The following is a 72,089-nucleotide window of genomic DNA, read 5'->3' as shown; positions in this document are numbered from 1 at the left end:
AAATGAAGTCTATTTATAAAACATTTCACACAGATGGGTTGTAAATCGCGAGACGAATCTAATGATGCTAATTAATCCATGATTAATCAATAATTAGCAGATGGTTACTGTAGCATCACTGTTGCAAATCATGGATTAAGTAGGCTCATTCAATTCGTCTCGCGATTTACAGCCCATCCATACAAAAAGTTTTGTAAATAAACTTCATTTAGTACTCCATGCATGTGTCGAAACATTCGATATGATGTTTTTTTGTGTGTTTACGAGGTTTATGGGGGTGGGAATTAAACAGGGAACAAACCCTATTCAAACCTACTGACCATCTGACCCAGCGTGATCGATCAAACAGCAGGCGGGCACGGGCACGACGTCGTGTCGACATTGAGACCCTGTTTGGTTTGAGGGACTTTTGCATAAGTCTTTAGGACTTTTGGGACTAAACAACCAAACGGAAGAGACTTTTTGGGGGCTAAAAGTCTGTTGGGGACTAAATCTTGAGAAGTACCTCGAGAGGTGCTTTTTGGGACATATTCCACCCTGCCCCTAGTCCACGCACGATTCCCAGCGCAGCCCGACCCGCCCCCCCCCCCCCCCCGCCACAAGGCCCCGTGACCCTCCCGCTCCCCGTGACCCCCCTCCCGCTCCCCTCTCCCACCGCGCCGCCGGCGACCACGCTCCACCCGCTCGTGCCCGCCGCGCCCGCAGATGGCAAATCCAAAACAACCATCGCGCGCTACTAAACTTGCTGGCGCGCGATGCAGCTGTCCGCCACTCCGCCTATCCATACCCACCCACGTGACAAGCTAAGGTTTTTTTGCTTTTTCTTTTCACTTTCTATTTTTTCCTCTCTGTGTTTCGTAATGGTCGCAGCTATCTTGTTTTTTTTTTGTAAACACTACCATACGTTGCTGATGATAAGATATTTCTACTATATTTTCTCTTGAGAAATTTTCTTGACAAAGATTTTAGAAAAAAATTTCATAGAAGTTGTGCTGAAAAATTATCCTCTGCAAAAAAAATTTAAAAACTTATCTCGATAAGTTGTATTTTTACAAGCTTTCGACGAACTTATGTTCCAAAGTTGTGCGTGAAAGTTATGTTCAAAGTTACCATTTAGTAAGAAGGCTGAAAAAGTTATGCGTGAAATTTGTACATGCCGTTTAAAAAAGTTATCCTATAAAAAATTAGTTTGAAAAATTATATGTAAAAATTAAAAAATTATAAGTATCATAAAAGTTATGCTGAAAATATATCATTTAGCAGTTATGTTGAAAAAAGATCACCTGATATTTGTCTGAAAAAAGTTGTACACACATATATTAGAACTAATTTTCCAAAAGTAGAAAATTATGAAGAAAGAAATTTACCTAAAAAGGAAAGTTGTTAGCTGTCTGAGATCGAGCGCCGATATGACTCCTAGCGCGCGCTCATTAGCTGCGCCCCCCGCAGATCCACGCAGGTCCAGCGGCGGCGCTTCGAGCTCGGGCCCGTGGCCATGGCGCCCCGCGGAGCTCCCTTCCCCTCCATGGCGCTCCGAGCTCGGCCGGCTCCCTCCCCCTCCATCGTTCCAGCGCTGTTCCGGTCGGCCTCGAGTGGATCTGCGGCGGCGGAGCTCGGCCGGCCTCCTTCTCGAGCTCGGAGGCCATGGCGGCGGCGGCCATGGCGGGCCTCGAGATCGGGCCGTGGAGGGAGGCGTGCCATGGCCTCCGAGCCGAGGCGAGCCGTGCACCCGCGCAAGGGCCGCCGGCTGCACCACCCGCGCAAGGGCCGCCGGCTGCACCGGCCTCGCAATCCCATCGCCGGCGACCCCGCTCCACCCGCGCCCGCAGATCCACCCGCAATCGCCCACCCGCTTCCCGCGCTTCCCACCTCGCCCGCGCCAGCAGATCCTGGCGCCGCGAGTCGTGCGTCCGCCATGGCTGCAGCCCCCGTGGCCTCTCGGGCCTTCTCCGCCGCGGCCTGTGCGCCGCGCGCGCCGGCGCCCTTAGCCTCGGTGCTTCTCCCCCGCAGCGCACGCGGTCCCCGCGTCCGGCCTCCCCATCTCCTTCTGTCGCGTCAGATGGATGCGGGCTTGGAAGCCACCCTCATGCGGAGACCTCGATGGGCGGCCGGGCTCGTCCCCATGGCATGGCTGATCGCCGCCACTGTTGTGAAGCATGGGTGCGACGGGGGCGCCATTGTGTTCGACGAAATGCCTCACCCGGTGGACGGCTTGTGTTTGGTGAGGTCTAGGAGGAGGGGTGGAGCTGGACCCATGCATGTAGGGGTAATTTGGTCTTTTCTGCACCACATTGGGACTTTTTGTATCTCAAACCAAATAGGAAGGGGCTTTTAGTTTTAGCCTAGAGATTAAAATTAGCTCAGGGACTTTTGAGAACCAGGGCCTGAATTGAAGGAAGCCTTCACGGCCGGGCCGAGCGTAGTAGTAGTAGCTAGTACAAGTAGGAGAGCTCGAAACGGGGGGCGCGGCGACGTCCCCCGGCCCACGCTGGGCGCGGTGGCGAACTCATAAAGGCGCGTGGCGGTACGTGGCAGGCGGCAGTGGCGCAGGTCAGAGGGTCGCGGGCGGTGGCGGAGGCCGCGACCTCGCCTCCCCCCTCGGAGATGGAGGCCGGCCAAGGGGGAGGCGCAGCCAGCAGCGGCGTTAATGCGGCCCGGGGGCCGGGTCAGACCGTCCTCGTAATTCAATGGCGCGCAGGGTGCCTGGGTCCACGCCACGGGGATGCACTCGCGTCTCCTTAAAGCAAATCCGCACGCAATCATGCGAGCGGGCATGCAGTCTACTGCAGGGTGGGCCTGGGCGTGGCAAATTTGGTTTGAGACTTGATAGAGAGCAGCGGAACGGGCTGGCGGATGTCAATCGATCGGGTGCCGCTACTGGTAGGCTAGCAGGCTCCAGTTTTTGGCTGTCGAAGCGGGCGACCTTGCGCATCTCGCCCGCTTCGACAGCTAAAAACTGGAGCCTGCTAGCCTACCAGTAGCGGCACCCGAGCGGGGACGACTGGTAGTTGCTCGGCCGTTGCCATCCATCGACCTATACCTGCTCCCGGAATCCCCTTCTCGTCGCCGCCGGCCGCATCTGGCGTCGAGTACTTTACGTGCCGCCCACACGTGCTGTGCTATAGTGCTCGGAGAACGAACGATAACCGTGCAGCGCCACCTGATTTGCGCCGCAAAGTCTCGTCATCAACCGTCTTGTTTCTAGAGATCCTTTGCGAAACCAAGCACTAGGCGCCGCCAAGTATCTACTCCTTTCTCCACCGGTGCCGGCTCGAAACGTGGAGGGAGGGCGCGCAACAACGCCCCCGCACGGCCGCACCCGTGCTACTTCTTCGGCCGCTGGCCGTGCCACGGCGCACCGAGGGGGGGGGGGGGGGGGGGGGGGGGCTGGTCCGGCCGAACGGCTTGCGCCAGTGGCTGCCCGGACGGCCGGACGCCGCGCTGTCGAGCCCGGGCAGCGGGGGCCAGCGTCGCCGCGAGAGCGAAACGGACACGTCCACACACACACACGTACGCACGCACGGCGTCGTATGAGGATGGGACATCGGCGTCGCTGTTACGACGACCGTCCATCGCAGGCTCTCTCGCTCGTCAGAAGTTACGGCCGGTCGATGGACATGGCTGTTGTTAACTAGTCAGCCGGACTGCGCCCCGGCCCATTCAAGCACGGCCAGTGGCAGATGCAGGATGAGAGACAAGAGGAGACTGAAATAATGGATATGTTGATTTGTGTGAAAATTTAATGGTAATTTGAGATTTTTGTTATAGTAATTTACATGTAATTAGGGGCTCCTAGGGGGCTGGAGCCCCCATCCCCCTTTGGATCCGCCGCTGAGCACGGCGGCCCCCGCCCCCTGCCTGCCGGTACTTCTCATCCTGATTTTCCTTTTCCAACAAAAACGGTGACAGGCTCATGATGTGCTCACCGTAGGAACGTACAGTAGCCATAGCTGCTACGGCGACGGCGGTTACAGGTTACTGCGTTATGAGGTGTGTGCTGGGTACAAGCAGCGTACAGTAGATAATACTACTAGTGTCTTTACGCGTGCATGCTTCCTTGCCCTGGCCGGCCACGGTTCTACTCTCGCACGTAGTACCACAGCACAAGTCAAGTGCATGCCCCTATCGATCGATACACGCGCTGGGTGCTGTAATAATGTAGTATCCACAGCTTTATGCAAGCTCGGAGGCAGATGTAGCGAGATGGTACACTCTAGCCTACTGGCAGTGGCAGCACCGCACCCCACAGCACTGCACGGCAACAGCAATAATCCCCTGTACCGCATCAATGCGTCGCGGGTAATGATGGACAGTTGGACCACGGGCATCAATGCACAGTTTATTTAGATTAGAAACTCGGTAACGGTGACGGATGGATTTTATGATGATAAAATTTTTCTCAGATCCCATGAAACTCCATCATTCTCTCTATTTATTATATCAGCAAAATTGGTGATATTTAATTTCATAAAATTTTATATTTAATTTCATAAAATTTTCTATAAAACTCCATTGAGACCGAACTTAGGTTGTGTTTAGTTGCAAAATTTCTCTCTCCAAACTTCACTATTCATCCATCACATCAAATCTTTTGTCTCGTGCATGTAGTACTAAATGTTGGTAAATAAAAAAACTAATTGCATAGTTTTGATGTACGTGCGAGACGAATTTTTTGAGTCTAGTTAGCCTATGATAGGACAATATTTATCACAAAGGCTGTGTTTAGTTTCAAAATTTCTCTCTCCGAACTTCACTATTCATCTATCACATCAAATCTTTTGCCTCATGCATGGAGCATTAAATATAGGTAAATAAAAAACTAATTGTATAGTTTTGATGTACATGATAAGACGAATCTTTTGAGCCTAGTTAGGCCATAGTAGGACAACAATTATTACAAATAAACGAAAAGTGCTACAGTGTCCGATGTGACTCTTTTTACCACCATTTTACGAATCTAAACACAGCCAAATAAACGAAAATTGCTACAGTATTCACTGTGCCTTTTTTAACCACTTTTTACGGATCTAAACACAGCCTTAGTTGAAAAACCTAGACGTGCGATTTAGGCGATCAGGGCTTCTGTGCAGTATTAGCAGACCAACAGTGCGAAGCCACTCCTGTACTGTGGTCGATCAGATTCAGAGCAGCGGAGCCCCCGCTTGAATGCGCTCCATACGTCCATCACATCAGGACATTCAAGGCCGGGGGCATGAAACTCATGACTCGCTCGTGCCACGGCCAGCACCAGCAGAGGGAATCCATGGCCGATCGTGCCCTGTCGTCGCCCTGCGTGAAGGCGGCTGACGCTTTGGGCTTTTTGGCCGCGGGACACAGGCACACAGCAGAACTGTCGAGCGGAGGCCACCCAACCCAACGGTGGTGCCGGAGCAAATCGCGGCAGTTCCGGCCGAGCTCTTGGCTCCTCGGAGGGAACGGAGAGATACCGGTCGCTCTAGCTCCTCATTTATTCCCGCGACCACGGCAGGGCTTCAAGGCGCCCATTAATGGCGCACCCCATTAAACACACACACGGTTTGGGTCGAATTAATGCGCGAACTAGTAGGGCTTTATTAATTGGGCTTCGCTTCCGTATGAACACACTAATGAGGGCACCGGAGGACATTTCCAGCAGGGACAGGAGGAGAGGTGCCAAACAAGATTGTTAAGCATCAATAACCTCGATTTGAAAAATGGAAACGATGCAGAACGAGTATCCCATCAGGATTCAGGAGGACCCAGTAGGTGCTACCACTAGCACACCCCTTCAGGCTTCTCTTTGCGAGGGTTCCAGCTCCGACTCCCTCTACCAAACGCTTTGGAGATGGAGCAGCAGCAGCTTCATTCTGAAGGTTGTGCATCAACATCGACACTTTGACAGGTGTGCATGCTTGAAAACTGAAACTGATGAAGTTATAACGTCTACTGCAACGTACTAGTGGGCGTTAAACCCTGAAACTGACGACGATCAAGCAACCGCTGCCGTGTCGATGCTTGACGACGATTGCACTTGCACCTGAAAAGTGAAAACTGAGGAAACAAACATGCATGGCTCAATGCCTCAATGGCTGCCACGGCACGCGTCTTGAAGCCGGGGGGCCGTGGTACTCGCCGCCCCGATCGGCCGGCCGGATACCGCTGTCGAGGCCTACAAGGTACCGTGGCCCCGCCGCGGCACGCGAACGTGCGCCAAACAAAAAACATGTCCTTGCACGCACGCACGTACCAAACGGCACCTTCCCTGCTTCCCATTCACATTCACACCCCTGTCTTGTCCGGCCGGCGGCCGTTCGACGTCGTTGTACATAGGCGGGGCGCCGTCCTCTCGTGTGCCGCTCAAGGCCGGCGGTTCTCGTAGCCCAGCCCCAGAGGAGCTGAGTGCATGCAGCCACTGGCTAGGTAGCTCCGGCTCCGATCCACGCACATCTCCCCAAGCCTTTTCCTCTCCGGTGCAGGTCGTACAAGCTAGTGGCGGCGGCGGCGTTGCGTTTGGTGTCCTCTTCTCGCTGCTCCGCCGCTGCTATCTTCGTCACGTGGAGCACGTTGCGCGCACGCCATGCTGTTTCGCCAACCGAACAGCCATCTTAAACCAATCTCAGCCTCTATTTGGTTTGAGGGATTTTTGTTGAAGTCCCTAGGACTTATGGGATTTTTAAACTAAACAGGTGGGACTTTTAGGGATTTTTTTAGGGTAGAGATTTTTTTGAAAAAGACCCTCATGAGGAGTTTTTTAGGGACTTTTTTCTACAATTCCACCTACTGCCCCCTACCCTATCCGCATGCATGTAGGGAGGAGTAAAAATGTCTTTTGAACACACCATTTAATGAGGTTTAGTCCCTTTAATCATTGAAAACAAATAGGGTGGGACTTTTTTTTAGACTCAGAGTCTTTTGGAGGGGCTAGAGTCTTTTGTAAACCAAATAGGGTCTCAACCCTCCTACTAGTATGATTTCTTTAGCATTAATTAAGATGCCACATAAACAATTTGATGACGGCTGCAGCTTGCTTGTCTCCTTGGCATCTAGTACTACCCATCCGTATCCCCGCGCACATAGAACCCATCCGTTCGCTCTTTGGAAGCTCAATGAGTTCCATGTGTACAGGGAGGTATGGATGGCCCGTATTCGGATGTTTAAACCTCAAATTTATCATATATATTCTCAAATAATAGATATAAAAATTTGAATACGGATCGGATACGGATTCGGATCTTTTTCACCTTTTTAATTGTAGGGAGCAAATAATACATAAAAAATCTATACAAAATTTTATTCTTATGTGTAATAATATGCTTGATAATATAAAAAAAGATTAGCATAAAATTTTAAGCATATCTATTTTAAAATATCAAATTTGTTCTAAGAATTCGGATGTCTAGATCCATCCTTATGGATGGGTACATGACAAGGAAGACAGGCATGATGCAGTATTTGATGACATGTCAAGTGAGTTAATTAGAAAAACGATTGACATGGTTTCTTATGCAAGACACTATGTCTACACAAGAACAAAAAAAGAAGAGGTGAGGAAAGAGAAGAGAGAAGATTGTATGAGATTTATTTTCTTCATTTATCATAGAAACTATGTTTTTTTTGAACGAACCGCACAAGATAGTGCGAGTTTCTATTGATATAGAAGAAAGTACAAGACTACAGTCCTGGGAGACCATAGCCAGGAAAAAGAAAAGAAACGAAAAAAAGAAGACTCACCCGGTTGGATTGGGACATCAACACGGGAACTCGATACTCAACTCTTCCGGTTGGATTGGGGCATCAACACGGAGAACTCTACATCTCAACTCTCACCCGATCGAATTGTGGCATCATCACAGGTAAACACTCAAAAACTGCAGGGCCATAGAGGCCAAGCAAGCCAAGTTGTCGCGGCTACCAACCCACTCTTGCTCAGAAAGTCGCCATCAAAACACGATCCCGCGTCGATAAGAAGTCGAGAAAAACAGACCGCACCACACCGAGGAGGTCACCGCCATGCAGGACCTGTCGCCGTAGTGCTGCTGCCCCACCATACACCGTCCGACAGAGTGAAACCACCGAATCCGGACCTCTCGTAGGCTGCCTCGCTATCACCACCGCAATGACACAACTCGCGGGGGCCTCGCCACACCCGCCGTTGGACCTCCTCCTCTCTCATGTCGCCACGCTGAAGACACCGCACGCGGGGGCCCCGCCACATCCGCCACAGTACTCCGTGCCAGGGATCTGTTCCTTAAGTCGTTGTAGAATGATGAATAGTGTTGCTCTGTGTTCCAAGATCCCCATCAAACAGCCGAACCGTGCCCGCCGGACGACCGCATCACGTTGCGCCACCCACACAACAGCCACCTCCACCAAACTAGCAAACCAAGTTGTCGCTTGCGCCGTCTTTCGACGATGTATCACGCCGGAGTCGCTGAGCAAAACTAAACAACCAGCCGCAGTCCGCTGCAAGCCAAGCCGTCCCACCATGAAGGTGTTGCAAGCGCCGTCTTCTGACGCAGTCCCACGCCGCACTGACAGTTGCCAAACAACGCCAGCCGCCGTAGTCCGCTGCAAGCAGCCAGATCCAACAACCATATGACAACCCCCGGCTACCGGAAAGATTTTGGTCGCCGTTGCATGAGCTCGGCAACCCCCATCAAGCTGACCACCTGCACTGAGCCGCCCTGCCAAGCCATCGACAAGTCTTCCATCGTTTAGCCAAATGGGTCTCCACCAACGAAGGTAACGATGCCAGTGGCGCCGCCGTCGCTCGTCTAACAAATAGACAGGGTTTTCACCCAGAGAACCCATGCAGAAGGGATGGGCTCCAAGATGACGCCCCAACAGAGAGAACAACGTCCTCGGACGCCATCGTCATCACCACCAGCAGGAAGCCGGCGAGACTTTCGTCTGGAGAATCCCGTTCCTAGCTGCACGCACAGCTCGACGAACTACGGACGTCTTCCTAGAGCCAGTAGTGCAGCCATGCCACCACACCACACGCCACGGCCAACTCGCACCTCCTCGCGCCGCGCCACCCTCAGCGGCCAACTCGCACCTCCTCGCGCCGCATCACACCCTCAGTCACGCTGCCGCTCACCGCGGCCGCATGTGCAGCCACCGTGCAGCGCGGCCGCCGCCGCCAGCTCGCCATCCCGCTGCCGGTTCATGCTGCTGAAGCAGCCAGCGACGCCGTCAACGCCCGGCACAGAAGCCCCCACGGAGCCGATATCGCCGGGGAAGGGAGCTGCCGCAGAGCCAGGGAGGACATCCGTGGCGACCTCGAGCAGCAGGTGAGACACGAGGCCGGCACACGGACGCGCAGCATCACCTGCTGCATGCCGACGCCGCGCCGCCGGCTCGCCAGCCTGCTGCCGCGAGGCCCGCGAAGAAGATGCCGCATCCTCACCCAAGCACCCCTGGCCATGCAGATCTGTCCCTGGTGGCATCGGATCCGGCCTCCGGGACTCTGGATTCGGCAGCCCCGGCCACCGCCGCCTCCATGGTTGCCATCACCATGGCCGCCGTCAAGGCCTGTGCCCTGGCTTGCAGAAGAAAGGAGCCCCGCCGCCGCCTTCCTAGCCGGCACGCGGGCTTCCGGTGCCCGGCTCCGGAGGCGGCGAGGAGAAGAGGAGGTTCGGAGGGGTGTGGTGGCGGCGCTGGGCTGGGGGCCAACCGTGTCGCCCTCTGAGGAAGACGACGCGGGGCGTGAGAAGAATTTGAGGAAAATTCAAACTATGCATTAGGGAAATAGTATCTATGAGTAGTTTCTTACTCTCTTTTTCCTGTAAATACTATAAGTTGGGGATGCTGCTACAGGACTCGAGCAGCTAGAAGATTGAATGGAAAAAAATAAAAGAGGAAAACTTCTTGGGCAATTCAGTTGTGCAACGATCCATCCCTCATCCGGCCGGTCGCATTGAAGCTACTACAAGCTTGTTAATTCCTGCGACCATAGCGAAGGATTAAAGACGGCTCATTGATTGCGCAGCGTTTAAGCCACGGCTTAAATTCAATGCGCGCGGACTGTATCTCGTTTTGATTTCCGATCCGCAGGATATTATGGCCCCAACATCGTAGCTTTCGTCCTTTCTCCAGGAGTACACGGGCCACGCATGGAAAATGGTACGGCTGGCAGTAGCCTAAAATGTGTACCCAGGCTTTCATTTGCCGTGCCGTCCTACAGTTTCTTGAATGATGCAGATGGCTAGAGTGCTCACAAAAAGATTGTGGAAATTGCAGTTCAGCCATTTCCCACTTAAAAGATGCAGACGTCGGAGCACCTAGTGTTGCAAACTCGCAAGTACTCCTAACGTAGTACGATTACTGCTAATACGGTGCTACCGCTATTTAATTTCTTCCACATAGAGGTTCGTCGAGTTTACAGAAGGCAAGTGCAAATCACCGCATGCATGACCCTCCAGTTGAACGAAACCACTGCCGAAATGATGAGCACAATAACTGGCGCTCGATCGCTGTAGGCTTGTGTCATTGTGTGCCATCCGCGTCAATGCGTTTCAGAACCACAGCGAGAGTAGCATTTTGCAGGCACGAGGAGACAGCGCTCCCAACTCGCTTCAATAAGCTAGAGGTGTGATCGACGAAGAGCAGGGCACGCTCTGGCGTACCAATTAACTGACGTCGTCACTGGCGCCAGTAATTTGGACGGCGGATGGCGATGATGCAGTAACTTGACCCCGTTTGGATCCACCCAGCTAATTCATTAGCTGATTAGCTGGAGTTATCTATGTTGAACAAGGTAATTGATAATCTATTATTTTGTTATTTGGCCAACAAACGGGGTCTCCACGTTCGCTCTCAAGGTCTAGAAATTCCCACGTTAATCGGAGAAAAATAGAAAAATAAAAATTATCCATCACTGCCATTATGATAAAATTAGCCTAAAATACCCCTGTGACTAATTAAAAATCACCCATCAAGGCCATTATGAAAAATTAAATATGAAATACCATTTAGCTATGTATCAGTTACAAACATATACTATTAATTAAAACTAAAGCTAACAATAATCAATCAAAATAAAATGAAATTAAAAAAATATATGCATAATATTATTAAAGCTCAACAAATCAAATTGTTATTATATGTAGATCATATTTGAATTGTTTAAACTAACAATAAGACATAATTTACGATAATGAACAGAGTGATGTATGATAAAAAATATATATAATTTTTAAGTAAGAATACAACGACATGCAATTTTTTGAATTTTCAATACTAGCCGCGCAAATACGTGGGCTATACATCTAGTTGCTATTTAATTAGCTTGTTAGAAGAGGTTTGCCTGCACGTTAGTTAGTTCCGATTGGATCCACCATAGTTAGAATTAGCTAACTACCAATTAGCTGGCATATTAAAAAAACCTTGGTAGCACGCGTACTACCACGGGAAGCATACGAAGTCGCATAGAAAATGGTAGATAAGGCAGCATAGAGTATATGCATGCTCATAAGTACAAAAGGATACGAGGGAGGGGGGATGAGAAGACTCGTCGGAGAATCATTGCTGGATACAGTATGTTGATTAATTAATAATGGCCTATCCGTAGAGCTGTTGCGCTGTGCAGCAGTTAACACTGCTCTTACCGACTACTGTATGTAGTACTCGACAAGTTGATGACGGGCCGGCAGTACCTAATAGGAGTACTCGTGCAACGAGCTGCAAATCTGCAGCCGGCTCGACGCGATGAATGCCCGATCGAACTGAATGCCTCTCTGCACGCTCTACCTTTTAGTACGCGAGTAGTACCACTTTACTAGGTACCAGTGGGACGCTCGGTACGTTCAGTCCTCTACGACAACGACACGATACGAGTGACACGGAGGCGACCCGACGTTACCACTGACGGATCGGCGTCAGCGAGGGAGCAGCCGTGAGGCTGGCCTGGCTGGGGCAGCTGTTACCACTGACGGCACTTGACTGACGTCGCCGGGGCTCCGAACCGAAAAGGTCGCGTACGCAACGCACGCACGCACGCACGCTCTCGCTGGCCATCACGAGTAAGACGTGACGACGCTGGTACGGTGTGCTCGTCATCAATGGACGGGTCGTAATGGCACGGATGGCCCCCAGTGTTCATTCAGAACAGTGTATCGGAGGAGCAGTACGAGATGGGGGGGCCTCGCCGCGTCCTTGTTCTAATCACTTCTGGGCCGGTCACACTCACGAAAACGTCAGCTGACTGGCCAACGGGCCGAAAGAAAGTAAGGCGGCCCAAGGATGTAACGGGAGCAAGGCGCTTTTTTTCTATATTTTAAAAAAATCAAAATTTCAAAAATATATGTCCGTTTTGAAAAATTTCAAAAAATATACCCCGGTCGCCCTATGGGGGCGACAAGCCCTAAATGTAATTTTTTTCTTCAAATTTGCAACGAGGTCCCTAGCCGGGGGCGCGCGCGTGCAAGGGAGGCCTGTCGCCCCCCCCCCCCAACGGGCGACAAGGAGGCCTATCGCCCCCCCCCCTCGGGCGACCGGTGGGCCACGTCCACAGGCGCGACAGGGGGGCCTGTCGCCCCCCCTCGGGCAACCGGGTCTTGCTATAATCATTCTACCCCCATTCCCTCCTCATTTGACAGGTACAATGGAGCATAGATTTGAGATTCTATACAAGGATAGAACTGGTCGTGGTATCCGTAGAGATAGGGTGGTACAGGAGAGTTTGATTATAGTAGATGGCAAAGCCTTCTGCTCCTGCATGAAGCCTAAGTTATTGCATTTGACATGCTCGCATCTCATTGCGGCATGTGCAGAGTCTGGGTTGCAGCCAGGAGTATTTGTTTCACCTTACTTCAGCAAGGAAGCAGCTGTATCCACTAGGGGACATGAGGTATACGTAAGGCTGGACGAAAAACTCGTAACTCGCTAGCTCGCTCGACTCGCTCGTTAGTAGCTCGGCTCGAGCTCGACTCGTTTTATAATGAGACAGCTCGTTTTATAACAAGCCAGCTCGCTTTATAATGAGCCAGCTCGAGCTGGCTCGCGAGTTGCTCGCGAGCCATAACGAGCCAAGATAAATAACAAATATTGTATGAATTAGTGGAAACTATCAACGAATAATGATTGATCATGTTCATGGATGATAACATACTTATATTTTTCATTGTAAAATTCACATTATTTTATTTATTTTGCTTTAAATATGCATGTAATGTGTTTTTTTACAGATTTACGGTTATCATCTCTATGTAAATATTTTTATACTCTGGCTCGCGAGCCAAACGAGCTAGCTCGAGCCACTAACGAGCCGAGCCGAGCTAGCTTTCTGGCTTGTTTGTATAACGAGCTATAACGAGTCGAGCCATAATGAGCCGAGCTATAACGAGCCGAGCCACTAACGAGCCGAGCTGGCTTGATATCCAGCCCTAGGTATACGGGATTGGAATAGTGGGGCCTTTCATTCAGAATAATGAGAATAAGATGTTTATTCCTGATCCAGCCACTAAGAAAGGTAAATGCCGCCATCAGACACGTCGTATTTGGAATGGTATGAATGAGTCCGAAGCAAGCTAGGCACAAAAGCGTTGCAGCCAATGTGGAGCATTGGGTCACAACTACAAGAAGTGTCCTCAGAATGCACTTCACGATGCTGCTGACGTCGGTCCTTCCGGAAATCCCAGAGATGGAGCTCCTCCTATGTTCAGACGACGATCGGCGAGAATACCTCGGCCTCCCTATCGTCGGGGAGGCTGTAGGTCCGCGTGTGGTGGCGGTCTCGTGGAAGGATGACCTGGAGGCCCGTTTTGCCCTGGTTGACCGCGTGGAAGAAGCAGGTCGGATCAACCCGCACCCGCGAGCAGCAGGTCCTTCGAAGACCTGGTTCTTACAGTTTACAGTACGTATTCATTGCATATTTACAGTACATATTTACAGACCGAGATCCCGCCGACGATGACGACGACTACAGCATACAGTGTAAACTTCGTGACACGCTCGAATAGCTCAAAATAGGGACCATAGTGTATCTAGCTGCGAGTACGAGATCACAGGTTGCCACTGCTTAGCACGGCGATCACGGGTTTCCCAAATGTCGCATTGTTTGCCCAGACAAACGTGACAAAAGACGACAACCCAATAGCAGTGCCCTTCCACCATTTCAAAAAGATGTGACAACACGGCAACCACACCAGCTCACCTTCAATGCAGTCTCTCCGGAGAGGACGACGGACCTGTCATTCTACAGCGAAGGTCTGTGGCGTGTAGTGGGGAAGGCAGCATATAGGCGCGATCGACCGAGCGGCAGCAATGCAGTGCTGTGAGTCTGCATGCACTTAGATGCTCTACATGCACAGAGAGGCATCGAGCAGTCATTTCTAGAATTGAATCTAGCCTTTTTAGTGTTAGGTCAGGTAGCCTCTTCACTGTGTTGTCATGTAGGCTTTTTAGGTGCATTTACACTCCACACTGCGGGTATCAGACCTTTGTGCGCCTATAAATACTCCGAAGTTTGTGAACTCCCAACAGCACTCAAACACCAAAGCTCATTGTATACCCAATGTCTGGATGTGGGTCTAGCGGGAAGAATTACTACGGTTTTGGGAAAGGAAAAGGGGGAAGAAAGGGAGACCCCATAATATGGGAGGGGCCTCTTGGACCTGATTCCTTTCCGGAACCAGTGTTTGAGTTTCCGCCACAGCACAAGAGTGAATTTACCAATGAAACTCCTCTTCGACAATACGATAACCGTAGAGAACCGTGGCCAAAATGCAGACATGGTGAGGACTGCTTAGTGCAGATGTGCACTAACGGGATGGATGGCGGTCGGCGTTTCTTTAAATGTCCACACGCATGGGTAATACTCGGTTGTTTCATTTCTTTATCTTCAATGAGACACCTTATATGAAATTTGTTTTGCAGTCTTCCGATGCTCCAGAAAGCTGTGGTTTTACTAGGTGGGTCGATCCTGCACCAATTGATTCTATTTAGGAGTTCATCGAGTACCTCCAGATAAAGATCTTTGATCTGGAATGCAAGGTGAACCATTATGAGAAAGTGAGCGAGGGTAACAAAGACGACGAAGTTGATGATACCAGCAATCCTGCCGGTTCACAGGATGAACCATGCACTATTCCTTACTGCAACTGCCCTTGTCACAAGAAGAAGGGCTCTGCACCTCCGGCACCACCGCCTGCACCACCTGCAATGGGTGGATACTGCGGAGAAGGCTCAACGCAGTTTGCTACGTGGGGGTACGGCTACTAGGACTACCCTAGTGCTAGTGACATGCTGCATCGTTGTGTTTGTTCTATTTTTTTAAATTACCTAAGGCATGTTAGGTTAGTCCAAAATCTGTTTACCGTAGTTTGCAACGGATTCTGCCATGCCACTGCATGTGTGACGTGTGTTTCATTACCGTTGTATTATGATGTAAACTTGATGGTTCACATTATGTAATGCATTTCTTAGTTCTTATTTCTTCTCGTTATATTAATTAAATGTGTGCTTTTTAGTATTCTAGTGACATGAAAAGCTCCGAAAATATTATGGACAAGTTCAAAGATTTCATAGATTCCCGGCTACAACTGTAAATTAATGGTAAAAGTTACAACACACAGAGTCAAGCTCTCAACTGAAAATATAAACAACTAATTGCAGTGGCATGTGCACGCGACAAGGTAATTTTTTGTTACATCTAAACCTACCATGCCTTATGGAATGTAAAATGCCGGGATTATATGGTACTACTCTACTGAGTGCACCGAGGATATTTGCCCTTCCTAATTGCTTCGAGCCCGGCTTCCTTCGCACGGCGTGCCCTCTCTCGCTTTCTATCCCTGTCAGCTTCACGTTCCGCCGCCGCCTTACGATCCACCTCCTCCATCCTCTTGCGGATCTCTTCTTGCTCTTTCTTGCGCTTCTCCTCTTGCTGTTCCTCGTGCTTCATTCGGCGCCAACGTTCTGCAGCCCACCTTGCTTGTTGTTCCACAAAGTCCTTTGCCTGCTGCGACTGCACGGTGTCGAATCACTGCATAAAATCACAAAGAGGCGAAGGAGACTTTGTCCAACAAAAGTTAGAATCATAACTTAATGTTAGGTCACAAAAAAATAGCGTCTGTTGTCCTGCTACCTTGGCCCGGTATTTGCCGTATCGCTTAGGTGGATCATATTCGTAGTTCTCACACATAAAGAACCTAATGCCGTAGTCATCTCCTAAAACCTCAGATTGTATGAACTTGCATAACGAACCGCAGAAGCACATTTGCACATCAATTCCTTCAGGTACAGTGGCTTCACACTTGCTCCACGGAATGCAGGTTGATCCTGATGAAGACATTGGCGCTATAGTGTGGTGCGCCAAATGACGAACAATGATTTCAATAATGCACATATCGTATACCAAATCGATGCGTGAAAATATAGGTATTGTCATAATTCTATTGTCTTATGCTGCAATATCAATAAGGTACTGTCATAATTCTATTCTAATTCATAATTAATTTAAAAACAAGTCTGTAATAGTACTCAAATTGTAATACTAAACAAGTGTTCTAAAGCACCAAATCTAATTCAGCTAATCCGCTAATTAAATTAAATTGTTATACAATATCAACGGATTCATACAGAAGTTACCGGTAGATCACAAGTGCGGAATTCGGCAGAGCTTCGCCGCTTTTCTTCTCCTCACCCGTCTCTTTTTTTCTGAATTTTTAGGCTCAAATAAGAAGGGAATGGCGGCCAGGGCTTATATAGGGTGGGAGAACCCTGTCGCCCATTGGGGGGGCGACATGCCCCCTCCCCTGGGCTAGGGACCTCTTTGCAAATTCCAAAAAAAATTACATTTGGGTCCTATCTCCCGTGGCTTGGGCGACAGGACCCCTGTCGCCCCCCCATAGGGTGACAGGGGGGTATTTTTGAAATATTTCAAAACGGACATATATTTTTGAAATTTTGATTTTTTTTAATATAAAAAAGAAAAAGTCCGGGAGCAAGTTATTTTACTCGATGGAAGCCCAGAATGAAACATGAAACCGGATTGGGTTCAAGGAAAATGAAACCAAAAGAGTGAGTGAGACCAAAACAAATTTCTAATGGGCCTAACGGGCCCGTGCTCGTTGCTTGTCCGTTTTGAAAAATATATGTATGTTTTGAAATATTTCAAAAATACCATGTAATCCCGGCATTTTACATTCCATAAGGCATGGTAGGTTTAGATGCAACAAAAAATTTCCTTGTCGCGTGCACATGCCACTACAATTAGTTGTTTATATTTTCTGTTGAGAGCTTGACTCTGTGTGTTGTAACTTTTACCATTAATTTGCAGTTGTAGCCGGGAATCTATGAAATCTTTGAACTTGTCCTTAATATTTTCGGAGCTTTTCATGTCACTAGAATACTAAAAAGCACACATTTAATTAATATAACAATAAGAAATAAGAACTAAGAAATGCATTACATAATGTGAACCATCAAATTTGACATCATAATACAACGATAATGAAACACACATCACACATGCAGTGGCATGGCAGAACCCGTTGCAAACTACGGTAAACAGATTCCGGACTAACCTAACATGCCTTAGGTAATTAAAAAAAAGAGAACAAACACAACGATGCAGCATGTCACTAGCACTAGGGTAGTCCTAGAAGCCGTACCCCCACGTAGCAAACTGCATTGAGCCTTCTCCGCAGTATCCACCCATTGCAGGTGGTGCATGCGGTGGTGCCAGAGGCGCAGGGCCCTTCTTCTTGTGACAAGGGCAGTTGCAGTAAGGAATAGTACATGGTTCATCCTGTGAACCGGCAGCATTGTTGGTATCATCAACTTCGTCGTCTTTGTTACCCTCGCTCACTTCCTCATAATGGTTCACCTTGCATTCCAGATCAAAGATCTTTATCTGGAGGTACTGGATGAACTCCTGAGTAGAATCAATTGGTGCAGGATCGACCCACCTAGTAAAACCACAGTTTTCTGGAGCATCGGAAGACTGCAAAACAAATTTCATGTAAGGCGTCTCATTGAAGATAAAGAAATGAAACAACCGAGTATTACCCATGTGTGTGGACATTTAAAGAAACGCCGACCGCCATCCATCCCGTTAGTGCACATCTGCACTAAGCAGTCCTCACCATGTCTGCATTTTGGCCACGGTTCTCTACGGTTATCGTATTGTCGAAGAGGAGTTTCATTGGTAAATTCACTCTTGTGCTGTGGCGGAAACTCAAACACTGGTTCCGGAAAGGAATCAGGTCCAAGAAGCCCCTCCCATATTATGGGGTCTCCCTTTCTTCCCCCTTTTCCTTTCCCAAAACCGTAGTAATTCTTCCCGCTAGACCCACCTCCAGACATTGGGTATACAATGAGCTTTGGTGTTTCAGTGCAGCTGGGAGTTCACAAACTTCGGAGTATTTATAGGCGCACAAAGGTCTGATACCCGGAGTGTGGAGTGTAAATGCACCTAAAAAGTCTACATGACAACACAGTGAAGAGGCTAGCTGACCAAACACTGAAAAGGCTAGATTCGATTCTCGAAAAGACTACTCGAGGCATCTCTGTGCATGCAGACTCACAGCACTGCATTGCTGCCGCTCGGTCGATCGCGCCTAGATGCCGACTTCCCCACTACACGCTATAGACATGCGATGTAGAATGACAGGTCCGTCGTCCTCGCCAGAGAGACTGCTTTGAAGGTGAGCTGGAGTGGTTGCCGTGTTGTTACAACATTTTGAAATGGTGGAAGGGCACTGCTATTGGGTCACGTTTGTCTGGGCAAATAATGCGACATTTGGGAAACCCGTGATCGCCGTGCTGAGCAGTGGCAACCTGATCTCGAGCTAGATACACTATGGTTCTTATTTTGAGCTATTCGAGCGTGTAGTCGTCATCATCGTCGACAGGATCTCGGCCGCTAACTCCTACCGCACCTAACTTGTCCTTCATTAAATCACGGAAAAAATTCGCACGAACTTCCCTTATTTCACGAGCATTATGGAACCCACAAACATAACAAGTTCACATCAATAGTATCTATATAAACAAATGACAAGTAAACTAGCACAATCACAAACATTGGATATAAATAAGCGGTCCACAGCTATCTCATTACAAATAAACATCAGATATATCTAACCACCCCTAGGGCGTCGGACCCTCTTATCCCTCTGCTGGGCACGGACATGGCCCTCGGAGTAGGTGAGAACATCCGGAGACCTCACCTGTCGCTCAGGACGCGCAAGGGGCTGCGGTGTCTGCTGCTGAGAGATCCCAAGTGGTGCTCCTCCTAGCTGTGAATACCCCAAGACATTGGGGTCACATTGCGCGGCAGGCTCTTCTGGAGTCAAGCTGTCGTGGTCGTCTAAGGTGAAGGCCTCATTATCTGGTCGAAAGGAGGAAGAAGAAGGTCCGGCGCCCGCATCGGGGTAGAATCCTACGCATAAAATGTGGATGTTAGCGTACGCTCGTGTATTTCGTCATGACATGTAGAAACCGAAATACGAAACATAAACTAACCTGTGTAGACCGGTATCTGTGGCCCCGGTACCATCCCTGGATACGGTCCGCCAACTGGTGTTGTCCCTCTAAACATTCCAGTATGGCCGAACGTAGTAGCTGGATCGTATCATGTATGTGATATTAGTAAATATGTAGGAACACTTGATCTAATTTTAAAGAGATATGTACGTTACCTGCACTTGGGAAGAACTGCGACGTGGGTCCGTGCACGGTCGACGGACACGGGAACGACGACGAGGCCTGGGACGACCCGTGGCTGTCTTCGTACTGCACACGGCTTCCCAAGTTGTGCACTACCTGACGCAACTGATCACGCTGCCTCGACCATGCCTCTGTCTGCTCAAACTGGGTCATTGGGGATCCGGCACGTACCCTCGTCAGGTAAGTCTAGCAGTCCGTCTCCATCATGTTGCAAAGGCGAAACTGCATCCATTCAGTAAAGGTACAGTTAGAAACACATGAATTATCTTATGAATATATATATATATATATATATATGCAAATATGATCAAGAGACTCACCGCGCCAGCTAGTGCCTCCACGTGGAGCCGGGCATAGCCATCCTGAGGCCTCGCCTGGTGTGGCTGCGGGTGAGTGTCAATATAAACCAGACGAGCCCGAGTCCGTGGTAAGTACCAGGTGAGGTAAGCCCTAAAGGAGCTATCTGTGTGTGGTCCTGTTGGATGGACCAAGTGCTCGTCTGCCTGTTCCCATTGGTCCACCCACGGCTGCATCTTGGTGAGCCAATCATCAGAGCACGGCAAGCCACTCCTTGACAACCTACAAAAGTGGACCACGAAGAATCGTTAGATTCGACACGAATGTATGAGTCAAGTTCATTCATAATTACCTGTGGTCCTGGCGACTGACACGCTCCAACACGGTGGGCACCGGAAACTCCTGGCGCTGCCCTAACTGTCTCCTGACTCTCCAGGGGCCATATGCCTCAACCGCGATGTCATAAACCAGGACGGCTATAGTAAGCCACAGGCTCGCATTCGCGGAGCAGTGTGAAGACAGGCCTGCTAGTGCACGGGTAGCCATAGCCTCTGGGCTGTAAGGCTCCCAGACAGCGTCCTCGGGCGTCAGCATGTCGAGCTCCGAAACAAACTCAGGATATGCGCGTCTAACCTGCGCATGCGCCCAGGACCTCTGCATTCCGAATAAGTAAAACTAAAAGTGTGCTAATGCATCATGTAACAATGAATAACAAAATTAGATTTGTTGCTAACGTACCTGACGCCAGATCCAGATAGTTCCCATAGTGGGCCTCTCGTCCTCCTCGTCGCCGTACATGCCCCCGTGGTAAGGCTCGTGGCTGACTATGGGCCGACCAACGGCTAGCCTCTCGTACGACCAAAACTGTAGCAGTAGTGGGCACCCTGCCAGGATAGCGTTCCCATGTGTCTTCATGCAGCCGTCGCAGAGTCCACGGTAAGTGGCTGCAAGTACCGCCTCACCCCAGCTGTAGGGCGGTACGTCCTCGTCCCCATCTGCAATCTCCCGTGCATACGGAAGGAGAATCCTATCGACCGAGTTGCCATGAGTGTTGTTGAACCTGATGTAACCAAACAACCAAAGTAGGTACGCCTCCAGCGATCTGGTCACACTGTACTCATCGGCATCCGCAGCCAACAGGGCAGGCTGCATAAACAATTAAGATTAATGGTTTCAACTGACAATGGAACATGTGAATTGTAACAATTAAATTTATATATGGAATGAATACGTACTGTAAACTGTAGGAATCAGGTCTTCGAAGGACCTACTGCTCGCGGGTGCGGGTTGATCGGACCTGCTTCTTCCACGCGGTCAACCAGGGCAAAACGGGCCTCCAGGTCATCCTTCCACGAGGCCGCCACCACACGCGGAGCTACAGCCTCCCCGACGATAGGGAGGCCAAGGAGGTAGGCCACGTCCTGCAGCGTAGGAGTCATCTCCTCACACGGGAGGTGGAACGTGTGTGTCTCCGGTCTCCATCTGTCAACGAGCGCCGTCAGGAGGGATCGGTCGAGCTGAATAGGCCCAACCTCGACAAGACGGCTTAGAGTCAGTAGACCGGCCTCACGTAATCTGCAATAAACAAAATTGTCGAAACAAAGGAATACCGACGAATACATAAGTGATAAACAATAATATTTCATTACATACCGGTCACACCAATCGTGGTGTATAGAGATCGCCTCCCCGGGTGGACGAGGACGTAGCACCTCTAGGGCTCGGTGCTCAACAGCTGCAAAGTAAGACCTGTGGCTCGAGTCGATAACTGGGTCTAGCAAGGAGTCCATCTCCATACCTGCATTCAAAAATATATGAGAACACATAGGTACATATATGTTTCATACAAACTGGACACATAGGTACAATAATACTTCATTACATACCTGCAATATTTCATTACTACATATTACAAATAATGAAATACAATTGTGGATCATGACACCGAATGCCTTCCACGAGCAATTCTCGCCGATGCTCATCTGAACGTAGGAGGTGCTCCATCTCTGGGATTTCCAGAAGGACCGACGTCAGCAGCATCGTGAAGTGCATTCTGAGGACACTTCTTGTAGTTGTGACCCAATGCTCACATTGGCTGCAACGCTTTTGTGCCTTACTTGCTTCAGACTCGTCCATACCATTCCGAATACGACGTGTCTGACGGCGGCCTTTGCCTTTCTTAGTGGCTGGATCAGGAATAAACATCTTATTCTCATTATTCTGAATGAAAGGCCCCACTATTCCAATCCCGTATACCTCATGCCCCCAGGTGGATACAACTGCTTCCTTGCTAAAGTAAGGTGAAACAAATACTCCTTGCTGCAACCCAGACTCTGCACATGCCGCAATGAGATGGGAGCATGGCAAATGCAATAACTTAGGCTTCATGCAGGAGCAGAAGGTTTTGCCATCTACTGTAATCAAACTGTCTTGTACCACCCTATCTCTACGGATACCACGACCAGTTCTATCCTTGCATAGAACCTCAAATCTATGCTCCATTGTACCTGTCGATATGACGCGGTGCAGTTTGGCCTTTTCAATCTTCTCTTGCATATATTGTGTCACTCTTGTGCAAAACTGAATTTGGGGGTTGCTGATGTTTATGCTTGCAGCTGTGTAACGCTCTCTGAAATACTTCATGCACCCATACATGATGAACTCAACAATTCCCACATGAGGAAAGGCACGACAAGAACGCATAACCATATTGAAACACTCTGCATGGTTCGTTGTCTGAATACCATACCATATTCCGTTGGTATCATAAAGGAATGATCAGTTCTCCTTAGGTGCACCTCGAATCCAGTGTGAAAATGACTTCTCAATTGAATCCCTAGCCTCTGCAGCCTGACTCGTGCCTGCTCCTGATGTCCTTACCTTCACTAGCTCTACAGTCAACTGATCAAGCATCTGCCATAATGCATTGAATTTTTTCAGTTGATTTTGGGTGCACAACCTCTTAAACATGTTCTTAAGATCCTTGTTCTTGAAGTGGTCATAGAAGTTTGCACCCATATGCCTAATGCACCACCTGTTTTGGACATCGGGCCACAATGGAGGCGTTGTCGCAGTTCCACGTTGCAATTTCAGTATTGATTGCAGCAGACCTGTATGCCTATCACTAATAAGGCACACATCTGGACGTGCAGCAACAACATGAACCTTCACTCGTTCAAGGAACCAATACCAACTGTCTAAGTTCTCATTCTCAACAAATGCAATTGCGAGCGGAACTATTTGGTTGTTGCAATCTACCCCGATTGCGGTGAGTATCTGACATTTATACCTTCCAGTCAGAAATGTGCCATCAATGTAGATCACCGGAAGACAACACTGAAATGCTCTAACACAAGCACCTATGCAAAAGAAGGCTCGTTGCATAATTCTTTGCCCCCTAGTCACGGCTGGTACGAGGTATGTGTCATAAAAGCTTCCAAGATTTCTAGCAGCAACCTGGGATAACATACGAGGTAGGTTATCATATGATGCCTCGTATGTGCCGAACCGCATCTCGAACACCCTTTGTTTAGCCCGCCATGCCTTCAAATAACTAATGGTGTACTGGTAAGTCTGCTCAATGTGTCGAACAATTATTTTTGGCTCATAATTTAGCTTGTCCATAATAAACCCATACATTTGCTTTGCAACAAAGTCGCACGATATATTGCGATACGAGGGAAGAACTTCTGACAGCAAACAAGTGTGCTCTATCACAATGGAACATTTCCAGTTCGACTTCCATTTTACCTTGAATGCATGTACTCGCCATGGACATCCATCATTCACACACTTCACCTCATATTCTTTACTGCCAGACTTTAAGACTCTGAATTCTCGTTTCAATGATATTGCCCATAGTCTCACAGCATCTTTTACGGCTTCAATGTTTGGATATGTTGCACCTTGCACTACCTCATTGCCTCTGTACTCCCACTCCTGATTTCGTACGTCTTCTGCGACATGACTGCCAAAACCATGATCCTTCCACTCTTTTGGCAATGAGTACTGCTCGTCATCAGATGAGCCCTCATATTCTTCCATCTCTATTGCGGTTTGGTCTTCCGCCTCTATCTCGTCCACAATGCTATGTATCCTCTCTCCCTCATCAGCAAGGCCCTGTGGTCCCATGTTTTGGTTCTCTGTCTCTTCTGACTTATCTTGCTCAACATAATTGGTCTCTCTTCGAATACTCGGAGTTCCTTGATCTGCACAATGTTGGATTTCATTTTGTGTCTTCTCCCGGATTTGAACAAGAATGGCCAGAGGCCACCCACGCTCTAGAGCTGCTTGCATGTACTTCTGCCAGTCATCAGTGCTGTGTATCATCATCAATTCCCATAATTCACTTTCTACCTCCCAATTAACAAGAGACTGGACGGTGATCACATGTGTCAATGGATCAACACGGAACCCACGCTGCAGCCACTTACATATGGAACCAAAACTCCTTTCCAGAGGTTTATCTATAGCGCTAGATGTGCACTTAAAGGCAGAAAGATCTACTCCATTTGGCCCATACAAAATATTGTAGTCACCATAAAATACTTAAAACTGCATCTTGCTCGACATATCTGTATATCACATAATACTTATCGAGTTATACTCTTTACTTCACTACCTTATTCAATAATCCGTAAAAACTAAGTATGAAATTCAACTGCAACGTATAAGTATTCATAACTACGTGATGACACTCAAATTCTATACTGCATATGCCAAATTCTATTCTAAATCATAATTAATTTATAAACATGTCTCTAATAGTACTGCAATTGTAATAATAAATGCGTAGTACTAATTGTTCTACTATAGCACTAATTAAATTAAATTACTCACCCCTACTTAAATTACTCTTCCTTAAATGCGTAGTACTTAAATGGAAAAATATATAAACTAAATGTACTAACCTGCAGATCATAAGTGCTGAATCCGGCAGGGCTTCGCCGCTTCCCTTCTCCTCACCCCTCTCTTTTTTTCTGGATTTTTGGTGGAATTTTCGGGCTCAAATGAGGAGGGAATGGGGGGTCGGATCCTTATATAAGGAGGGTACCCCGGTCGCCCGAGGGGGGGGGCGACAAGCCCCCCAGCCGCGCCCGTGGCCGAGGCCCAGTGGTCGCCCGAGGGGGGCGACAGGCCCTCCTGTCGTCTGTTGGGGGGCGACAGGCCCTTTTTTTCAGAGACCTCGTTGCAAATTTGAAGAAAAAATTACACTTAGGGTCTGTCGCCCTATGGGGGCAACCGGGGGTATTTTTGAAATATTTCAAAATTGACATATATTTTTAAAATTTTTATTTTTCTTAAATATAAAAAAGAAAAAAGCGCCACCAGGGCCGCACCGAACACCCCCCACACACACCCCTTCCGCCTCTAATATGATTCTTTTTCTCTCTCTTGAAATCATATGTAGGATACTAATATATACTATACACTATACACTATACACGCATTCCTGGAGTTGGTCGGTCCAAATCAGACAACGGAACAGTCCATGTGGTTGCGCATGTGGACTCGCTGGTCTCGATCGTATCGGCTGCGGAATCATTGGTAGGTGGTACTAGCATTTTTATCACTATTCATCACTGGTATAATGATTGATGACGATGCCGGAGAAGCAAAGAATATCTCCACGATAACATTGCAAATTAAAATGCTACGTACCCAAATAAAAAGGGGCGTAAACAATCTCAACATGCATGTGTTAGTATTGATCTCCAATGGTTGGCCCTATGGTCAACTGGGCGCTTGATTCGCGTGTTGATCGGAGACGCCCAGCCCAATCGACAGCTGGTGGGTCCCTGTCGCGCAGCGCCATGTATATAGAGGAGGTGGGGACCACAGCACAGGCCACGAGGTTGACTGCTGCCACTCGCTACTATTCCCACCTCGAAAAGCCCTAATCCGATCCAGAGGGGGCGTTGCTGTGGCGGGAAGGCCACCGACGCCAACATCCCCATCGCCGGTTTTCACTGTGTTGCCACTGCCACAACCATCGCCGTCGAGTCGAGCTGTCGTCACGCCTCTGCGACCTCGCCATCTCCACCGCGGCGCCCTGCACCACGCATCGCTACCCTAAAACAGATCTTCACCAATGAACCAGTGATAGACGACTCGAGTTCTTCAAGAACCAGTGAGTCACCCCTCTGATCTACCGCTAGATGATCCACAAAATTCTAACAGCATGACATAGGAGCGCCACGTAGCCAATGCGATGGACCGGTCCCTCAGGCATATTGCATCTGTTGTCTTCGTACGTACGTTACCCACGCGAGTCAGGCCAAATTAACTTTTTCGAATAATAAATACATTGGGTAAGTCTTGGATGGGAGATATATTTATTATGAAAAGACGTTAGACGTTTCGTATATGATGCTTACTTCATCGCAAAAGAAACTCATAAGGTTTGCTACTGGCTTACTGCAATTTACAAATTAAATGGAGAAAAGGGGGGAAAAGATACACCACCGACGGCTTGATCGATGGCCTGCCATCTAACTTGGCATTTTGATGGAGGACAAGATTCTAGTGCATACACACCCACTTTTCTCATGCATACGTAGGAAACACCAAACGGATGGGAAAACACTCGTCGTGGCAGGTCTCGGATGGTCGGATACATCGGGCGCCAAGACGGAAAAAATCAGGTACAACCCGGGCGCACGGACGCCTCCGTGCACCTCCACCCGGATGCGCGCCACCTGCTCCGTGTCCAACATCCGATGGCTCCTGCATCTGCATCTGCATCTGCATCATCAATGTTTTTTTTTCACTCAGCTCTCATTTAGATGCATGCTTAAACTTTTTGAAAAAAATATTTTTATATTTGAAGTATTAAATATAGACTAATCACAGAACTCGTCTGTAAACTACAAGACGAATTTATTAAGACTAATTAATATGTCATTAGCATATATTTACTGTAGCAGTTATTGTAGCAATTTTAGTGTCTAATCATGGTCTAATTAGGCTCATTAGATTCGTCTTATAATTTACAAGCAAACTATATAATTAATTTTTTATTTCGTTCAGGTTTAATACTCCATGCAGGTAAATTCTCATTCGATGTAATAGTTTTGGAATTTTGAATTTTACATCTAAACAAGGGTCAATTATTTTTTCCTGATGGCTGACAGATAGACGGGGCCGGGTGCAGGCGTGGTGCAGACAGGGTTTTTTTCCCAACCGGACACCCCAAACCGGAGCCCTCCGGTTCCGGTTTACCGGACCGGTTTGACCAATTACCGATAGAATCCGTTCAAATTCAAATTTGAATTCAAAAAACTTAGTTCAACCGGTTCGTACCAGTATACCGACCGGTTAGACCGGTTTACCGGCCGGTTTGAATTCAAATCCAAATTTAAAATCACATGTGTAACCGGTTTGGACCGGTATACCGGCCGGTTTGACCGGTTTACCAAGTGGGCCTTAATGTGCCGTCTTATTTTTTCTTTTTCTTTTTTCTTTTAACTTTAAATGTCCGAAAAGTATGTTAAACGAACGAATTTTTGAGAAAATTTGACACCATTGGATTCGTCGCACTTTGAAGTATTTTTAGGAATTTTTTGGGAATTTTTTATTTTTTTGAATTCAAATTTGAATTTGGGACGGTTTGGTACCGGCCCAAACCGGAACCGTACTGGACCGGTTTGACCGGTAACCAGTCAAAGCGGACCGGTTCCCAACGGTAAGGTGAACCCTGGGTGCATATCATCACTCCTGCAGACGTGGTGAGCATCCGGGTGGGGGCGCACGGAGGCGCCGGATTTTCTTCCGCCAAGACGGGGGTATGCGTTTGAGTCTTTGAGAGCCGGCATGCATGAAGTTCCCTTTTTCCTGTTCTTTTGCACGAAATATCGGGTCGTCCATGTATCAAAATTTCAACAAATCACCATCATCCAGTTTTTTTCTTCCCTTTTTGGCCTTGGGTTTCGATTGAATGCATGGACATTTCCTCGCTCGGAGTGCGAACGGTCGGGCGGGCCAACTGGTTAGCCCGGCTCAGTAGCATCGCCCCCATGAGGTCGCAAGTTCGAATCTCAGGTGGGACGAATTTCCGCCTCGTGGGTAAAAAAAAATCCCCTCGCTGTGCTCGCCGAAAGGCTTGGCCCTCTCGGGCATGGGCCAGGGTTCGGGGGTTTTTTCGCGGCCGGGAGAAGTCGTGTTGCTTCCTCTTAATGAAAAACGGTGGGGTCCGTTCACCCTCCAGTCGCGTTTTTTCCCCCTCGCTCGGAGTGTTTCTCTCTAGAATTGCGCGTGTTCTAATTTGGGTAGTAACTAGTATCTGTTTAATGTCGAGCTGAAAGTGTTTATTTGCCAATTAAAAAGTGACTTCTATTTTTTCTATCTTGGGCTGAATGAAAGCACTTGATCTTAAGTTTATTGCAAAATTGAAAGTGGCCGAGGAGTGAGAGACCATGGAAAAAGGTTGGAGGAACCAGATCCTTTGCACTTTAGAGACATGCATGTCTCCAAAATATTTTCCTTTTTTTGCTTCTCACGGCAATCAAAAAGAAAAAAAACAGATCAAGCCGCATAAGGGCAACTTGTTGGATTGATTTTTCTCTTTCCCTTTTCTACTTTTTAGCCATAAAGGGGATTTAGGGGAAAATTTTAGCTCCAATAAATTGATTTTCCCTTTTCTCCTTTCCCCTTTATTTCCCTCCCCTCTCCTCTTTTTAAAGGGGAATTCCACTTTTTCCTTTTCCTTCTCCCTTTCTATCCATTCTTTCCTAGCCACAAGATTCACATGCATGAGAAGATTCTGGCCACTCATGAATTAAAGGGGAAATGAAAAAATCAATCTGCTGGAGCACATCTTCCCAATAAACTAAAATTGTAATGGGGTTCCTCTATAAAATAAGAAAGGAGAAAGGGGAAAATCAATCTGTTGGAGTTGCTCTAAATTATATCTATCACATTTTATTTTTCAGCAGAAAGAGATTATGGCACATATAGCTGATCAGGATGTGCGATTACATTAGTAGGAGTAAACCTAAACCAGCAGGGTACCTGAGAATACCATCAGGCTCCAATAATTTAGTGACCCACCAAGTAGAAAAATAAACGGAGGCACCAAGACGACAGCTCAGCGTTTTCATACCTCCACCTGCAGATCGCCCTCGGACCCGCTCCCAACCCTGCATGCCTGCTCGTCGCCCCAATCTTGTCTGGCCTGGTCTGTAGCTCCACTACTCCACAGCAGCGAATCTGCGATTCATCAAAGATGCGCATTCGAACAGTTCGTTGCTTTTTGACCTGGTTTGTATTTGAAACCATTTCACTTGTAGGATTTTCATTTGAAAAGAGCGTACGAATAATCTCGAACGGGATGTTGGAAACTGCGCAGCACTAGCACTGTAGATACACCTGGTCCATGCACAACCGACGGGGCAAACTTGAGACCCATATGGACAGGTCGATCAGAGACTCCCCTCCCTCCAAACTGGGAATGGCCATATAACCGCCCTCCGCCCCACCCGCTTCCCCCCTCCTCTCCTCCGCCTCCGCCCTTCCCTTCGTCGCCTCGCCTCCACAAACCACCACCCCACCCCCACCACCGTCGACCGACCGACCGCCAAGATGAGGGAGATCCTGCACATCCAGGGCGGCCAGTGCGGCAACCAGATCGGCGCCAAGTTCTGGGAGGTGACCTGCGGGGAGCACGGCGTCGACGCCACGGGCCGCTACTCGGGGTCCTCCGCGCAGCAGCTCGAGCGGATCAACGTCTACTACAACGAGGCCGGGGGCGGCCGCTACGTGCCCCGCGCCGTGCTCATGGACCTCGAGCCCGGCACCATGGAATCCATCCGCGCCGGCCCCTTCGGCGGCATCTTCCGCCCCGACAACTTCGTCTACGGCCAGTCCGGCGCCGGCAACAACTGGGCCAAGGGCCACTACACCGAGGGCGCCGAGCTCATCGACTCCGTCCTCGACGTCGTGCGCAAGGAGGCCGAGAACTGCGACTGCCTCCAAGGTACGGACACGCAATTTTCGCAACGCATGATGCATCGATTGATTGATTTTGTCCAACAGCGCTGTTCGATTACGATTTCCTCGCCGATCCCGTGCTCCGTTTCCACACATGGATTCGTGCGCGGATCGGATCAGCCATTTTATATATGATATTGATATTGGGGCGTAGTACTAATGCAGGGAACACCACCAATTCGGTCCAAAGTTGGCACAAAAGTTTTAAAAATTTGTCACGTAAATTGTAAATCTGCCGCAACCGCCCTGCGTTTCTGTATCCAGTAGTAGCCAAAGAAGGACGCACGCAATTGTTGGACCATGGTTTGATTTTTTATGTTTTTGCGAGGACAGGAATAGCACAACATTAACACCCTACAGGAGAATTCGGTTGCATTAAACGCAGCTACGCCTACTTGGCAGCGTTGACAGGCAGGCCTCGATAGGTAACAGATCGCCGAGTGTCAATGCTGTCGATTTGGCGAATTAAAGTCTAGACGAAAATAGGTTGGAGGACATTATCTGAATATTGATTTTAATGCACTGCCAAAGCAGGGAATTGATATTTTCCCTTGAAATCTATTCATGTACTAGCAGTATAAATTGAAAGGCCAGAACATTTTCAGAGCTACTTTAAAACTACACTTTCATTTGTGTTGCCTTTTTACTGTACTGGAACTATTCGAATGATACTCCCATTGTCTCACAAGTCACAAGTCGCCGCATTGTCTAATGTCCATTCAGATGATTGCAATCAGCATGGGTCAGTACTTAGCTGTATTCATCTTGGATGCTTGTTTTCAGTTCAATTACGTGACTGAAACTTTGCTAGACAGAGTCACAGAATTGTACCTGCAAATTGATTAATATTAGATGCTGCACAACATAACAGGCATGCCTAATATAGAATTCTTTCATTCCTGGATCTTTGATTAATTTGTTGGAAGTTACATTCATGTGTGTGTTTCTGTGGATGTAGCTAATTCCTAACCAAAAGTATCATGAGGGTATGACTTCAGACATGCATTGCAGTTCTGAAAATAAGCTAGATTAGGCCATGTCGCATCTGTTTCCCAGTTTTTCTCATCAATATGTCGTGCAACTTTGCTATGTGCCGTGGGGCCAATTGCTTTCAGATTAATTATGTTTCAGTGGGTACAAGCAGAACTTATTGTCATGCATTTGTTGTCCTACCAGGCTATGACTAATGCAAGATTTAACTGACCGAACACCTCATTTGTGGAAGCTAATTTTACTGAAAAAAATCATTTCTACTTGCAATATACTTTGTTGCTCAGAGGAGATCTTTAGTCCTTGAGGTGCCGAACACATGGTTTTGTCGGTCAGATACCAGTTTTCAGTATTGAAGAAACGTTACATCACCTGTCAACATCTTCCAGGAATGGTGAAAGTATTTGAGATTAGCACAATAATGCACTACTTGTGATGTTATCATGCTCTGATTAATGACAATGTGGTACAACCTACCAAATAAAAAAAGAAAGTATCTAGATCTGCTGCTACTGTAATAGTGTCGGTGGTGGTTGTGACGAATGAGACAGTGAGACAGGCTGTACCAAGTGGCTGGTGGTTGGGTGGATTACTCATGTGTTGCTTACTTGCTTAGTGTACATACTTGCATGATTGCATTTGGACTTACATGAGGTGAAATGGATTTTAGCACATACACCCAGTAAAAGCAGCATAAAAACTAATAAGTTGGTTGCAGCTTGCAATGCATAAGTTGAAATCATATATGTTTTGAGATCAAGGCTACAATTCCCTGGCAATGTTGACGGCCTAAACTCGACCTACTGCATTCTCTGGCAACTTGCAATGCATAACTTGGAATCGTATATGAGTTGAAATCGTACAGGACCGAACTAGTATGTTGATATCTGAGTCTGAACTACAAACAAAAACTCTGAAATCTCTGATCACTTTCTGTCAAACTGAAACAGACTGACGCTGACATTGCCCGTGTTGCTGACAGGGTTCCAAGTATGCCACTCCCTGGGCGGAGGCACGGGTTCCGGCATGGGCACCCTGCTCATCTCCAAGATCCGCGAGGAGTACCCCGATCGCATGATGCTCACCTTCTCCGTGTTCCCGTCGCCCAAGGTGTCCGACACTGTGGTGGAGCCCTACAACGCGACGCTGTCCGTGCACCAGCTCGTGGAGAACGCGGACGAGTGCATGGTCCTCGACAACGAGGCGCTCTACGACATCTGCTTCCGCACCCTCAAGCTCACCAACCCTTCATGTAAGCACAATGCATCTTCTCGGTCTTACATGCGTGTTAGTTGCCTTCCGTTCCTAATTAATAATGGATGAATTATAACGAGAACGAACGAGCATGCAGTTGGTGACCTGAACCATCTGATCTCGGCGACGATGAGCGGCGTGACGTGCTGCCTTCGGTTCCCTGGGCAGCTGAACTCGGACCTCCGGAAGCTGGCCGTGAACCTGATCCCGTTCCCGCGGCTGCACTTCTTCATGGTGGGGTTCGCGCCCCTGACGTCGCGCGGGTCGCAGCAGTATCGCGCGCTGACGGTGCCGGAGCTGACGCAGCAGATGTGGGACGCCAAGAACATGATGTGTGCGGCGGACCCACGGCACGGGCGGTACCTGACGGCATCGGCCATGTTCCGGGGCAAGATGAGCACCAAGGAGGTGGACGAGCAGATGATCAACGTGCAGAACAAGAACTCGTCCTACTTCGTGGAGTGGATCCCCAACAACGTCAAGTCGAGCGTGTGCGACATCCCGCCCGTGGGCCTGTCCATGGCGTCCACCTTCGTCGGCAACTCCACCTCCATCCAGGAGATGTTCCGGCGCGTCAGCGAGCAGTTCACGGCCATGTTCCGGCGCAAGGCCTTCCTGCACTGGTACACCAGCGAGGGCATGGACGAGATGGAGTTCACCGAAGCCGAGAGCAACATGAACGACCTCGTCGCCGAGTACCAGCAGTACCAGGACGCCACCGCCGAGGAGTACGACGAGGAGGAGGTCGACGGCGAGGAGGAGCACGCCTGATGACCGGACTTCGATCCTATCCGTCGTGTGCACGAGTTTCTTCTTGAGCTTCTCTCCTACGCTATGCCATCGAGAGGCGCTCTCCATATATACATTTATCCCTACTACCTGAAGTATTGTACGTATATATGCGTGTACTGCCGTGTCTGCACTTGTTGCTGCTTCTAGCTTGTGTGTGTATCTACGATTGTCAATGCTAGTGCTGGTTCGTTGTTGTGAACTTTTTTCAGTGCGTTTAAATTTGTTTATTCATGTGTTGGAATTACTCTCTGTTGTGTAAATGTTAGGAATACCCAGTTTTATTGAAAGCCTGCTTTGTGTTTCCTCTGTTGCTGTGTTGCATTTGTGCAGTAATAAATGTCTGATTTTTCATTTTAGGTGCCAAAAAATCGTCATTTCAATGTGCCATGTCATTTTTTTTGGAAGAATGTGCCTTGTCATCTTGATACAGATGCTTGTGTATGATTGCTAGCACTTGTATTGTATCACTCCATAAGTGGTGGATTTGAGCCCTGGGCCTAAAATCATGAGCCCATAGAAGAAGGAGGCTCTGCGTGGAGGAGGGCCAGTCGACGAAGATGCAGCCCAACGTCGGGCTAGGCGTGTCTCCAAGGTCTGCTCCTGCTCGTCGTTATCTTTTTGTTCAGGTCATTCCACCAGAAACGAACACTCCACTAGTCCACTACTCGGCACTGGCGCAAGAACAACTGTGCAGACAAGACCAACATGCAGGGACACGTTTCAGTTCACGTGATGACCAAGGGCCAAGGCACACATGGCCCGTTCGTTAATGTTTTTCCACTGAGCTAATGCAGATCCAACGTCAAGAAGCAGAGATCGATACATCGCTCGCTCGCTGCCGGAGCTCAACATGTGTCACCGAAAGAACTGGCAGGCTGCCCTACTCTGCACTTCTGGTGGCCGAGACATGCAGAGCTTCAGGATCGAAAGAGGGTGCTGGTGCTTGTCTGCGTCCGGCTGCCTAAAAAACCAAGGCCCTGCGCGTTGCCGCCTCTTGCTTGCTTGTTCAGATGTCTCTGTCGCGGCACAAACAAAAGACGGCAGGGTTGTGTCGTAGTGCTCCAGGCACTGGGATTATTCATTTCAGAATGCCAATGCAATTCAGTGACGTCCTTCAGCAAGAAGACCATCATTTGCTCCTTTTTTTTATGCGGTGGTCTTATCTCTCGACCGAAAAGAATCTTCTCGAACCCGAAACACTAATCAGCACGTCGCGCAGACCTTTTCTTCCGATCCCTTGTGGTGCCCAAGACCTGCACGCAGTCATCTTCTGCATTGTTTTCTTTTTCCCACGGCAGTGTTGCGGCATGCGTACTGAACTCTGACCACATCTCCCTTCTCCAAACCCCTCGGCAGATGTGTCCTCACATTCCTCCTTTCTTAATCCATGCAGCGTGGATCAGGAATGTCAGACTCGCGTGGATGTGCAGGCAAAACTTCTGAGGTTTTTGAAGGGAAACCCCCACCAAACCTATTCAAGAGCTTCTTGTAATAAGCTCACCAAAAGCCAGGAGTTCAGCAATTTTACAACGCATAGCGATGATAGGCAGAAAACTGTACGAGATTACAAATTGGGACACAATGAATGGCAGAAGGCTTCAGCTGCCATGGGCGGCGGGAGCCTTGGAGCTTCTCAGGTGAAAAGGTAAAGCTTACGAGCGGCACAAGCGGACCCCAAAAGGTCGGTGCAACACGCTGTGGATTCCGGAACAAACACCACCTCCCCGGCAGCGGATCCGTCGTCACCGCTTTCGCGGGGGTTCCTCTGAATCTGAAACGTGGACATCTTCAGAGCTCGCTGAAACTGAAACGCTGGGCCGGGTGACACTGACATGTAGCTGCAGGCTAGCCGCTGTTGCTATTTTTCATTTTGCATTGTCCAAGTTGAGTTCAGGAACTCGCATCTTGCTCTTTTTTTTTGATCAAGCATCTTGCTTTTATTTCCAAGCATCGTCACCATCGGCAAATGTTCCTCGCCGTACCCGAGAGCAGATGTGTAGTATTCCTGAGGGATTTGAGCGCAGCAGCGACCAAGTCTCAGCTGCAGCACTCGTCACAGCTTTCTGCTGGGATCTTCCGTCCCTTTGAAAACAGCAGGGGCCTTTTTGCTGAGATTTTTAGTGACAGGGCAGAACAAAGGGAAGAAGACAGCAAAGGAAGATGAGACAAAAGGGTGCCGAATATTCACATGGCTAGCGGAATAGCCAGCGTAATTGTGCCAATAGATTTTAAAATACAACCGCTATGCAACTCTTCTGCTCAGTTAACAGGATTTGGCAATTTATTTTTTTATTTAAAAAACAGGATTTGGCAGATTCTTTTTGGATTTTAAAGATATCAGCAGTGCGTTTTATGAATAGAGTATTTATGAAATGTACAAGCGCAAAGCATTTCATGCACTCAAACGGAGGAAACTAAAGGAAATAAATAAAGCAACGGACAAAGGTAGTATATGCTTTTAGATGTGATAAAAAAGCAACAGAGAAAAGAGGCAGATTTGGTACGTTCGAGTTGTGCTTTGCTCCCCTCCAAAGTTTGTTGCTGGAGACAAACTGGTCCAACAGCTCTGCTCATTGCACGCGTCTCCGTCTCGCAGACAATGATGCGCAGCTGTGCAAGTGCAAAGGGCTTGGTGACTTTGACAAATCGACAGTGACACGCAAGATGTCTAGCATGCACAGGAGGTTAGACCATGCAAAAAGGCATGGCCTGAAATCTGAACGAGTGGCCTGGACACCATCGGTTGGAGGCTGTCAAGAGACTGCGAGAATTAGATAGGGTCTTCGTTGTGTGTTAATTAGCTTGATAGAGACAATGCAACTGGAGTGGCCGGGCATGTTGATCTGAAACTGCTCACGCTTGATTCGTGAGTTCTCTTTTTCTGCTCTGATTATGAACAGAGGCAGGCCGGGAAGCAGTTTCCATCTTGCCCATGCTTCAGAAGAACAGCATGATCGTATTCCACCGCTGACCCAAGAACAGCCGAATTTCTTTCTTGCTGACCGGATGATGCCTGGCAAGCTACTCCTACAGGCTGCAAGGTTGTGCCCGCACTCGACGGCATGTGCACAGAGAAGTGACTCGGAATTCCCCTACCAAGAGAGAAGTGGCAGGTCCGGTCCGGCCCGGCGGCGCGCGGTCCTGCGCCTGCCCCTGCTCGTACGCCGCACGGCATGGCCCTGTAGCCCTGTGTACTGTGCGAAGTCACGCACACGCTGGTGGTGTGTCACGAGACCGTCGTGACGGAGACGGGCTGGAAAGAAAAACGGGACATCGGAGAAGTGGACTCCATGCTTTGAACGAGCGAGCCCTGTTCTACTTCAACGTCATCTCCCGCGTCGCAGCAGACAAGCTTTTTTTCCTTTTCTTCCTCCTGGCCGCTCGTGCCTTGACGGATCACGCAGGGAGCTATTGGTTGCTTGCTAGCTGCGGCTAGCTAGCGTCACGGCGGAATCGTCGGGCTACGCGCGGCCACTCGTTCCAGTCGTCCATAGATGATAGATCTCTCTTGGCCGTCTAAACCGATTTTTCTAAATGATAGGTTCACTGTTTAACGTTTAGGCTAACACTAAGCAAGGATCTCTTTTGAGAGAGCTTAGATCCAGCTCCGCTCTCAATTTTTCACGTCAAATATATCTAGCTCCACAAACTCCGGCTCCGGACAAAACATGGAGTTAGAAATCATCTCTATGGATATTGTAGAGCACTCGCAAACCAATTCTAGTAGCGCAGCGAACATATGCGAAGCCATCTCATCATCCGTTTAATAACTAGTAGCGCAGCAAACATGTATGAAGCCACCTCGTCGCCCGTTTAACTAACGTACTACCTCATACGAACAACAAAAACCCACAATCATTTAAAAATTTGGGTTGACATCTTACCTCCATGGTCTTTCAAGAGATTAGCCGGCACAAAATATTTTGGCGCAATCTTTTGAAAAGCAAGAAAACCTAGGAAAAGCAATTGATCTCCACTGATTTATATATCAATTTATTTATCCTACTTTTTATGTGATGGATTTATGGACACGGAAAAGAAGATTCTGCATTACCCCCTGTTTTAAAAATGCAAGTCGTTTTAGATTACGGAAACATGCATCCTACTGTCCATGTGCATAAGGATTAGAAAAAAAGTAACTCAACTGACTTTGTTGTATTTTATCTATATTATTATATATCGTAAAGTTGACTCATTAAACCGTGAGAGGCTGAGAGTTGCACCATTTACTAATCTGAGCAAGGGTGTAGGAAGTTGGTAAAATGATGAAGCTTGAGAAGGCTGAAACGGTCCCAGTACGTTTGGGATTCGGAAGGAGTATGCGCTTGCATTGCTTATCTTTGTGCCACATGTGCAGTTGGCTGTCGCCCATGGTTTACTTGACCAGTAATTCTCAACGAAACCATTGACCCAAACAAGTCTCTGGGAATTTATTTACCCGATATTGACCGATTCCTCCACTGGCAAACATGCATTATTACTGTATACTGCTCATGAGTCCACGTGTTGCAAAGAGGCGAGGTGACACACCTAATCTGTGCCACGAGGTATGCATGATTTGTGAACGGGTCGCTTGTTGTTTGTCTAGTACTCAACCACACCCTCCATTACGGACAGAGCATGCATCCTATCAGTTGCCCAACTACTCCCTCGTTTCCAATCGTAAGTAATTTCAATTTCTTTGAGAGTCAAAATATTTAAAGTTTGACCAAATTTATATAATAAAGTACTAATATTATTATATCAAACACATGTTATTAAGTTCACTTTGTTTGAACTAAATAGCATTATATTTTTCATTAAATATACTTTCGCAGTATATCTATTCGGTGCTAAAAATATTTTTAGTTTTTTCTATAATTTCGGTTAAACGTAAAAATAGTTTGTCTCTTCAAGAAACTTGGAATGGCTTACAATTTGAAATGGAGGGAATACCAAAATACCTCTGGCAGGTTCACATTGAGTACATATTTGCTAGCTATTGGGAGCTAGCATCTATTTGTACTTCTACTACTTAGTAAACTTCCGTCTTCATTTGCCAACAATTTTGATGCAAACACTTATTGAAACTTCGTGCAGTAAACCCAGTTTGTTTCGTGGGAAAAAAACAGACAAACAATACCATTGCTAGAGCAATAAATCACAATGTGATTGACACGCAATTGTCGTCTCAAACTGCTAAATAATAGTGAATCAGCTGGTTCGCTCATGCTTCCATTTCTTGTTTGATGCAGAGAACTTTCCCTCTTGCTCCCTTGTGTTGACGAATCACGCAAGCAGCGAAACAATTTCATTGTGCGACCATAAAACACTCATTGCTTATGAAGATCCTGTGATTATCATAATATGATAATAGAATGAATATGGATAGTTCTTGTTATGTTCGTTAACATACTCCATGAGTCTTAATTTATTACAACAAAATGCACACTATTCTAGAAGATGGTTGTGGTTGGTGCTAATTTGTTGTGAGAAAAAAACCGTTGGCTGGCTGGTGCTGATTTATTGTGAGAGAAAAGTACTTATGCCTGGCTGATGCGAATAGAGCGGATAAAGCATATTGCATATATGTCCACCAGTCGTCTTTCAGAAAGCACCGGAACCCAGTTAAAAAAAGTGAGTCCCAGATAATTTCACGTGCAAGCATGTGACAACCCTAGAAAGAAAATGTATTGACCTTTCACTCATAGAACTTCCTTGTCTTATAAGGCTCATGCACAAAATATATATTTCCCAAACATTTCACAAAGATACTAATGTATTGACCTTTATATTTTACGTTTGGTATCTAGGTGAGCCCATGATGTGAAATGGCTGGGGCATCTATTATTTATTTGTAGTAGGAACAAGGTCAAAAATAGGCCATAGGTTATGTAATTCTTGCAAATCACATTGAGGTTCATGGGACTAAGGCTATGGACTACATGCTTGCATCTAGTGGTTTTATATTTTGTGTTGCGGAGGTTTCAGTGATGGTTTTGTTGACCATCTAAAACCCATGGACAGGAGGAGATCCGCAATATGAAAACAAATGGCCATTGCAAATATTTGAATTTTGATGTCTAAGATGTAATCTTGAGGTCCACAACCATCCTTATCCACATCCATAAGAAAAACTTGTTATTGTAATAAACCGTTCAGATGATGGTGACGTGTGGAAAGAGCTAGCTAAGATGATATGCCTAATGACATGAGGTTTGCATGAATCGTGAATGCTTCCCTATTTCTGGTGTTGCAATCAGGAATGGAAAAAGCACGCCATCATCGCCCAAATGACGAAGACTATAACGGATTGATATTGAGGATTTAAATAGCATGTAACTAGTTATTAATGAACTCCCATTTATTGAAGTTTTATAATGTTTCATATCTTTTCTAAACTTAGAGAACATTAAACACCACTACTGTGGAATTGTGTGGATAAATAAGATGCATCCATTGTCGAAATGATCAGTGCGACACCGCTAAATTTGGATCGAGCGGCGCCACTTATTTCTTCCTCCATCACCAATGTTGACAATCTTTCCAGATCTCGTCGAGTATACCAGACGTCTTAGGTTTTTGTATGGTTGTTAATCTACCCACGTGGGATTGAAGATGGTGTTTTGGTTCGATTGTTTAAATGTGATTATTCTAGACCTCATTGTATTTTCTTGCAACACATATATAATGCTTTTAAGTAACACACACATGCTCCATTCTGTTTTCATGAAAACCATCATCCTCAGTCTCAACCGCTCCCTGCAAAAGCATCCCGAACACGCTTCCCTTTCACCCATTTCAAATTTAGCCAATCACAATACCTGTCCTCCATCCAAGAGACTCGAAAAAAGTTTGACCGAAAACAAAATCCACTGTTCGTTCAAAAAAATTTTTTTTTTGTTCGTTTGTTCGTTCAAAAAGAAAACAAAATCCACTCGCGCCCCTTCGGCCTCCTATTCTCCTCCCTCCCGACGCCCCAAAAGCGGAGACCAACTCGGCCAGCCGAGTCACCAACCCAGAGCGAGCACGAGCACCAAACCCAACCAGAAAGCCAGGATCCCCCTCCCCAAGTACCTCCCAATCCCCCCCCCCCCCCCCCCCCGGCCCCGCCCCGGCCCGCGCGCCGGCGTCCTCCTATGCTCGCCGGCGAGGGGCGCGGCCGCCGATGCCCAGCCCGCCGAAGGAACGCCCGTCCGGCCGCCTCGGCCGCCTCCTCGCCGCGCTCCGCCCCTCCCGCGCCGGGCCCCTCCCCGTCCAGACCGGCTTCCCCACCTCCCTCGCCGACCTCGTCGTCAAGAACCATGGCCGCCTCAAGAAGCAGCCTTCCCCGTCCTCCAAGCGCGGGATGCGCGGCGCCGCCGCTTCGCCTTCGCCGTCCCCTTCCGTTTCCCCCTCGCCGGCGACATCCCTGCCGCCTGCCTCTCCGCCTCCGCCTCCCCCGCCGGCCGCCGTCGCCGTCTCGTCGTCGGATCGGCCGAGGCCCGACCTTCAGCCGGCCCCGCCCGCCCGCCGCGCCAAAGGCGGCGGCTTTGGCCTCGGGATGGGCTTCCTCGCGTTCAGCGGCGTGGTGTCCCTCGCGCTCCTCGTGATCTGGAGCAAGAAGGTGGTTGCTGCCGTCACCGTGGCCTCCTTCTCGCTCTTCCTGCTCGAGTCCGCGAGGCCTTCCCTGCGCCCCCGGCGGCCGCGGCCGGCGGCGACGGACGGGCGGCTCTTTTTGGACGGCCGGGGGCGCGTCTCGCCGATCCGGGAGGTGGACGCGGAGACGGCGCCGTCCCGGCCTAGCTGCTCAGACACCGACAGGGGAAGCGAGGTCTCCATCCTCGCCGTGGAACAAGACAGCGGCGCCCTCGACGAACCAACCAGCTCGAAGGCGAAGGCCAAGACGAAGAAGCGTTCCTGGAAGAAGCTGATCGCTAGTAAAAAATTGCACAAAGGCCGGAAGGGTAAGGAGGCGGATTCCCTTGGGTCTTTCCGCAGCGACGGCGACGAAGCTGACGCGTCGGTGCGTCGTGGCAATGCCACGGCGGCGGATTCGCGCCGTGGCACGGCCAATCAAACGGATGCCGCCGTGGCCAGAGAGCCGGATTCTCTGAGGGGGTCTCGCCGCAGCCAGGGGGGCATAGAGGTAGTCGCCGCGCCGGTAGAAATCGACGCGCCGGCGGTGAACCTCGTCCAGGAGGAAGAGGAGAGCGAAGCAGGAAGCAGGTTTCCTGCGGCTCTGGTCCTGGTCGCCGTCGCCCTCGCCGGCCTGGTGGCCGGGAAGCTCCCCGCCGTGGCGCTCACGGTGCTCTGCTACGCCTTCCTTCGCTCGGTTCGGGGATCGCCCCGCGGTGGCGGTTGCCCGCCGGGGAGGCGATCCGAGGTCCCCCATGTCGTGGTAACTGATGTAAATTAGTGAGCAGCGAGCAAAAGGGAAGGAGAAAAGATGATGCGTGTTGGTTCAGTTTCAGACTTTCAGTTGCTGTTTGTGTATGCACCCCCGCTGCTGGGTGGGTCGGAGAAACATTAACTTAAACTCTCTGCTAAACTGCTGGTGATCCCATGCGTTTTTTACATTGTGCTGGCAACGAACTACAGGCTTCGGCTGCCGATGTGAATGTGAGACTCTGGCATCGCATTGGGCGTTCGATTCCCCAATATGAACAGAGGCACGCACTGTTTGATGCTCTGTTGTCCGGCAAACTTCTCAGCAGCAGGACAAGGCACGCGCCGCGGCTGCGCTCCCGACCCGTGCCAGCCAAAGAGAACGTCGCGAGACTTTGGATCCTTCTTCCTTCCTTCCCCGGCGATGGACCACGGGCTCGCAAAGGCTGCGGGCAGGCGAGCAAAGCCTGATCTGACGGTGACGGGGAGGGTGCCAGCATTCCAAAGCAGCGGCAGCAGGCAGGCAGGCAGGCCCAGCTCCCCCCGAATCATGAAGCTAGCTAGCGTTCGGCGGCGTGCCTCGCCGACCCCGCGCCCGAGGCCCACGTGAGCGTGCCGGCCGCCACGTCCCGGCCGCGCGCCGCCGGTCGCGTCGGTGATACTGTGGCCCGGCGCGGCACCTGCACGGCCTTATCCGCCCGAACTGGGGGAGTGGCACACTGCCGGCCATTCTCCCGAATTCGGGGAGCTCCCCCGGCCCCTTGTCGCCTTGCCAGGTTTTGTCCCGTCCGTTCCGGCGCAAACCGGCGCCATGGGTGGGTTGGCACTGGCGAGCCAGACGCATCCGCTCCGCTTCCTTCCAGTGGCATGGCACCATGGCGTCTTTTGGCATCGCCGGTGGCATTGCGCATCGCTGCGGCAGCCTGATCCTGAAGACTGCCAAAACGCATTCAGCTTGAACCTGAACTGCGTCGGTCCTGTTCTAGCGCGTCATCTCCTGGTGGCGGGCGGACTCTGGCGATTGGGATGCGCATCATGCGCGCGCCTGCCTGCGTTCGGGAAAGAAGGTCCCCCTAACCAAAGGCATCAGGTCGAGAGCTAGTTTTGTGTGAGTTCCTCCTCCCTTACCGGTTCAGATCAGGCGGGAGGCCATGCTTTCCCTGTGATCCGTCACAGAGCCGGGGTCAGTCGCCGGCCGGCCATGATAGGTTGGCGCCTTGAAAAACCTGCCGAGAAAACGCGTCAGGCTTTGACACCTTCTTCCCACTAGTTCCGGACGGGCAGTGGACGGACTAGGGCCGTGTTTAGTTTCGTTGGAAAAAAAATTCAAAGAAATCTTACTAATTTGAAATACTAAACGAAATCTATTTACAAAATTTTTTGCACAGATAGGTTGTAAATCGCGAGACAAATCTAATGATGCTAATTAATTCATGATTAATTAATAATTAGCGGATTGCAAATCATGAATTAAGTAGCCTCATTAGATTCGTCTTGCGATTTACAGTTCATCCATGCAAAAAGTTTTGTAAATAGACTTCATTTAATATTCCATACATGTGTCAAAATATTCGATGTGATTTTTTTTTTGTGTTTACAAAGTTTACGGATGTGTCGAAATATTCGATGTGATTTTTTTTTGTGTTCACAAAGTTTACGGGTATGATTGTTCCGTTGAGCAAGTTTAGCCGGGACTCCGCCCGTAGGTACCTGCATCACGTTCACATCAGTAGCCATCTATCTCTTGGTGGTACCTGCAAGTTCCTTGCACATGTTGCGATCAGAGTTCCTTGCAGCTGCAAGCCTGCAACGTTCCGTTTTCCTGCCGCGTCAGCGTCGGAGGAGCTGCAGTCGCCCTGATGTGAAGGACGGACGGAATAACTGTCGCTTTTGGTATGGATCGTTTTCAGAGTGAAGATTAGTTTTTTTTTTCTTCAGAGTGAAGATTAGTTAGCCCCTGTGCTGCAAAATAATAGAATGTTAATTTCAGTTTGCAGATGCTAGGTGTTATTCATTTTGTTTTAAATTATATGCATTAGTGTTGGCGCCAAGTGACTCTATTGGTTGCTACTCCCTCCGTCCAAAAGAATGCAATTTTGATTTTTCGAGGAGTCAAATAGTTTAAATTTTGACTAAATTTATAGAAAAAAATAATAACATTCATAATACAAAATAAGTACCATTAGATTAGTTGTAGATTATATTTTCATAGTAAATTTATTTGGAGATATAAATACTAATATTATTTAATATAAATTTGGTCAAACTTAAACTAGTTTGACAGGCACAGATCCCATAATTGCATTTTTTTGTGGACGAAGCAAGTAGTAATTACCTGCCGGGACTCAGGAGTGCGCTAATCTTTTTTTGAAAAAAAAAACAATTCAAAGAGATGAGGAGAAAACAAATCTGGGTGCTGCTGGTTCTGGTCTCGGCACATGGTTCTACCTAGCTCTTGTCCGATACCAATACGATAACAGAGACGAAGTCACTCAGGGTGTGATTGGTAGGCTGCATAAGACCTTACCCAGGCTTCCATAGTGGAGCCCGGATTGTTTGGTAGACTGGATAGACCCTTTAGCCAGACTCCCATAGTGCAATCGGCCCGGTACGGCCTGCATAGTGGGAAACGCAGATGAGCCTCGTCTCCCGCTATGCAGGCTGCATAGCGCCCCACGAGGCCAAGTTTGGTGGGCCCACGCTGGCCACCGCAGCCCACCTTGTGCAGGGAAAAAGCCTCCGCGAGGTTGCGGTTACCTCCGCTGCTCCCTAGTCGCGCTGCTGTAGCCGCCGCACCTTGCGCGTCAACACCACCGCAGAACCTGCGGGCGGGACGGCTCCGGGCCTGGGGACGCCGCGGAGGAGGTGACAAGCACCGGCGGGGAGGTCACGAAGCAGCAGGACTGCGCATCCTCTTCGTCGCCGGCGAGCTGCAGCATGAGCTGGTCGAGCCTGGCGCGTAGCCTCGCGGCGACGGCCTCGGGGCTCCGGCCGACGCCCAGCCACGCCTGTCCCTCGACAGTTAGCGATCGCAGCTGCTCCTCCTGCTTCCTCAGGGAGCGCCGTGAGCAGCTCTAGCACTGTGGGCGGCGGCAAGTGTGGCATCCACGTAGAGATGCCATCGATTGGGGGGGGGGGGGGGGGGGGGGGGGAGCGCCTTCTATCAGGAGCTACGCGCCAGTAGAGGAGACGAGGGGGAGAAAAAGGATAGGAGGGTGAAAGAATGGGTGACGACAAATGTAATTCCACCGGGGCAGACCAACGGTGGAGGAGGGGGTGTGCATGTGGTGGGATGATCAGCTACAGCAGCCAACCAAACAAATCGGAATAGGCTCTGCTTGTGCAGCAAGTCCCTAAGGTAGGTAACCAATCATGATCTTATACAAACCAAAAGTGTTAGTGTACCCAACCAAACACGAGCGCAAAAGCTTGCACAAGTCTAGCTTGGGCCAGCCATGCATAACTCTTAGCCAGGCTACAACCTAGCCACCTAACCAATCACACCCTCAGTCACTGGCTGGTTGGTGCCCGCGAGGAGGTTCTTTGTCACGGCACGGCAGGAACTGCTTCCTCTCTGTCTGCCGGCCAATGTTGGAGGAGCAAGAGCCCAAGGATCGTGCTAGCACGCTGGATGGAAACATGCCTTCTCGATGCAAGCTTGTTTTTTTTTTTTGAAAAGAATGCAAGCTTGGTATGAATCCAATCAGCGCCGTGTGTGGTGCTGGTGCAGCTTGCTGGTTCCCTTGCAAGGGGCGGTAGCGACGGGACAGCGAAGGGGTGAGGGGTGATGAGTGATGGGGAGCAGAGAAGAGAACGGATGGGAGTCGTGGAAGAACGGCTCGAGGCGCGGACCAAGGTGGAAGGGAGAGGTTGTCCAGAAGCAAGGGAAAAAATCAGGTGAGAGAGTGGTTAGGGGAAGGTTTGTGCAGCCGTGCAGGCGAAAAGTTGCGGCAAAGAAGAGTGGTTCGCTTGACGTTGGTTAGGTACTGAAACGGTGAACCAACCTTGACACGGCTTATCCATGGAGCTCAACAGTCAACACGGTGGAATCAAGATTCTGAGACAACAACAGAGGCGACTGGCGCCGGCTAGGTCGCACTGCAGCAGCCAGCAGCAGAGCACTGGACAGGGTCACAGGGTCGACGCAAAAAAAAACTTGGTAGGTAGGTCGACAACGGCTTCCCCCCAGCCTGGTGAAACTACGGCCCGTTTCATGGCCGCGGCCTTCTTCGGCCCGTCATCAGTTACGACGAAACTGGAAGCCCACAGCAAAGGCAAAACCCAGTTAGTTCCTGGTGGGTAGCCGTCGCGCGTTCTTTCTCCGGTGTGCGGCGACTTTGCTGATCCCCGGGCCGGGCCGAGAGAGATGCAGAGCGTAGCCGCGTCTTTTTTATTTCTATATTTTTCAAAAAAATTACATAAATATATTTTTGATTTAACATTTTACAGTTCTATACCCCTACCGCCCGGTAGGGGGCGGCAGGGGGCCTGGGGCGGTAGGGACCTCTATGTAAATAAATATAAATTTTATTTGCGCAGAGGTCCTTGGCGGGGGCCTGCCGCCCCGCTGCCGGGCGGCAGGCCCCTGCCGCCAAGTGGTGGGGTGAAAGGGGGGCGGCAGGCTCCCGCCAAGGATATAAAAGCTCCGCCCCTTTCTGAAAGGACCGTGATGTCGCCTACAGGGGGGTGAATAGGCACACCTACAAATTTTCACTCAAATGCAGCGGATTAAATTCACTGTCTGCCAAACCCGGAACTTCCGGGTTTCAAATCCGGAACTTCCGGATTTGGGCTAGACAGTAGGGTGAACTCGGAACTTCCGGGTTGGTCAATCCGGAACTTCCGAGTTCACTCAGAACAGAGTGAACACAATAAAAGTAGTGCTAGTAAATGAAAATAAATTCAAACCCCAATTGTAGAGTCTGCCCAGTTAAGTTCCTTTAGCAGGTTCACACAGATCCTGCACATACAAAACAACAATCTCTCCAAGACACAAGTGTCTAATGGAGAACTCCTCAAATCCACGAGTAAATGTAAATGCAATGAACACAAGGAATTGTTTTACCGAAGTTCAGATTTACCCCGTGCACCCATGTGTGAATCCTAGTCTCCGTTGAGGAAGCTTGTATCGACCCCAAGGTCAAGCTATCTCCTCCTTCCACTATATGACCATGCACCCTCGTGGCATAAGATCGGTGCCGCAACAAATTTGCCGCTGCTCACCACAATCCTTGGGAGCTAGCCGGCGACGCCTAGCCGTCTAGGAGGCTTCACCTCCAAAAGTAACAGATGCGAATCACACAAATCACGACTAATCTCAAGTGCTCAAGATTTGCTGTGCTCTCTAGTGCTCTCAAGCATTCACTCTCTCAACCCAACTCAAGGATATACACTAATCACACAATCTCACAAAGAGAGGTTGGGGAGAGCTCAACTATGGCTACCAAGCTTCTTGGGACAACCAGCAATGAACTGAATAGAGCCTGGAACAGCAGCCCACCAAGGAGGGGCTAAGGGGTATAAATAGCCGGTCCCAACAAAACTAGCCGTTATGTGACAGTTAGAACCCGGAACTTCCGGATTCTACAACCCGGAACCTCCGAGTTTTCAAACCAACTAGCCGTTAGTACCACGTGTGTCAAATCCGGAACTTCCGGATTCCAAATCCGGAACTTCCGAATTTGCCCTGGCAACAATGTTAAAATATGTAGGTGAGGCTTTTGTGTCTCTCTCAACTCACATGGGTTACTTGAGCACTGAGACTAAACCAAAGACCATTGTGATGCATCCCTCTTGATAGTACGACACACCTAAACTCAAGGTCAAAGATAAATTACATTTCAACTTCTTGAGCTACTCTTTTTCATCCTATGTCGTGTGTTGATTAAACACAATCTGAGGTGTGCATCCAACTTGGCTTCTTTACTTTGAGCACATCTTCCTTGAGCTAGTGACCTTGAACCTTTATCTTTGAATGAAATCCACTTCTAGTTCAAGTCACCGTCTTCACAATAAGATTCTAGAAAGATTGATACTTGCCAACATGAACACCACACATGACCAAGATTCTTCAAGTTGAACCCAAAGAACGTTTCGTCACCCTAGCATTGGTTCCTTGGCACAACCACAATTGCCCTTCTCCAAGCTTAGTACCTAGAAACCCATTCCCGAATTCCAACTCTTCATCCTTGCATCACATATAGCTTCATGTAGGCTTGTATCACATTTAACTTACAATGAAATCCATTTTGATCCTCAAGCTATTTTTCTTCTTCTAATGAATAATGCTTCTCAATGTGAAATTCTCCTTGTCTCTTAGAATTCTTGGACTTAATCATTATCGGTTTCCTTGCTCATGCCAAGCCTTTGCTTACATAGCCTCTAGAAACTCGCCTTTCGTTCCCATCCATTTATCCTCGAGAGCCCTCTTGAACTCACATTGATTTTGCCATTACAATGAACACCATTTCTTTCATGCTTGCTTGATCATCAACTATCTCATACATTCCTTATGACAAGTTTCTCCAATTGTGAGACTATGCCTAAGCATACACCTTTGTCTCATTCACAATACCTTGGCTTGTCATTTTGAATTCCACTTACATCAACAAGCTTCATTTGGATATACGAATAAATTTTTTATCGTTGATACATATCCCAATTTCCATGGTAGCTGTTGCTTGTTAATACTCTCATACTAGAACATGTTATTCATCTTGTCATATGAGCATATGTCTTGAATCTTGATTCATTCCATCACATAGATTACAATTATGATAATCAATTCCTGCTCATATACTCAACAAGATAGTTAGTCCTTTAATCGTGGTGTCAATCAATCCACCAAAACACACTAGGGGCCGAGATGCACTTTCAATCTCCCCCTGCCAGGCATTAAGTGTTAGAATATATTTGGTGGTTGTAGATATACATATAGTAGACTGCCATTTGTATACCAGCCGAGGTCTTAATGCAATACAATCCATCCAATTACAGAATTCAATTTTCTTGAATGGTATCACGATATTAGAATTTTAGATCCTAGGCTAAACCTTCTGCTACCACCAGCCATACCTCTATCTTATGCGCACCACCGATCGTCTCCCACGGCACTCATCAAGGGCCCCCCTCAACGGCGTTCTAGTGCGCTCCCAGGGAGATCACCCATGTTGACCTCCGCCGGGGACAACACCCTCTTCAATCTCTGCGATGGATCCCGTTAGTTCACCGCCCCCGCAGCATCCAGCAGTAGTAGATCACGAAGTACCTCGCCATCCGCCATAGAAGCCGTTGACAATGACCTCAACCCACGCTGTCATGGTGGAAGCTGCAGTCCATCCCACCCTGTGCTGCGGTGGTGGCCGCAGGGGCTCGGCGTGGTGCCTTCACCTTGTCGTCGGTAGAATACGTGGAGGTACCCCCGCCTGTTGCCCCGTTGGGCTGCGCCTCGGCCTTGCCACCCGAACCCCGCGTCGCAGAGGCCCCTTAGCCGCTCGTGGGATCTGCCGCCACTTCTTGCGGGGAGCCGCTCGCCCTGCCGGGACTGCCGCTGCTCCTAGCGGGATCTGCTGTCCCTCCTGATTGGGAGCCACCACCTCGGTGGGATTCACAACCTCCTGGTGGGATCTGCCTGCCTTGGCACCTCCGGCCTCCCTGGCAGGCTTCGCCCGGCCTTGCTCCACATCGCTGCTCGTCCAACCCCTTGACCTTTATGTCTTTTCCTCTCTCCTAGAGCCATGGCTATTTGACCGTGAGAGGAGAAAATAGATAAAAGAATGACGGGTTTCGCTACGCACACCCAGAGGTACTACACGATGGCGTTGACTTCACCGACACCCTTCCTCGTCTTCGGCTATGCAGCATGATGAGGCGCGCAGCACCCTAGGGGATGCCTGTCGCCACCCTTTTCACCGCTTCGTCCCCACGTCGACCTTCGCCGGCTCGTCGTCGCTTCCACCAATCAGGATTCCTGCCTCGTCGTCTCCTCGCCGACTGCAGTGTGTTGTTCCACGCACTGAACAGTGTTGTCACACCCTGCCTATGCCTCCTTCGACATTGTGTGCGACCTGTCTGATCAAACATTTGTGTGTGACTCCCAAGATCCCGTGCTGGTCGTCATCGAGTATTGCGCGCATCTTCTCTGAGCACAAGGGCTACCGCTGCTTCATCTTCTTAGGCTGCAGTGCCGCCGCCTATGGTCTTCATCGCCGCTACATCTTCCCCACCGCCGACCATGTCCATGACCTCGTCGATGACTATGTGTCGTTGCGTCCTGCCCGCTTGATCTTCATCAAGTTGTTTGAGTTCTTCGTCGTTTTCTTCGAGCACCGCCACCGTTACACACGGATCTTCCGGCCCCACCGTAGACCGTTCGTATACCCTCTCCGACTCGCTTTGTCTAGCACAACCTCATCGCCAGTGTTGCCATCTCATCCTCGACTAATTTGTCTACTCCAGCAACAACAGGCGTTGGCATCTTCTAGCCCACCTTCTTCTGCACCTACGACCACCATGGAGACCTTCTCTGCCGGTCCATCAGACAGCGGCGTATGGTTGTGTATCCTCCCTTGCACGCCCGGTAATAGCAACACCAGTGCGTGCTCATCGTCTCCAAAAAATTTGAAGAAAAATTACTAATACTCATTATTTGTAATCTAGTAACCTATAAAGTGTTGTATGGCATGTTTTTTTGGGTGAAATTTCAACTTCACTAAATTTAATTCAAAAATCAATTCATCATATAAATCCGGATTCAGTGCATACACAAAATTGTTCGCACATGCTCCCGTGACGTCCATGATGCAAGGAATTCGGGATGTGACTTCAATCCGTATGTCCTGCAAAAAACAAAAACTACTCCAAACTTTGCTGAGGGATCGTCTCCAAATGGTTTGGGCAAATGAAGGACAAAAGATTTCTAGCTTTAAAGTTGAGGGATCGTTTTTTAAAACCTCTAAGAGAGAAAAAATACTTGATTCCGTATGTGCTTGGTGTTGATATGTACAAACGTTGCAAGTTCTTTTTTTAATAAGTACAACCATTATAAGTCGAAGGGCAAAATGGCACATGGATGCCACCGCTCCGTCCAAAGTGGCTTCAATCCGATGGTTCGGATGCCACGCTCCGGCAGCACCAAAGTGATGCGCTCTTGGACAAATATCTATGATCTATTACCAAGTTAAAGATAGTGATTGAACATGTCCATTGCAAAAAACGGGGAAAGGAATTGAACCTAGTTATCAGGCTAGCATCGCATACAGCAGCCGCTACAAGCTTGCAAATGCAATGTAATCATTCTGCAATTATGCATGGAAAGTAGGGCAAAGATGATTCAGCATAGGTGAGAGACCGAAGCCGGCGACCAGAGGGGGGTGAATGGGAGCCGATCAAAATTTTTTCCGAAATTCAAACCGTCGGCCTATATCCCGAAAATCACCCAAGCCCTCAAGCGTTCTGACCAAAGTTTGGAATAGCTATGGAAAAACTAAACCAACACAAAAGGCCTTGAACGTGCGAGCGAAACCACGAAGCAAATCGGAAGCGAATCGGGAAAGCAGCAGACCTCTCTGCCTGGACTGGTCTGACCGGTGCACTTGACCGGTCTGACCGGTCGTGTCTGTCCAAAGACGAGCAGACCGGTCTGACCGGTCTTGCCTACCGGTCTGACCGGTGGCACCTAGAAAACCCCGAAAACTTTGATTCAAACGGTGAATCTCGACCAAAACGACCACGAACAACGATGAAACTTGGGGGATAGCTTCACCCCTACCCCGTGAACATATCCCCAAGAGATCTCGTCCTAAAGATCAAAGAATCTAGATAATTCGAGGAGAGATCAAGAAGGATTGGGGTTTTCTCAAAAAACTCAAGAACTTCAATTCTGAAAAGCTAGCAATTCCAGAAGGTTGGGCACGAGGCTAGAAGCACGGGAATCACTACAAAGAGCTCAAAGAACCGTCTCGATCATGTGCATCAAAAACAAAACGAAAATCCATCACAAAAGAGCACAAGAGGGACAGAATTGGATTGATTCAAAAGCCAAGAGGGCACAAGGAGGATAGGGCCTCCTTTCCCAATCAAATCCAATACAAAGTCTCACAAATCCATAATCAAATCCTACTCTAAAGAGAGGAACGGGGAGGGAGAGACAGAGGCGGCGGCCTGGGAGGAACAAAATGACCCACGAACAGAATACCCAGCCGCAACTAACCTAATACAAGTGAAGGGGTATTTATACCCGTGGCACCGGTCAGACCGGTACACTGGACCGGTCAGACCGGTTGGTTAGACCGGTTAGACCGGTTGGCCTGCAACACCCCCTGTACACGATCCCATCTAACGGCTGAGGTTCTTTCTTCGGAACAAAGTCTTCTCCACGATGCCGCCATCTTGATGAAGATCTGGTCCACGGTTTTGGAAGGTCCGTGAAACCCGGGTAGATGGCCGGTTTTGAGAAAACCGCTAAAACTCCTCACGCGGGAAGATTCCCGCGCTCCACTCCGTGGCCCTAGACGCCGTTCCCGCCTCGGCCTTCTAACGGCCCTAGACGCCGCCCGACGCCCGTCACCCTCCTCGCCCGCAGCGAGGCCCTAGACGCCGTCGACGCCCGTCGCCTCCGTCAGTCCCGAGACCGACACCCGTGCCTCCACGACTTGGCGTCTTCAACCGCCGTCCGCCTGCTTGGTTTTGAGGCGTAAACCAAGAAACCCGCCATCCATCGCTGCTTGCGCCCTTGATTCAGGTGTGGACGCCACAGCTGCCGCCCGGCTTGAGCTCCGGTCCCGGCTGCCCTTCACCGCCGGATACCGCACGGTCCATCTGCCATAGCACCTCCACGGCAGCTCTCCGTCGACACTTGACGCCCGTGTACCTGCAATCCAAAGACCAAGCACACGGCGCAATCTCCACAGAGTCGCGACTACACCACGATTAGTCCACTCCACGTGTTGACCACCCGTCAGCACCTAACGCTCCACACGGGCACTGAAGATGGAAACACAAGAACATAAACAAAACGCACACACAGCGGTTAGCCTGACACAAACACAAGCCAAAATCAAGCTAACACGCCAAAACCTCCAAGTCATCACGACAATCACTCATCACAATATATGAGGTCAAGGTACTTGTCAACTTGACCTCTCAATCTCCCCCTTGATGAGTGCATTGTCGAAAAGATGACATGAAAGTAAGAACAACCCAAGCGAGTGCCCAAAAGCCAGATAAAAGTCAAGAACATGGCCACTCGACATGAGCAAGGATCTAGAAGACTCCACATAAAAACTGCTTGGCTCCCAAAGAAAAGGATCACAGCTCAACGCCGCCAAGGAGTCAAAGGAATTCTTCGAAAGACCCAAGAAGCAAGACACTCAAACCAATTTCGATAAGCGTTGTCAATCACTCATCACCAAGCAAACCAAGACATGGTTAGGAACATTTCTCCCCCTTGATGAGTGACTTGACACGAATCAAGCACAAAGAAATGGTTTGAAATGCAAAAACCCGAAAATCTCATCCAAATGATCAAAAGCCAACGAAAAGTCAAGAAGGATCACACGGAATGAGACAAACCAAAGCCAAAAATCGGTCCCCATAGACATGGGCAACGGCTCTACGCAACCGATCAACAAAGCATGACCCCTCAAGAAAGAGGTAGGGCTCAACACAGTCATGCAATGGCAAAGCACCGGTTCCTCCAGAAAGAGGCAAAGGCTCAACACAACTGATGCAAGAGCATGCAAAAGCTCAAACTCCCCCAAAATGCTTAACCTCTCACAATATGCACAACTCCCCATGAATGCAGCACTCAATCTGTCAACTCCCCCTGGATAAATGCTCAACCTGAATGCCTACTTCCCCTCAAAGCATGCTATGCAATGAATGCTGTGCAGAGGGTGTACGTGAAACATTCAGGCATACAAAGATATGATCATCGAGTGACAGGCATGTGTGCTTCATAAGCAGGAACTGAATCTAGCTCAACAGGATATATCAATCAAGTCTAGAGCTAGCAAGTTCAGTTCAGCAAAATATAAAAGCATCACCCATGATCTAGCAAGAGCAAGTAGGAGAAAGAAAGCAATGCTAGTCAAACTCATACAAGGTGATCCAAGGCAGCCATTATATTTTATCATGAATTAATTCTGCATATCAAAACTTATCAAGCAAGTGATTTTGCCAGGGGTTGAAAGCTTGTCATGCTTTACTTAGCAACGAGGCCAAGCCTATGCCAAAGGTAGTCAGAAGTTTAAGGCACTCGCTTCAGTCATGCACAGCCTTGCCCGGGTTCTCACTAGTGCTATGTGAGCCGTCCCGAAAGCTCGATCAGTGCGACAAGCAATCCCACCTGGATCTTTTCATTCCATTTCAGACATATTTTGAACAAATTTAACAATTTTAGCTCATGTCAAAGAATACAAGCCACACTAGCATGAATGAGATAGCAAAGCACATCAATACATCATATCATGCTAGTAGCCAAGACAGGGTGACCATGTTTTCAGATTTTCAAATCAAAAAGCTTAACTCAGATGATATGACATATACTGTGGAGCAAGCTATACATGATCAAGTATAAGAAACTACACTAGCAAGCACTAGAAGATCATAACAGTGTATACAAGAATGCAAGTGCAGTGAAGCAATGCAAAATGCAAACATGTACAATGCATATGCACAATGCAACTAACCAAGCTAAAACTAAGAGAAAGACAAAGACAAGCCAAAAGCTAAGCAAATGAAGCACTCAGCAAATACATAGGCTCAAAGACACACAGGACTAGACCAAAATAGATCCAACTGAGTACCACGAAAAAGGTAACAATCAGAAAACCACAAGTCTATCCTGGGAAGAAATCGTACAACTCAAACACTTACATACCTTGATGAAGATCCCGCTGGACCTAGAGCATAGCAAGCTCGAGGTCACCTCCCCTGCGTCCTCAGCGGGTCCACCTCCTGTTCGACCAAATCCATGTAGTCGAAGTAGGAAGGGGATGGAGCCTGCAGCCTGCGCAGTAACTCCAGACCATCATCAGCACCTGAGGTAGAGCTCCCCCTCAACAAGTGATACCTAGCATAAGAGAAGCTAGGATACAAGGAAATAGCAAACACCAAAGATCCAGAGCAAAAAATCAAGCATATCGTTAGGTGTTAGTCAAGCTACATGCAAGGGTATACCAAAAGACACTCTAGAACATATCAAGACAAAAGATATCCCTAGGATAATCTAAAGGCACTCAACAGTATGAACCACTGTAGCAAGACGATATGAAGGAGATACTTGAGCTAGCCACCAGAACTAAGGAGCAAAATCTACACAAACAGAGAATGTACAAAGAACTCAAAGGACAAACTCAAATATACACAGGATACAAAAACCACCATGGGCTATCCATCAGCCTTGGAGAACCATCAAGTCTTGATCAAACCTGCATGAGACCAAGATCCATGGAGCACTTGTTCTCCAAGCCACCAACCTGCATCACCAACGAGACATAGGAAGAGCAAACGTCTCGACACTGGGGTTAGCAAAGTGAGAAGCAAACCAGTGATGAGCCATTTGCTCTACAGAAGGGTAAGCAAAGTCAGGCAAAACGTATCCCCTGTCCCGTCTACCGCAAGGCTAACGAACACCACCGCGAGGAAAACGTGGTGCATCGTAACCTCCTCCAAAGCCTCGGTCCCGTGGTCCATTGCCGTACTGAAAACAACCAGGAGCACGGCCGGCAAAGCGACCACCCGTTGGAGCACGGTAACCACCACCGTCTCCCTGACCTCCACCTACACGGCGCGTGCTAGCATCTTGCCTACCACCACGCCGAGAAGGACCATGCACCCGAGCAGAGTACATGTCCGCGTTCCGTCTCTCCTGCTCACGTCTCACAGCCCGTTTCCTTCTGAAGCAAAACTCCTCCAGGTGACCTTCCCTGTCACAGTACTCGAAGTGGTACCTCACCTCACGCTTGGGAGGTAGAGGCCTAGCCTGCGGACAGGGAGGAGCAGCCCTCTTCTTCTGGGCAACCTGGGCTGTGGCAGCAGGGAGCGCATCGAGGGGATTCTTCAGCTCATTGGGCTTTGGAACCCAAACCTACTTCTGCGGAGGTGCTTTCGGTGGTTCTTTAAGCACACCATCCGCGGGGTCAACAAGCGAAGGCCGCGTGCTCGTACTAGCAGTGTTTCTAGCAGCCTTGCCGATCTTACCATACAACTTGTCAAAGTCTAACTTCGTGTATGTGTAACCGACCCCAAACCCATCACCACGCTTGAACTGCTTGATCATCATGCCCAACTGTGGCTCACTAGCAGAAACCCAATTAAGAATCGCCCTAAGATAGGTATTCCCATTCTCCAGGTTGGCTTTCTCTGCCGCAAGATTATCCAGATCAGCAATCAAACCAGGACAAACAGAGTAGTCAATAGGTGGGCTAGACTCTACCACCTTAGTCTTCCCAAAAGACTTGATCAAAGCGTTCTTCTCATCTAGCTCCGACCTAAGCGTGGGACAAAGCTTACAAGCACCAAGCAAAACTAGCCTAGACTTCATCTCCTCTAGCTCGCACGCAACAGTAGCAAACTTGGACTGCAACGAAGCTAGATCGGACTTAAAGATAGGACACTCATCACATTCAAGCACATCACTAACAATAGGAGCGTCCTTAACCAGTTCTAGTTCATGCTTGGCCCTAGCGAGCTCATGAGACACGTTAGAAAGCAAACTCTTAGCAACATCTAAGTTCGCGACGTTCTCATCATGCTTGGCACGGAGAGCAACAATATTATTCATGTGAGATATGCAGCCAGCGCACTCATCCTCACTAGATTTCTCCCTAGCACAAGCCAGCTCAGCCCTAAGCTTTCTACGCTCTCTAGCTGCTTCCTTAAGCAGCCTTTTCTGGTTGTCGAGAGTGGCGTACAACTCCCTAACCTCTGTATCTAGCAGGTCGATCGTGGAGTTTACCTCTGAATCACTCTCGGATACAGGAGAAGAGTCGGCGTGCGTCGGTGTAGCATGTCCACCTGAAGACGCACGAGCACCATCGGCTTTACCTGCCATGGTCCAGAAACCCTTGCGCCGACCGGCCGCCAAGCAAAGGCCGATGAAGCCGGTGGCTTCCTTGTCCCGCTTCTTCTTCTTCTTGTCGTCGTCGTCGGAGGTCGGTGAAGAAGAGCGGTCGGTGTCGGAGCTCTTGTCGAGGTCGCTGAGCTGCGCCAGGAAGGCCTTCTCCCGCTTCTTGGCCTTGTACTGGAAGCGCTTCTTTAGCGACTCCTTGTCAAAGCATCCTCCCCGGTCTCTACTGCGGTGCTTGTGGCGCCGACGCTCCTTGTTGGAGCCTCCCTCGTCGCAGTCGCGGTGGCGGTAGTAGTCGAAGGAGTTGTTCTGGCCACCGCCGGACTTCTTGGGGCACTCGGCGATGAAGTGGTTCAGGTCACCGCAGTTGTAGCACCCGGGATTCTTCTTCCTCTGCCTGTTGTGGTAGACGCGCTGGAACTTGCTGTTGAGGAGGCACAAGTCGTCGTCGCCCAGCGTCTCCAGCTGCTCATCTGAAACAGAAGGCAAAGAGGCAAGAAAAAAGCCAAGAGCAGAGTTAGCGTTAGAGCTCGTTCCACCTGGGCCAGTCACAAGAGCGACACTCTTGGAAGGAGGGGCACCATTGAGCTTGGCTCGTGTCAGGTTATCCACCTCCGTGGCCTTGAGCTTGCTGAAAAGCTCGTTTACCGTCAGAGTCTCATAGCCAGCAGACTCAATGATGGTGTTCACCTTGAGATCCCACACAGAGCGGTCAAGTGCGTAGAGCAACTTGAGGGCCTTCTCGTGCTCTGTGTACACAAGGGAATCAGCAGATCTGTTCACATTGACTTTGTTCACAATTAATTGAAAACGACTGAACATCAAGTCAATGCTCTCACCCGGCTCCTGTGTGAAGTTCTCGTACTCACGTCGGTGAGTTTCGAACAGTCTGGCCTTGACCTGAGGTGTGCCCTCGTGGTAGTTCTCAAGGCACGTCCAAATCTTATGGGCTTCCTGAAAACCCTGGACGCGTGAGAACTCCGCACGAGAAACGCCAGTGAACAGGGCATTGACAGCCCTGGCGTTAGCCTCGTGCTCAGTCACTTGAAGAGGAGTGACCCGAGCGGCAAGCACCACGTAAGCCTGATTTTTGGTAATATCCTAGACCTCGGCTCCCATGCTCTGTAAGAAGGCTCTCATGCGAACCTTCCAGTAGGCATAGTCTTCGCCGGAAAACACCGGGATCTTCCCAAAACTCGCCATGGTCGCCAAGTGGTTTTTGAACCGGTTAAGGTACTGAAAACCTCAACCAAGCTCTGATACCAATTGAGGGACCGAAGCCGGCGACCAGAGGGGGGGTGAATGGGAGCCGATCAAAATTTCTTCCGAAATTCAAACCGTCGGCCTATGTCCCGAAAATCACCCAAGACCAAAGTTTGGAATAGCTATGGAAAAGCTAAACCAACACAAAAGGCCTCGAACGTGTGAGCGAAACCACGAAGCAAATCGGAAGCGAATCGGGAAAACAGCAGACCTCTCTGCCTGGACCGGTCTGACCGGTGCACTGGACCGGTCTGACCGGTCGTGTCTGTCCAAAGGCGAGCAGACCGGTCTGACCGGTCTTGCCTACCGGTCTGACCGGTGGCACCCAGAAAACCCCGAAAACTTTAATTCAAACGGTGAATCTCGACCAAAACGACCACGAACAACGATGAAACTTGGGGGATAGCTTCACCCCTACCCCGTGAACATATCCCCAAGAGATCTCGTCCTAAAGATCAAAGAATCTTGATAATTCGAGGAGAGATCAAGAAGGATTGGGGTTTTCTCAAAAACTCAAGAACTTCAATTCTGAAAAGCTAGCAATTCCAGAAGGTTGGGCACGAGGCTAGAAGCACGAGAATCACTACAAAGAGCTCAAAGAACCGTCTCTATCATGTGCATCAAAAACGAAATGAAAATCCATCACAAAAGAGCACAAGAGGGACGGAATTGAATTGATTCAAAAGTCCAGAGGGCACAAGGAGGATAGGGCCTCCTTTCCCAATGAAATCCAATACAAAGTCTCACAAATCCATAATCAAATCCTACTCTAAAGAGAGGAACGGGGAGGGAGAGACAGAGGCGGCGGCCTGGGAGGAACAAAATGACCCACGAACAGAATACCCAGCCGCAACTAACCTAATACAAATGAAGGGGTATTTATACCCGCGGCACCGGTCAGACCGGTACACTGGACCGGTCAGACCGGTTGGTTAGACCGGTCAGACCGGTGCCAGGGACCGGTCAGACCGGTTGGCCTGCAACACCCCCTGTACACGATCCCATCTGACGGCTGAGGTTCTTTCTTCGGAACGAAGTCTTTTCCACGATGCCGCCATCTTGATGAAGATCTGGTCCACGGTTTTGGAAGGTCCGTGAAACCCGAGTAGATGGCCGGTTTTGAGAAAACCGCCAAAACTCCTCGCGCGGGAAGATTCCCGCCTCCACGCCGTGGCCCTAGACGCCGTTCCCGCCTCGGCCTTCTAACGACCCTAGACGCCGCCCGACGCCCGTCACCTCCTCGCCCGCAGCGAGGCCCTAGACGCCGTCGACGCCCGTCGCCTCCGTCAGTCCCAAGACCGACGTCCGTGCCTCCACGACTTGGCGTCTTCAACCGCCGTCCGCCTGCTTGGTTTTGAGGCGTAAACGAAGAAACCCGCCATCCGTCGCTGCTTGCGCCCTTGATTCAGGAGTGGACGCCACAGCTGCCGCCCGGCCTGAGCTTCGGTCCCGGCTGCCCTTCACCGCCGTCCACCGCACGGTCCATCGGCCACAGCACCTCCACGGCAGCTCTCCGTCGACACTTGACGTCCGTGTACCTGCAATCCAAAGACCAAGCACACGACGCAATCTCCACAGAGTCGCGACTACACCACGGTTAGTCTACTCCACGTGTTGACCATCCGTCAACACCTAACGCTCCACACGGGCACTGAAGAAGGAAACACAAGAACATAAACAAAACGCACACACAGCGGTTAGCCTGACACAAACACAAGCCAAAATCAAGCTAACACGCCAAAACCTCCAAGTCATCACGATAATCACTCATCACAATATATGAGGTCAAGGTACTTGTCAACATGACCTCTCAATAGGACTCCTACAATAGATTGTCTTTCAAGATGTTATAGTAATTGCTCAAATAACTTAATTTATGTATAGAGGAAAAAATATATAATGGATTGTCTTTCGAGCTCTTGTAATAACTGACCATCGCTTAATTTATGTATAAAAAATATACTCCATTCTCTTTTGATAGTCCTATTTTCAAAATTAAATTATTCTCTTTTGATTGTCCTATTTAAGCTGAGATCTAAGGAATAGTAGAGATGACTGCTCGATTTCAGTGCAGAGTAAGTTTTCTAGAAAAAAGATTGGTATATATATAGATAACATCGAAATCGAGGAGTTATAATTAATGAGATTATAAGCAAAGTCCTTCTACTTGGTCATTGCACCAAGATGAAATAGAACTATCATCTGTAAATGGAAAGAGTATATTGCAAGTTGTGTGGTAGCCACAACTTGTGCAATGGTGAGAAGATAATCACAATCTTTACGAGATGGTTATTTCACAAAACACCCACCTCGTTATCCCCCCCCCCCCCCAAACAAAAATTCTATGTCAAACTGTACCTGACAAACATTGACAATCAATAAGATCGCTGATCCGGACATGTACCAATATGCTTATAATTATAATCCATTTTACTCTTGCAGCGGCATATTGTACTCGTGTGATCACTTGTCCCCCACGGAATATAATGCCAAACCAATTAGCCATACAAATCAGATATAGATCTTCCAACGGCTAAATTCTTAACTAAATTTATGAGAATCCATGATCAGATCCTAATGCAAATGCCACCAAGTTAGGCATATATGCTTCGGCTAAAAAGCTAGTCATATTAATAAGGAGGGATCAAAGTTTCTACGTACAGGTCTGAAATGCACAGGCACTGTCAGACAGTCAATCTGCAACCACACAGAAGCTACATTATCCCATAGTGTCTGCTGCTCCCTGCTAGATAAGTTCTATATGTACAAGATACAGGTGAAAGTTAACTCATGGATTGACATCTTGCTCCCGGCGCCAAGCGTTCTCCATCCTTGAAGGCCACCATCTTGCAACTTTGATATCAGCCCCTAAAAGGTTCACAAGACAAACATGCAGTTGATATGGTCAGTGGTTCAAACAGGAAACAAGGTCCTGATTTTGATAAGAAATATATGATATATGATGCGGCCCTAGTATGGATTAATTCTGCATTATCCTTTGCTAACTATTGCATGGTGTGTATTTAGGTGCCAGATAAAATCAAAGCTTGTGCCCAATAAATTCCTTATTCCAGAAGACAGCTAGTTCCGATCCAGTGGCTGCTGTCTTAAATTTTTTTGTAGCCTTCAGATTTAATTTGGAGGTTTTATGGAACTTTGGCTGTGACTGTGACACCCTTAGCATGTATGACCACACGTGATCTGCACCAACCTGAACACAATGATGTGAAAGCAGCAAAGGTATATACAGCTAACCAACTTCACTTCCTTTATGCATGTATAGCACCATTTTGTTGATATAAAGCTATGTTACACGGATACTGGTACGGGTATCGGATACGATACGTATCGGATACGCGGATACGCACTTTCCCAAAAAACACTAATACGGGGATACGGCTAGGATAATTAATAATTACACATAAATATCACATAGATATTCAGCAAGTGAGATTTTACTCTTGAGTAACTTCACCTATACTCAGATGTGCAATACTTGCATGTCCATATAACATTACCTCTATAACTAGCCTTCTCTAAAAGCACAACTGATTCCACAAGAGGTTCTTCAGTTGCTGCTCATCTAGTTCTATTGCAGCAAGTTCATCATTTTGTATCATCTCTTACTACCAAAACAACATTTGGGTGGGCTGATTACTGCTTTGGGCTGTATCCCATCTGGCCCAAAAGTATCGGATACGCGTATCCAAGCAAATACGCATCCGTTTTTTCAGGATACAGCTAGAAACGTATCCGAGGCGTATCCGGGGCGTATCCGTATCCGATACGTATCGGATACGGATACGCCACCTCCTAGGAGTATCCGCGTAACAGAGATATAAAGTTCCAAAGCTCAACTGTTGTTCTTACAGAAATAAAGATAATATTTAAACCTAGAGCGTGTTCACAAAAATGGATAGGTCATGTCAAGCGCATACAATATTACTATCAGCTAAAACTTCACTCCGGGGAAAGTAAAAACTAGTAACAGTAACTGTGTCTGCTGTACCAAATTAAAAAAGCAAGAGAGAGTTCAGTCAGAACCATTACCAGTTAGGGCCCACATCCCATCTATTTGGCCGCATCCTCGTAGAAGGCAAGGTTTCTGCAGGATTTGGTGCATCCTTTTGTGGGATAATTGCTAGCCTTTGTCCATCTGAAAGCATTTCTTCGTCCTCTGATTCACTATCTGTATCGGACTCTTCGCTGATCCATCCATAGCAGGGAAGCCTTGCAGGAGCAGCTCTTGTAGCTGGAGGTAGTGGCAGTACATGCTCCTGGGGAGGCAAACTATTGGTAGAAGCTTGCTGTTCAAGGGTTGGCTGAGATTCAGTTGGTGCCTCACTATGCACTGCTTGTGACACTTCCATATCATTTTCTGGTGTTGCCTTGTCTACCACTGCTGCTTCTTGTTTCTGTATAGAAAGTCAGTCCAATTAAAATCTGACTGGACAGCAACATAAAACCCAAGTAGCGACTTAGTCAGGATGAGCAACTATGTTAATTCTTGTTAAGATCTCTGATGTGCTTTTGTGCCTAAATTATGCTGAGAACTTCACAGTGTTGTTTACACAGTTCCTAGGCCAGTGGTGGCATTTTAAGATCACACAAAATGATGCTAGAAGACCACACTATCCAATTATCCAGGGCTCTATCAATTCCAATACAATATGTTTCAGTGGATCAATGCTGCAACTTTACATGCTCTGGATTAAGAGAGTATGCACAACTATGGTATAAAATTCAGGCAGAACACAGACACAGGTGAGGAAGGGAGTTCACCTCCAGCTGCTCCTGTTCTTCCAGGAGCTTGTCAAGCACAACACGGTATGATCCATCCTCCAGCAACAGCCAGCCATCCCTCCCGTACAGCTGAATCATTGAAACATTGTCAACAGAACTAATAGTAGTATTCCTTAGTCCTCAATCAAACACTTGTCAGCAAAGAAAAGAAATTCCTCAATTAAACAGACATTCACTTTTCCAAAACTTTAAGAATCAATTGAGCAGTTCTCGAAACATAAAAAAAGGTGTCAACGTTGCTAAATTCCTCAACCCCAAATTGAATAAAAAAATGTTAAACCAGCTCTCTCTCTCTCTCCCGTAGGACGAAATCAAGGTAGTTTCTTTGCTAGAAGCAAAATTTTCAGTTGCATCTACAATCTGATCCACTGTGCTAGATGATCCAGCAGCGCAACGATAGACCCACCAAAAAAGAAATACAAGGGAACCAACGAAGCAAAATCTCGGCCGCCCTGTGGGTTCTTGGAGCAGGGAAAAGGGCACAAAAATTTAAACTGCGGCGCGTCCATCCGCAACGAAATTGCAAGAATCCAGGATGCATGTAACAATCTTGGGAGAGAAGGAGGCGGGTTTTTCGTTTCCATCGTTGGAGGTGCCTAGTAAAGGAGGAAAGCAAGGATGCACGACAACAAGATCACAGAGTACTGGCTCCCATGGATTACAAAGATCATGAACCAGCACATACAAGGTAGTGGATTACAAGATGCAAAGAAAAAAAAGGATTCTTGGAAGGAGAGCAAGCAGCTACCTGTAGGAGGTCGTTGACGGTCTTGCGGATTTGGGTCCTAGGGAAGCCGTACTGAGCAAGGTTGTCAATGATGCCGTCGATCCGCCCCTCCTTTTTCTTGGGCCTTCGCCGCCCCATCGCCTCCGCCGCTGCGCTGCACTGCGCTCCTCCCTTGAGACGATGTGTCCTCCGCTGTGATTGAAGGCAGTGGCGAATCTATATCGCCGATGTGCGCGCGCCTCCAGCCGCTAGCTCCTAGCAGTAGCAGCTCGTAGCAGTCCTGGCTCGTAACAGCGCTGCCCGGCTGCCGCTCGCCGGCAGCCGGCCGCCTGCCCCAAGGCCCCAAACCCTAGGCGAGTCGTGAGCAGGTTGTGAGGGAGCGAGAGCGGTCACAGCCGAACGAGGCTGATTGATTGGGGAGTGCTGACTCTGCTGACGCTTCAGATGCCAAAAAAAAAATTTGGGCCATTTCTTAGGGTGGGCCGGCCCACCCTCTAGATCCGCTCAGCTGCCTCTGAATTCGTCCCATCGGTTAGCTACAGTCTCTAGCAGCGACTCAGCGGCGATTTGCATTCCCCCGCCGATTCGGCCTCCTCCTCGCCTCTGGCACCCTCGCCGGCGTTGGAAGAGGAGGAGATTTGGCCGAATCGGCGGAGGATCTATACAATCCCTACTGAATAGTATAGCTAGGTAATAGGTTATGTTACCGGCGGTGGTATTTCTTTGCATGCTGGTTCTTTTGTTCCTCAGGGCTGGCGCTGGAGTTTGTGGCGGCGGCAGGGTTAAAAAAACTGTTGGGAACCGGTCCGGTTTGACCGGTTACCGGTCAAATCGGTCCGAGCCGGTTACGGTTTGGGCCGGTATCAAACCGGCCCCAATTCAAAATTCAAATTTGAATTCAAAAAAATAAAAAATTCTCAAAAATTCCTAAAAATACTTTAAGGTGCGACGAATCTAATGGTGTCAAATTTTCTCAAAAATTCGTTCATTTAGTATAGTTTGCGGACATTTGAAGTTAAATCAAAAAAGAAAAAGAAAAAAAGGGACGCCCCAGTTAAGGCCCATCGGATTTTTTGGTTAAAACACTAGTAACCGATCAGACCGGACTGGTAAACCGGTCAAACCAGACGGTATACCAGTCGGAACCGGTTACACATGCGTTTTTGAATTTGGTTTTGAATTCAACCGGTTTCCATCGGTTTCCGGTCAAACCGGTCCGGTAAACCGCTACCGGAGGGCGGCGGTTTGACTGGACCGGTCGGGAAAAAAAAACCCTGGGCGACGGTGGAGTTGGCGGTTACCTCATCATCACTGGTGCCTTCTTCTTCAGCGGTGGTCCTTTGAGGATAGATTGTCCTTGGGCGTCGATGAGTTGCCGTCCAAGTTGTTGTTCCCTCCATGGTGGTGAGGTGGAGAAAGGCGGCGGTGTCGCCTGTTTCTCTATCGATCCATCTCGGAGGTTTGTTATTCTCTTTAGTTCTGCTTCGTCGTTGTCTGGGCGAGGGTCGCTTGCAGTGCTTGAGGCGTCTGAGCCTGCATTCTCGGCGAAGTTATGGCCATCGGCCATCAAGCCTTTCTGGAGCGTTCATCGATTTACACGCACACCTTGTGTTGTGCTGACTCATGGAGCATCAAAAAAGGAAGCTTCTTCGTTGAGGTGGGTTCCGGCTTCAAGCTGCAACCTCGGCGTTGGTCTCGACGTCGGGGGGTGGCTCTGGGCTCTGGTGATGAAGACAATGAAGACAACCGGGAGTTCTTTACAAGGACTAGGATGTAATTTTTATTTTCTTCAGATGTGTCTTTGTAAAGATGTTTATGTAATTCTTAATACGAATCAATAAAATCCTTCCTGGTTTTTCTCAAAAAAAAAAAAAAGAATTCGTCCCATCGGTTGTTCACTTCTTTGTCTTGTACCTTGTACAATATGTGTGCATGTTTTGGCTTTCGATGCAGTTCGAAGATTAGTGCAAAACCCTAACATCACAAAATACGAGATGCTATCCGCAAGGTAAAATACGTATATCATCCCTTTAGTTCAGTCCCATTTAAAAAACGAGCTGCACTATATGCATGGTTTTCTGTTTTGGAGCATACGCATTCAACGCAAGCACGTATACATACATGCGTTCCAAAACATGGACCCCAAAAAAAAAAAGCAATCCAGCTGGTAAAACGTCACTGTGAAATTGTTTTTACTTCGGCAATTCCAATCTGTCCTGAAAACTTTTTATCTTTAGAGAGAGGGGCACTATACCACAGCCCCAATATACAGGGGCGAAGCCAGAAAAAATGGCACCGGGGTCGGAACAAACTTACAATACCAACTTGAAAATATAATGTCATGCACAATGTCGATAATTGATGAAATTACAAAGGGCAAGGGCATGTTGTGACAAATACAAAATAAATTTTCATCCTTTCACAGTAGTAGCTGCCTTGTCTTGTTTCTTCTTTCTGCGGCTACGATCCTCCATCTTGTTAAAGCTATCTATCACATCATCAATTGGAATTTTGGCTAGAAATCCTTGTTCCACAAAGCATATGATACAATCGTTCATAAATTCATCGCCAATACGATTTCGTAATATTGTCTTCACAATTTTCATTGCTGAAAAACATCTCTCGACCGATACAGTGGCAATAGGAAGAACTAGTACTAGCTTGAGAAGCCGGTAGACCAAAAAAAATTAAGATTCTTTTGAGTATGCACCATCAACCTAGCAAGCTCAGAAATAGTATTCAAATTGGCAAATCTTTCATCAGCTCGCACATTATCAATGTAAATCAGAAGCTCGCGACCAAGATCCTTCAGTTGTGTTGAATTGAAATCATCAGGGTATGACTTAGCCAATTTCATCAAGCTCTCAAATTTGAATGCCTCACAAGAATTCTTAGGGTTGAAAGCAGCAATCTGAGTAAGCAGTTTAGAATTAACCTCATTGAATCGTCACTAAACTCTGCAAGTTGCAAGTCAATAATTGGGTTCAAACAATCATATCTGTAGTGTTGATAGTTGCTGCAATTGGTCTTTTTTCTTGGATTATGACGATCGATGTAGTCCTCCTCCATATCCAACTTAGGAATACCGTGTTCTTCGCAAAAGGAGTACACAGTCTCCAATAGAGAATCCCAGCCAAAATCTCTAATTTGCTGAAATTTTTGTTTGGTTAACTTCACCTCTAACATGGCCTCCAAGATATCTTGATCTTTCCTTTGCAATGACAGTGATAAAGAATTTGCATGTCCCAAAATAAGCAACATTAACTGCAAGTGGAACACAAAATCAAAATCTTTGAGATAGGTCATGAGACCACGAGCTTGACGTCTTTTTGCATCATTTGGGCATTATTTTTCAACATACTGAAGCACTTCAATAACTTCAGGGTACAGATTGCTAAGGCTCTTGAGAGTTTTATAGTGAGAACCCCAGCGTGTCTCCAGCTCTTTGAAGGGACTGCTCTTGATTTAATCCAGTTCCACTATTTAGTTGTCCACTGCCTATGGCTTTTTTCACTCTCTTGTTGACTTTCCCGAATCATATCTTTACGTTTGCAAGAAGCTCCCGCCACAGTTAGCAATAGGGATACCATGTCAAAGAAATCACTAGCGTCATCATTCTTTTTAGCTACAGCGACGATGACTAACTAAAGCTGATGAGCAAAGCAATGTATATAATATGCTGAGCTGTTCTCTCTCATGATTAAAGCCCTCAAACCATTGAACTCACCTTTCATATTGTTGGCTCCATCATAACCTTGTCCTCTGACTTGGCTATAGCTCAATCCATACTTATTAAACACATAATCGATGTTAGATTTGAGACATGAAGCTGATGTTTCTTGCACATGAACCACAACAATGAGTCTCTCCTTTATCTCCCCGAGCATATCAACATAACGCAAAACAATAGCCATTTGTTCCTTACCAGAAACATCTGCTGATTCATCTACTAATATGCAAAAAACATCCCCTCCAATTTTTTCAATGATAGATTTCACTATGATCTGCAAAAAAAGGTAACATAACTAATTCACCAATGTGGACTATGAAAGATGACATAATTTGTGAAAAAATAATATCACCAGCTGCTGTTACCTCAGAAAAACAATTTGCAATGTCCTTTTGAATCCCTGGAACAATCATTTTACTATTTTTAGGAGCCTTACTTATAGCTTTCTTTACCATGTCATTTTCCTTTGCCAAAAGCTGTACCAACTCTCAAAAATTTCCTTTATTTGTAGACTCCTCTGATTCATCATGCCCACGAAAAGCTAAACCTTGATTCAACAAGTATCGGACAGCTTTAATTGAAGTTCTCAACCGAATCAATTGCTGCTCTTTCGTGATATTACTAAGCTTGTTCAATTGAGCACCAATTGATTGGCCGGGCTTCAGCAAATTTTCACATCGTTTCACAGCTGTATTATGAAAACTATCAAGACTTGGTGCCTACATGATCTCGAAGCCTCTCAGATTTGTTCCAGCCATCTCAGCCATCAATTACAAATGCATCATTCCCACCTTGGCCCTTGTGGGAGTCTCTAAATAAGTAGCAGTAGAAACAAAAACACTTATCCACCTTTTCACTATACTCTAGCCAATTGTATGTAGTGAACCATGTAGGTTGACATCGACGTGGATGACCGGCTATCATTGTTTTTGGAAACTTAAAACTAGGTTGTGGTTTAAAAGGGCCTTTAATCAGATACTTTCATCTTACATCATCTTGTAGTGTTTGGCCTATGTAATCTGATATTCTCCTTCTGTTTGCTGGATCATATGGAAGCTCATCAAACTTTACCTCATGACGTGCGATTCGTGAAGAATGATGAGTAGAATGATTGGTGTTTAATGCATCACCATCTCTTCTTGAAGTGCCTCTATCAGGACTGTCATCAGCAGCAGCTGTGGGTGATTTCCTTTTCAAGAATCGTTCCAACGAACATTGATTTCCTACCAAATTAGTTAACCGTCAACATAATTAAATACTAAATTAGATACTGAATGCAAAAAAGTATCTAATTTGCACCTTTTCTTACCTGATATTTTGTTGGATTGTTGGAACCAGGAGTAGAACTATCGAAGAAAGTTTTTCCCCAGAATGCAAGCAAGAAAACTTTCTGTTTGATTATGCTTTCCCATCACATTGCTGAAACAAAAATTAAAAATATAAAAACCTAATATCCCAATTTCCAAAGAGCCCAAAAGAAAAACCCTAATAATCAACTAATCAAGTAAGGAGGGACCAGATTATCAATTGAGTAGCAGATGGGTTTACCTCCTCCAAGGTTGGCTCCAATCATGATTCATGGCCGAGCGGATGCACGAGCATAGGGCGATTTGGCCAGTTGGCCTTGATTGAGTCGGCGCAAGAGAGAAGAGGAATAGTCGCAGAGAAAAGAGGAAGAGTCGCTGTCAGGTTGTAGATTGATTTTTCTGGGTGTGATCGTTTTCTTCTTGTTGCCTCTGTGCTGCCCGATGGACCCTAATGGCCTGATATGCCTCTGCCCTCTTGGGCCAAGTTTTACATGCTAATGTACATTGGCTTGGGCCAATTTATGGTCATGGACGTGCATATTTTGCTCTGCAACTTGCAACGAGATGCTACGGTGCTACCTGGACTAGGCTTACCGGGGTCTTGTTGATTTTTTACCGGGGTCCTACACGGTGAAAAATTGCTGGGTACTAAGAGTTTCACGGAAGTCGTCGGGGTCGGCGGACCCCGACGCGACCACGCAGCTCCGCCCCTGCCAAAATACCAACTGATGGTTGGTTGGTAAAAGCCGTTGTACCGACGGACAATCAGTCGGTATAGATATATGCCAACACCACGTAGCTGTCGTTGTAAGTGACCGACTGACATCTCTTTACCGACTGATCATTTGACGCTACATGGATCTCTTTACCGACTGATCATTTGACGCTACATGGAGTTTTTAGCGACCAATGGTTCGACGAGATAGTTTATATGAATTAAAAAAATAATCTGTAACAAATTAGTGCAAATGTGACATTGAGTTTCAAATATCCAATGTATCCATCATAAATCCAAAGTTATTATCAGTGCATGAGCTTTCATCTTGAGATACATTGAACATAAGAATATGGATATTGATTCAATAGGAGCATATAAACATTGAGATCGATCATCCATACAAGTATTAGTTGTCCAACATTTTTCCAGAACTGCATATAACAAGGGTTCCTTATCAGCTAGGAGGTACAAGCAGACAGGCAAATTTTCTACCATACTCAACATTAAATGGTGCTTACCACAGCTCAAGAACACCAAAAGACTTGACTGCAGAAAAGACCAAGCCTAGGACACAACCCAAAAATCTAAATACCAGTAACAAAGCTGAGCACTTCACTCCTTTTAACATATCATCTTCTGGATCATTGTTTTATCTCTAGGAAGGTCAGAACAAAACACAACTTCCATGAGTACTTTGAACGGCTTGATGTTGATCATCAAGCAAACTACCTAGCATCTCCCGACATTGCCTGAAATCCAACACAAGCATGCCGATTTTCAGTTAAGATCCAAAGGTATACACAACACACATTATATGAATAAGTCATGAAAAAAATGAAAGAAATGATTATCTGTCATCTATGTGAAAGTTATGCAAAACTGTAAGGATCACCGGGGTGTCCGACCCTAGAGGGGGAGGGGGTGAATAGGGTCGCTAATCGTTTTTTGTCCTAAGGCTCAAACTACTTGCATAAGATAAACCTAACACGTCCTACACATGCTAGTTATGACTAAGGTTTATCTATGCTACTCTCTACTTACCCCTAAAAACTTGCAACCTATAGCCAATCCTAATCAAACTAACTAGGAAAGTAAAGGCATGCAAGATAGAGTAAATGCGGAAGCGTAATATGATAAGTAAAGAGGTAAGTGCAAGAGGGATGCAAACTCCCGAGTAGACACGGTCATGTAACGTGGTTCAGCACAAACGCATACGTCCACGGGACACCGAGGCTCTTCCGATCACGTCTTGCACTACGCCACCAAGGCGATGCCGGCAAGCAAAGGCAAGTGCCCACAAGACACTAAGTCTCGTGCACCGCCACCGCCTCTCTCGGTCACCCGGCCGAAATCCACTACGGAGCTTCTCCACCAAGGAGGGGGCCTCCTCTTCCCCCGCACAAAGTGACGTTGCCACTCCACACCAAGACGGAGGGTCACACGACGGATCACAAGTTGCTTGCCGCAGCAAGGCTTCTCTCAAGGGAGCTCTCGCAAGAACTAATCCCTATTACAAGCACTAAGCACTCTCACAAGTGTGCTTAAGCCTATATGATGTACAATGAAGTTCTAGGATGGTTGGAGATGATCTTTTACTCTTGTATGTTTGTATGGTCTCCAGCAACCTCAAATGACCCGGCCTTGGGGGTATATATAGGCAGCCCAAGTAAATATAGCCGTTGGAGAAAAGCTGCTAGAAAAACACTTAACGCTGGTTAATCCGACGTACCTCCAAAGCCATCACCAGTTCAACTGGTGTATGTAAACTGCCCACTTGAAAACTAGCCGTTGGCAATCAACCGGTGTATCGTCGGTTTAACCGATGTATCGTTGGTTTAACCGGTGAGTGTAACTCCTTAACGTTCCATGAAAAATCTCCTCTCTGGACAACTGAACCGATGAGATTGACCGGTGCATCATCGGTTCAACCGGTGTATGTATTTTCCTCGGTCTTCATCTGTCAATGCACCGACGTATGCAATTTCTTTAGCGTCGGTTAATCCGGTGTAAAACCCTAACCCGCAGACCTTCTCTGTGATTGCACCGGTGAGTTCATTTTGCCCTATGTCGGTTTAATCGATGATAGCAAAATGCCTCAATCCTTGTCCCTTGGACCGAAGAGCTTTCAGGGCGCTGCCCTGAGACCCGCGAGGGGCGGCCCTTCGGGCCTAGCTACGCCTATCTTCTCTTTGTCATCACTTGAACCTAAAAGCCTGGGAAAGTTCATCTTAACAATCGTATTAGTCCAAGTGTTGTGTGTGTCATCAATCGCCAAAACATTATATTGAAATATGGCATGAGAGGCCATTTTCGCTACAAAAACTGATCGCAAGAATAAAATATATGATGTAAGTTAAGTGCATTTGCTCTCCTAAATTTTCTTGAAGCCTCAAAAATGCACAAAGCATGTAGGAAATCTCTGTTCAGCTATAGTCCTTAACCTCATCTATACATTTTGATAGAATGACAAAAAGAAAGGAATACCAGTAGATACTTCCTACATGGTTAATCAAATACATTGAGATGAAAAGGAACTGTTCAACCTGTGCCTGACAAAAAAGATCCATTAGGAGGGAAGAAATAATTATTTTTTCTTCCCAAACTTGTCATAAAAGCTTCATCGACCATATATGCATCCACACTATGGGATTCAGCCTGTTCGTACATGTTATCAAGCATAAAAGGGCAAATAATAACCATTCAGATATATGCATATTGAAGGCCCAGAAAAATCACTATATGCTGCCTAATGATCTTTATTTACACCTAAAATTAATAAGATTCCAGGCTGACAGTCTTGTTTCAGAACAATGAAATCTTCCAAGAAAGAAAGATCCTAGGCTAATCCATACCTCACAAATGTATTGGCGACAAGCAATCGCTGCTACTGAATAACCTCACAAATATCCATCAAGAATTGCAATACCAGCCGGCCAATAATATCCAATAAAATCCCTTAAGCGTTGAAGCAGAAGGGAAGAGAAGCATACCTAGATTTGGGGCTGCAGCGAGAAGTGGGGCTGAGCCTGAAGCTCCAGCGCCAAAGGAGCTGCCGTGACATGGGACTCTGGCCTGGCGCGGAGAGATCGAGCGGCTCCAGCACACGGTGAGCTCGAGTTAATCTGCCGAGGTGGGTCTTGAGTAGATCCAGC

At 48.0% G+C, this 72,089-nt stretch overlaps 3 protein-coding genes across 3 annotated transcripts; 2 read left to right on the top strand and 1 right to left on the bottom strand.

Annotated features, from left to right (window-relative positions):
- The first annotated feature begins 29,381 nt into the window (after positions 1-29,381).
- Positions 29,382-33,279, top strand: LOC120688242 (tubulin beta-3 chain). Its single transcript, XM_039970474.1, has 3 exons — positions 29,382-29,923; positions 31,910-32,179; positions 32,279-33,279. Exons 1-3 carry the CDS (start codon positions 29,530-29,532, stop codon positions 32,950-32,952), a joined length of 1,338 nt encoding a protein of 445 aa, XP_039826408.1. The 5' UTR covers positions 29,382-29,529; the 3' UTR covers positions 32,953-33,279.
- Positions 33,280-39,895: 6,616 nt separating this feature from the next.
- LOC120688243 (protein enabled homolog) lies at positions 39,896-41,508 on the top strand. The gene has a single exon (XM_039970476.1). It carries the CDS (start codon positions 40,121-40,123, stop codon positions 41,348-41,350), a length of 1,230 nt encoding a protein of 409 aa, XP_039826410.1. The 5' UTR covers positions 39,896-40,120; the 3' UTR covers positions 41,351-41,508.
- An 18,662-nt stretch (positions 41,509-60,170) lies between these two features.
- On the bottom strand, positions 60,171-63,587 carry LOC120691627 (POU domain, class 6, transcription factor 2). The gene is made up of 4 exons (XM_039974770.1): positions 63,204-63,587; positions 62,435-62,524; positions 61,703-62,067; positions 60,171-60,520 (listed from the first exon to the last, which is right to left on the bottom strand). Exons 1-4 carry the CDS (start codon positions 63,318-63,320, stop codon positions 60,514-60,516), a joined length of 579 nt encoding a protein of 192 aa, XP_039830704.1. The 5' UTR covers positions 63,321-63,587; the 3' UTR covers positions 60,171-60,513.
- Between the last annotated feature and the right edge of the window lie 8,502 nt (positions 63,588-72,089).

This window comes from Panicum virgatum, chromosome 9N (assembly GCF_016808335.1).
Source record: "Panicum virgatum strain AP13 chromosome 9N, P.virgatum_v5, whole genome shotgun sequence".
Lineage (NCBI taxonomy): Eukaryota > Viridiplantae > Streptophyta > Magnoliopsida > Poales > Poaceae > Panicum > Panicum virgatum.
This window is presented reverse-complemented; position numbering and strand designations above follow the sequence as displayed.

Bases quoted from the DNA above. Each gene is read 5' to 3' on its own strand.
- LOC120691627 (XM_039974770.1), bottom strand. From the start codon at position 63,320: ATGGGGCGGCGAAGGCCCAAGAAAAAGGAGGGGCGGATCGACGGCATC. The intron at 62,525-63,203 runs GTAGCTGCTTGC...TCAATGATTCAG, and splicing joins CCGTCAACGACCTCCTACAG to CTGTACGGGAGGGATGGCTG. The intron at 62,068-62,434 runs GTGAACTCCCTT...CTTTCTATACAG, and splicing joins AAGAACAGGAGCAGCTGGAG to AAACAAGAAGCAGCAGTGGT.
- LOC120688242 (XM_039970474.1), top strand. From the start codon at position 29,530: ATGAGGGAGATCCTGCACATCCAGGGCGGCCAGTGCGGCAACCAGATC. The intron at 29,924-31,909 runs GTACGGACACGC...TGTTGCTGACAG, and splicing joins GAACTGCGACTGCCTCCAAG to GGTTCCAAGTATGCCACTCC. The intron at 32,180-32,278 runs GTAAGCACAATG...ACGAGCATGCAG, and splicing joins CAAGCTCACCAACCCTTCAT to TTGGTGACCTGAACCATCTG.
- LOC120688243 (XM_039970476.1), top strand. From the start codon at position 40,121: ATGCCCAGCCCGCCGAAGGAACGCCCGTCCGGCCGCCTCGGCCGCCTC.